This window comes from Triticum urartu, chromosome 5A (genome assembly GCF_056163025.1).
Source record: "Triticum urartu cultivar PI428250 chromosome 5A, HENAU_Tu73, whole genome shotgun sequence".
NCBI lineage: Eukaryota > Viridiplantae > Streptophyta > Magnoliopsida > Poales > Poaceae > Triticum > Triticum urartu.
Genome location: NC_141877.1, coordinates 621577750 through 621649838, shown reverse-complemented (window position 1 = coordinate 621649838; position 72089 = coordinate 621577750). Strand labels below are relative to the sequence as shown.

General features: G+C 42.2%; 3 protein-coding genes across 4 annotated transcripts; all 3 read left to right on the top strand.

Moving 5' to 3' along the window:
* Positions 1-36052: 36052 nt before the first annotated feature.
* LOC125511127 (Protein kinase superfamily protein) lies at positions 36053-40209 on the top strand. The gene is made up of 6 exons (XM_048676414.2): positions 36053-36831; positions 37565-37697; positions 37822-38017; positions 38528-38652; positions 38895-39053; positions 39621-40209. Exons 1-6 carry the CDS (start codon positions 36503-36505, stop codon positions 39933-39935), a joined length of 1257 nt encoding a protein of 418 aa, XP_048532371.2. The 5' UTR covers positions 36053-36502; the 3' UTR covers positions 39936-40209.
* Positions 40210-40708: 499 nt separating this feature from the next.
* On the top strand, positions 40709-44326 carry LOC125511128 (U-box domain-containing protein 62). 2 transcript variants are annotated; one of them, XM_048676416.2, is made up of 9 exons: positions 40709-41073; positions 41313-41565; positions 41994-42075; positions 42941-42998; positions 43164-43246; positions 43346-43441; positions 43543-43613; positions 43683-43826; positions 43899-44326. In XM_048676416.2, the coding sequence occupies exons 1-8, from the start codon at positions 40812-40814 to the stop codon at positions 43816-43818; spliced, it is 1041 nt and encodes a 346-aa protein (XP_048532373.2). In that variant the 5' UTR covers positions 40709-40811; the 3' UTR covers positions 43819-43826; positions 43899-44326. The 2 variants fall into 2 exon arrangements, with proteins under 2 accessions (XP_048532373.2, XP_048532372.2); XM_048676415.2 differs by having other exon boundaries at positions 40711-41073; positions 43683-44326.
* Positions 44327-45975: 1649 nt separating this feature from the next.
* Positions 45976-50046, top strand: TFIIS (transcript elongation factor IIS). The gene is made up of 2 exons (XM_048676413.2): positions 45976-46286; positions 48810-50046. The coding sequence occupies exons 1-2, from the start codon at positions 46119-46121 to the stop codon at positions 49788-49790; spliced, it is 1149 nt and encodes a 382-aa protein (XP_048532370.1). The 5' UTR covers positions 45976-46118; the 3' UTR covers positions 49791-50046.
* Positions 50047-72089: the final 22043 nt, after the last annotated feature.

The following is a 72089-nucleotide window of genomic DNA, read 5'->3' as shown; positions in this document are numbered from 1 at the left end:
ACCAGTAGAGCAAAGAGTTGCTCCTCAACCTACTGAACCTATTGAAAATGAATATGAAAATGAAATTCCTTATGAGTATCCTTCGGGTATGATAGAAAAACTGCTAGCTAATCCTTTTACAGGAGATGGAACAAAGCATCCTGATGAACACCTAATATATGTGGATGAAATTTGTGGATTATTTAAGCTTGCAGGTATACCCGATGATGTTGCTAAGAAGAAGGTATTCCCTTTATCTTTGAAGGGAGACGCGTTGGTATGGTATAGGCTATGTGATGATACGAGATCATCGAACTATAGAAGATTGAAATTGGAATTTCATCAAAAGTATTACCCTATGCATCTTGTTCATCGTGATCGCAATTATATATATAATTTTTGGCCTCGCGAAGGAGAAAGCATCGCTCAAGCTTGGGGGGGGGGGGCTTAAATCAATGTTATATTCATGCCCCAATCATGAGCTTCCAAGAGAAACAATTCTTCAAAATATTTATGCTCGGCTTTCTGAAAATAATCGCACCATGCTCGATACTTCTTGTGCTGGCTCTTTTATGATGAAGACTATTGGATTTAGATGGGATTTATTGGATAGAATTAAACGCAACTCTGAGGATTGGGACCTCGACAATGGTAAGGAGTCAGGTATGACACCTAAGTTTGATTGTGTTAAATCTTTTATGGATACCGATATTTTCCGTAAGTTTAGCACTAAATATGGACTTGATTCTGAGATAGTAGCTTCTTTCTGTGAATCTTTTGCTACTTATGTTGATCTCCCTAAGGAGAAGTGGTTTAAATATCATCCTCCCATAGAAGTAAAAGTAGCTGCACCTATTAAAGTTGAAGAAAAGACTGTCACTTATAATGATCCTATTGTTCCTACTTGTTATGTTGAGAAACCACCTTTCCCTGCTAGGATAAAGGATCATGCTAAAGCTTCAACTGTGGTTCGTAAAAGCAATATTAAAACGTATACACCTCCTAAGCAAGTTAAAGTTGAACCTAATATTGCTATTGTTAAAGATCTCTTGTCTGATAATATAGATGGGCATGTTATTTACTTCTGTAATGAAACTGCTAGAATTGCTAAACCCTGTGATACAGATAAACCTAGACCTGTGGTAGGCATGCCTGTTATTTCTGTTAAAATAGGAGATCATTGTTATCATGGCTTATGTGATATGGGTGCTAGTGCTAGTGCAATACCTATTGACTTATACAAAGAAATTATGCATGACATTGCACCTGTTGAGTTAGAAGAAATTGATGTTACTATTAAACTTGCTAATAGAGATACTATTTCCCCAATGGGAATTGTTAGAGATGTTGAAGTCTTGTGTGGGAAAACTAAATATCCTGCTGATTTTCTTGTTCTTGGTTCCCCACAAGATAGCTTTTGTACCATTATATTTGGTAGACCCTTCTTGAACACTGTTAATGCTAAGATAGACTACGAAAAGAATGTTGTTACTATTGGCTTGGATGATATGACCATGAAGAAGAATTGCCTAGTAAGGATGAAATTATTGGTCTTGCTTCTATTGCCGTACCTCCTAGTGATCCTTTAGAACAATATTTGCTAGACCATGAGAATGATATGCTTATGAATGAAAGAAGGGAAATAGAGGAAGTATTCTTTAAACAGGAACCTATGCTGAAACACAATTTGCCTGTTGAAATCCTAGGGGATCCCCCTCCACCTAAGGGTGATCCCGTGTTTGAGCTTAAACCGTTGCCTGATAATCTTAAATATGCTTATCTTGATGAAAAGAAGATATATCCTGTTATTATTAGTGCTAACCTTTCAGAGCATGAAGAAGAAAGATTATTGAAAACTCTGAAGAAGCACCGTGCTGCTATTGGATATACTCTTGATGATCTTAAGGGCATTAGTCCCACTCTATGTCAACATAAGATAAATTTAGAAGTAGATGCCAAACCAGTTCGTGATCCTCAACGACGTCTGAATCCTAAAATGAAAGAAGTGGTAAGAAAAGAAATACTAAAGCTTCTGGAGGCAGGTATAATATCCCGTTGCTGATAGTTAGTGGGTAAGTCATGTTCATTGTGTCCCTAAGAAGGGAGGTATTACTGTTGTTCCTAATGATAAAGATGAATTGATTCCACAAAGAATTATTACAGGTTATAGGATGGTAATTGATTTCCGCAAATTAAATAAGGCAACTAAGAAAGATCATTACCCCTTACCTTTTATCGATCAAATGCTAGAAAGATTATGCAAACATACACATTACTGCTTTCTAGATGGTTATTCTGGTTTCTCTCAAATACTTGTGTCAGCCAAAGATCAATCAAAGACTACTTTTACATGCCCTTTTGGTACTTTTGCTTATAGACGTATGCCTTTTGGTTTATGTAATGCACCTGCTACCTTTCAAAGATGCATGATGGCTATATTCTCTGACTTTTGTGAAAAGATTTGTGAGGTTTTCATGGACGACTTTTCCGTCTATGGATCTTCTTTTGATGATTGCTTGAGCAATCTTGATCGAGTTTTGCAGAGATGTGAAGAAACTAATCTTGTCTTGAATTGGGAAAAGTGCCATTTTATGGTTAATGAGGGTATTGTCTTGGGGCACAAAGTTTCTGAAAGAGGTATTGAAGTTGATAAAGCCAAGGTTGATGCTATTGAAAAGATGCCATGTCCCAAGGACATCAAAGGTATAAGAAGTTTCCTTGGTCACGCTGGATTTTATAGGAGGTTCATTAAGGACTTATAAAAAATTTCTCGGCCTCTGACTAATTTATTACAAAAAGATATACCAGTTGTATTTGATGATGATTGTGTAGAAGAATTTGAAATAATTAAGAAAGCATTAGTCTCTGCACCTATTGTTCAACCACCTGATTGGAATTTACCCTTTGAAATTATGTGTGATGCTAGCGATTATGCTGCAGGTGTTGTTTTAGGGCAAAGAGTTGATAAGAAATTAAATGTTATCCATTATTCTAGTAAGACCCTAGACAATGCTCAAAGAAATTATGCTACTACTGAAAAAGAACTTTTAGCAGTTGTATTTGCTTGTGATAAGTTCAGACCTTATATTGTTGATTCTAAAGTAACTATCCACACTGATCATGCTGATATTAAATATCTTATGGAGAAGAAAGATGCTTAACCTAGACTTATTAGATGGGTTCTCTTGCTACAAGAATTTGATTTGCATATTGTTGATAGAAAAGGAGCCGAGAATCCCGTTGCAGACAACTTATCTAGGTTAGAGAATGTTCTTGATGACCCACTACCTACTGATGATAGCTTTCCTGATGAACAATTAAATGTCATAAGTACTTCTCGTAGCACCCCTTGGTATGCTGATTATGCTAATTACATAGTTGCTAAATTTATACCACCTAGCTTCACATACCAACAAAAGAAAAAGTTCTTCTATGATTTGAGACATTACTTTTGGGATGACCCACACCTTTATAAAGAAGGATTAGATGGTGTTATTAGACGTTGTGTACCTGAGCATGAACAGGAACAGATCCTACGCAAGTGCCACTCCGAAACTTATGGAGGACGCCACGCGGGAGATAGAACTGCACATAAGGTATTGCAATCCGGTTTTTATTGGCCTACTCTCTTCAAGGATGCCCATAAGTTTGTCCTATCTTGTGATGAATGTCAAAGAATTGGTAATATTAGGAGACGTCAAGAAATGCCTATGAATTATTCACTTGTTATTGAACCGTTTGATGTTTGGGGCTTTGATTATATGGGACCTTTTCCTGCCTCTAATGGCTATACACATATTTTAGTTGTTGTTGATTACGTTACTAAGTGGGTAGAAGCTATTCCAACTAGTAGTGCTGATCATAACACTTCTATTAAAATACTTAAAGAAGTTATTTTTCCGAGGTTTGGAGTCCCTAGATATTTAATGGCTGATGGTGGTTCACATTTTATTCATGGTGCTTTCCGTAAAATGCTTGCTAAATATGACGTCAATCATAGAATTGCATCTCCGTATCACCCACAGTCTAGTGGTCAAGTAGAATTGAGTAATAGAGAACTCAAATTAATTTTGCAAAAGACTGTCAATAGGTCTAGAAAGAATTGGTCCAAGAAACTTGATGATGCATTATGGGCCTATAGAACTGCATATAAAAATCCAATGGGTATGTCTCCGTATAAAATAGTCTATGGAAAAGCATGTCACTTACCTCTCGAACTAGAACATAAGGCATATTGGGCTATTAAAGAGCTCAACTATGATTTTAAACTTGTCGGTGAAAAGAGGTTATTTGATATTAGCTCACTTGATGAATGGAGAACCCAAGCTTATGAAAATGCCAAGTTGTTTAAAGAAAAGGTTAAAAGATGGCATGACAAAAGGATACAAAAGCGTGAGTTTAATGTAGGTGATTATTTATTGCTATACAACTCTCGTTTAAGATTTTTTTGCAGGTAAACTTCTCTCTAAATGGGAAGGCCCCTATGTTATTGAGGAGGTCTATCGTTCCGGTGCCATAAAAATCAACAACTTCGAAAGCACAAATCCAAAGGTGGTAAACGGTCAAAGAATCAAACATTATATCTCAGGTAATCCCATAAATGTTGAAACCAATATTATTGAAACCGTAACCCCGGAGGGATACATAAAGGACACTTTCCAGAATGTTTCAGACTCCGAAAAGGAATAGGTATGTGGTACGGTAAGTAAACCGACTCCAAAACAATTTTTAAGGCAATATTTCTCCGTTTTGGAATATTTAGAAAAATAGAAAATTAAGTAGCAGTCCGGGAAGGACACGAGGGCCCCACGAGGGTGGAGGGCATGCCCCCTACCTCGTGAGCACCTCGTGTGCCTTCCGGACTCCGTTTTCTTGCATGATACGTATTTTTGTCGGCAAAAATTCATTATATAATCTCCCGGGGGTTTTGACTCCCGTATCACGCAAAAATCTCCTATTTTTGTTTCGAGCTGTTTTTCTGACAGATCTAGATTATCATGACGTCCCCAAGTGCTTCCAAGGACAAGTTCTTCGAGAAGGTCATCAACCCTTACCTCGCGGAGGTGCTGCGACACCCTCAAACCATTGAGATGCGTGATGGGTTGCTGCACATCCGCGATGCTGAGGGACCAAAGGGAACCGGAAGCGTGGAGACGAGGCTCGAAGCAATGGAGCAACAAGTTTTCAAGTGCCAGGGGATGGTGGAGCGTGGAATCAATGCTAGCCACACGATGCTCGTGGAGTTCACTAACAACTACAAGCCGGATGCCAAGAACACCGAGGAGGCCATCTTCAAGCTACATGAGAAAATCGAGCACCTCCAAGCCCAAATCTATGACCTGCAAAACCAAAATTGTGAGTATGAATATAGATTCAAAAGAATGAGTTTGGTTGCAGATTCGAGGATTCCGGAGACTCGATCATCCTTCTATGATGGTGAACCTATGCCTTGGAAGATGGATGACAAGCCCGCATCATCAACAACACCTCCACCTTCTTCACCAACCAAGGAGATATAATCACATGGGTATGGGCACTCCCCTTGGCAACTGCCAAGCTTGGGGGAGGTGCCCCGGTATCGTATCACAATCACAACTCCTATCTTTACCATTTTTCTTAGTTCGATCCTTTTGGTATTATTTTGATCTAGTAGAATAAAAGTTCTTAGTATGATCTAGTTTTAAGTTTTGCTTTATGATCTCTCTATGTAATCGAGTCTGTGAGCTATATAATAAAGATTAGTGTTGAGTCAAGGGGTTGATTTTCTTGCTATGATCTTGGGTGAATAAAAGAAAAGAGAAAAATAATAAGAAGAAACAAAAGTTCATATTGATCTTATTGATAGTAATGACTTCACATAGAAAGAGTGTGATGATTAAAAGTTGTTGGGAGTTGGTAGGCATAGCTTTGGTCATCGTTACAATTAATAGGAAGTAATAAGGAAAGAGAGGTTTCACATATAAATATACTATTATTGACATCTTTTATGATTGGGAGCACTCATCAAAATATGACATGCTAAAAGAGTTGATGTTGGACAAGGAAGACAACGTAATGGGTTATGTTTTCTTATATCTGAGATAAAGTATGTTGTCATGGATCATCCAACATGTTGAGCTTGCCTTTCCCCCTCATGCTAGCCAAATTCTCAGCACCAAGTAGAGATACTACTTGTGCTTCCAAATACCATTAAACCAGTTTTGCCATGAGAGTCCACCATATCTACCTATGGATTGAGTAAGATCCTTCAAGTAAGTTGTCATCGGTGCAAAGCAACAAAAATTGCTCTAAATATGTATGATTAGTGTGGGAGAAATAAGCTTTATATGATCTTGTGATGTGGAAGTAATAAAAGCGACGGACTGCATAATAAAGGTTCATATCACAAGGGGCAATATAAAGTGACGTTCTTTCGCATTAAGATTTTGTGCATCCAACCATAAAAGCGCATGGCAACCTGTGCTTCCCTCTGCGAAGGGACTATCTTTTATTATTATCTTCTACCTTATGCAAGTGTCATGGTGATCTTCACCTCTCCCTTTTTCATTTTATCCTTTGGCAAGCCCAGCATGTTGGAAAGAACCTAACATATATATCTAATTGGATGTAGGGGGGCATGAGTTATTATTGTTGACAGTACCCTCGAGGTAAAACTTTGTGGGGCGAAACTATAAGCCCCTATCTTTCTCTGTGTCCGACTAAAACTCCGTAACCACAAGTATTGCGCGAGTGTTAGCAATTATGAAGGACTAGATGATAGTTGAGTATGTGGACTTGCTTTTTAGCTCTGACATAGACTCTTTCTGATGTTATGATAAATTGCAATTGCTTCAATGACTGAGGTTATAGTTTGTTGGTTCTCAATAAGGTTTCTGGTTCATACTTTTGCATTGTGAATAGATCATCACTTGAACATAAGTAATCATATGACAATATCTATATATGTTGTTGTTATGAGAATAATCATGATGCCCTCATGTCCGTATTTTATTTTTATCGACGCCTCTACCTCTAAACATGGGGACATATTTATTGTTATCGGCTTTCGCTTGAGGACAAGCGAGGTCTAAGCTTGGGGGAGTTGATACGTCCATTTTGCATCATGCTTTTATATCGATATTTATTGCATTATGGGCTGTTATTTCACATTATGTCACAATACTTATGGCTATTCTCTCTTATTTTACAAGGTTTACATAAGGAGGGAGAATGCCGGCAGCTGGAATTCTGGGCTGGAAAAGGAGCAAATATTAGAGACCTATTCTGCACAACTCCAAAAGTCCTGAAACTCCACGGAATACCTTATAATAAATAATGAAAAATCCTCACCAAAGATGAAGACCAGGGGGCCCACACCCTGCTCACGAGGGTGGGGGGCGCCCCCCCCCCCCCAGGGCGCGCCCCCCTACCTCGTGGGCCCCCTGGTGGCTCTCCGATGACCATCTTCTCCTATATGAAGTCTTTCATCGAGAGAAAAAAATAAGAAGCAACCTTTCGGGACGAAACTCCGCCGCCACGAGGCGGAACCTTGGCGGATCCAATCTAGAGCTCCGGCAGAGCTGTTCTGCCGGGGAAACTTCCCTCCCGGAGGGGGAAATCATCGCCATCGTCATCACCAACGCTCCTCTCATCGGGATAGGGAAATCTCCATCAACATCTTCATCAGCACCATCTCATCTCAAAACCCTAGTTCATCTCTTGTATCCAATTCTTGTCTCCAAGTCCGGGATTGGTGCTAGTAGGTTGCTAGTAGTGTTAATTACTCCTTGTAGTTGATGCTAGTTGGTTTAATTGGTGGAAGATCATATGTTCAGATCCTTTATGCATATTATTACCCCTCTGATTATGAACATGAATATGCTTTGTGAGTAGTTACGTTTGTTCCTGAGGACAAGGGAGAAGTCTTGCTATTAGTAGTCATGTGAATTTGGTATTCGTTAGATATTTTGATGAGATGTATGTTGTCTAGCCTCTAGTGGTGTTATGTGAACGTCGACTACATAACACTTCACCACTATTTGGGCCTAGAGGAAGGCATTGGGAAGTAATAAGTAGATGATGGGTTGCTAGAGTGATAGAAGCTTAAACCCTAGTTTATGCGTTGCTTCGTAAGGGGCTGATTTGGATCCATATGTTTCATGCTATGGTTAGGTTTACCTTAATACTTTTGTTGTAGTTGCAGATGCTTGCAATAGAGGTTAATCATAAGTGGGATGCTTGTTCAAGTAAGAACAGCACCCAAGCACCGGTCCACCCACGTGTCAAATTATCAAAGTACTGAACGTGAATCATATGAACGTGATGAAAACTAGCTTGACGATATTCCCATGTGTCCTCGGGAGCGCTTTTCCTTATATAAGAGTTTGTCCAGGCTTGTCCTTTGCTACAAAAAGGATTGGGCCACCTTGCTGCACTTTATTTACTTTTGTTACTTGTTGCTCGTTACAAATTATCTTATCAAAAACTATTTGTTACTACTTATTTCAGTACTTGCAGAGAATACCTTGCTGAAAACCACTTATCATTTCCTTCTGCTCCTCGTTGGGTTTGACACTCTTAATTATCGAAAGGACTACGATAGATCCCCTATACTTGTGGGTCACCACTTAGGCGAAGCCCTGCGTCGGTAGAACATCATCATCATCATCATCACCACGCCGTTGTGCTGACGAAACTCTCCCTCAACACTCGGCTGGATCGGAGTTCGAGGGACGTCATCGGGCTGAACATGTGCTGAAATCGGAGGTGCCGTGCATTCGATACTTGATCGGTCGGATCGTGAAGACATATGACTACATCAACCGCATTGTGCTAACGCTTTCGGTTTCGGTCTACGAGGGTACGTGAACAACACTCTCCCCTATCGTTGCTATGCATCACCATGATCTTGCGTGTGCGTAGGAATTTTTTTGAAATTACTACATTCCCAACAGTGTCCTCTCCCTTGTCCTAGTAGTGCTGCTCTTCTCAACCACGAACGCCACACCAGTCAATGGCGACACGACATCCACCAACGCTGCGTCCGGAGTCAACTACTCAGCGCCAACATCGGCGGTGGATGAGACCATAGAGACGTACCTCCGCCACATCTTCCTCGGTCGCAATCTGTTAAATAGGAGGGTTAGCCCCACGGCCCCACCTACTGGCCCAACTGCCACGACCTCTGTGATCCGCACCCGCCGCCTGGGCAGTTCCCACTGGGTTTCCTTCATTACAGGTCGTCCCCAAGGACGATGATCCGTGATACAGCTCAACTTCCATGCTGTCGCTGATTAGCCGGTCATGCTGCTGCGACGGCCAAGCTCTCCCTCTGCGCCGCTGCACACCACCCTGTCACGCCATCACGCCAAGCTCTCCGCTGACTCGAAGCATAGCAGCTGACCGCGCTTCCATGTTCTTGTATGTCGCCAGGAGAATCGGGGAGGCGTCACTAGTAGAAAACAGGGCTTTGGTTCGAGCCTGCCTAGCCCATTAGTCCAGGTTCAGTCAAGAACGGGGACCCATGGGGGGCATACGTCCCAGTTCGTGCGCCTAGGGGCCCGGCCGGGCCTCGGGAGGCATTTGTCCCGGTTTATGTGGACCTATTTATCCCGGTTCTAGTCACGAACCGGGACCAATGGGCCTCGCTCCTGGCCCACAGCCATTGGTCCCGATTCGTGCCTAGAACCGGGACAGAAGGGGGGCCTTTAGTCCCGGTTCCAGCCACGAACCGAGACAAATGAGTTGCCTATATATACCCCCTCGCCGGTGAGTAGAGCAGTCCACACTGCTCTGTTTTTTTGGCCGGCGAGGGGAGGGCATTTGGGTGCTCTAGCTCACCTCCTATGCACGTGAGGTGTTCGATGAAATGCCCGAGCCACGCTAGTTAAGTTTTCTCCTCTCGAAGCTCGACCTCCGAGCTCCATTTTTCCCGAGATTTGTCTAGGTTTAGCGGTCCGTCACGCCTCGTCCCCGTCTTCACCGCCGTCGATCGCACGCGCCGATCTCGTTGCCGACACCACCGTGGTGAGCCTCTTGTTCTTATCTTCTTTCTGAAAGAAAAAATTCTTACTTTAGATAGATACTTGTCTAATTTTCTTACTTTTGACACACATAATTATATATAATGCACACAGATGAAACGGCAATGGATGTACAGTGACAGACACACCTCCGAGTACAATAAGGGCCTGCATAATTTTCTCGAAGTGGCTGAGGCAAACAAGCAGAATGGTTTTATGTGTTGTCCATGCCCTAATTGTGAGAATACGAAGTCTTACTCTGACCGGAAAATCCTTCACACCCACCTGCTTTATAAGGGTTTTCATGCCACACTATAATGTTTGGACGAGGCACGGAGAAATAGGGGTTATGATGGAAGACAACAAAGAAGCAGAGGACGATGACAACTATGTGCACCCCTGAATACGGTGATGCTGCAACGGGGGAAGCTGCTGAAGATCAAGAGGAACCACACGATGTGCCCGATGATGATGATCTCCGCCGGGTCATTGTCGATGCAAGGACACAATGCGAAAGTCAAAAGGAGAAGCTGAAGTTCGATCGCATGTTAGAGGATCACAAAAAAGGGTTGTACCCCAATTGCGAAGATGGCAACACAAAGCTCGATACCGTACTGGAATTGTTGCAGTGGAAGGAAGAGAATGTTGTGCCTGACAAAGGATTTGAGAAGCTACTGAAAATATTGAAGAAGAAGCTTCCAAAGGATAACGAATTGCCCGACAGTACATACGCAGCAAAGAAGGTCGTATGCCCTCTAGGACTGGAGGTGCAGAAGATACATGCATGCCCTAATGACTGCATCCTCTACCACGGTGCGTACAAGGATTTGAACGCATGCCCGGTATGCGGTGCATTGCGGTATAAGATCACACGAGATGACTGATAACCCACAAGTATAGGGGATCGCAGTAGTTTTCGATAAGTAAGAGTGTCGAACCCAACGAGGAGCTAAAGGTAGAACAAATATTCCCTCAAGTTCTATCGACCACCGACACAACTCTACGCACGCTTAGCGTTCGCTTTACCTAGAACAAGTATGAAACTAGAAGTACTTTGCAGGTGTTGTTGGATAGGTTTGCAAGAAAGTAAAGAGCACGTAAATAAAAGCTAGGGGATGTTTAGGTACAGACACAACTAAGTTATTTTTAGCAAAGAGCTTGTTGTTACAATAAAGTTATTTGTCCCTAGGCAATCAATAACTAGACCGGTAATCATTATTACAATTTTATTTGAGGGAGAGGCATAAGCTAACATACTTTCTCTACTTGGATCATATGCACTTATGATTGGAACTCTAGCAAGCATCCGCAACTACTAAAGATTCATTAAGGTAAAACCCAACCATAGCATTAAAGCATCAAGTCCCCTTTATCCCATACACAAACAACCTACTTACTCGGGTCTGTGTTTCTGTCACTCACGCCACCCACCATAAGCAAATCATGAACATATTGCAAACCCTACAACAGGAATCCCTCACGCTTGCGCGACACGGAGAGCACCATAGGACAACACCAATAATAAAACATGCAACTCAAACCAATCTTGATCATCAAATAGCCATTAGGAGACAAAACGGATCTACTCAAACATCATAGGATAGCCATACATCATAGGGAAATAATATATAGCGTTGAGCACCATGTTTAAGTAGAGATTACAGCGGGTAAGAGAGAGGTTACACCGCTGCATAGAGGGGGGAAGAGTTGGTGGTGAAGGCGGTGAAGTTGTTGGTGAAGATGACGGTGATGATGATGGCCCCCGGTGGCACTCCGGCGCCACCGGAAGCAAGGGGGGAGGAGCCCCTTCTTCTTCTTCTTCTTCTTCTTCTTCTTTATTGACCTCCCCCCCTAGATGGGAGAAGGGTTTCCCCTCTGGTCCTTGGCCTCCATGGCGTGGGAGGGGCGAGAGCCCCTCCGAGATTGGATCTGTCTCTCTGTCTCTCTCTATTTCTGCGTTCTCAGATTCTTCCCTTTCACCGTTTCTTATACTCTCGGAGATCCGTAACTCCGATTGGGCTGAAATTTTAACAAGATCTCTATCCGGATATTAGCTTTCTTGCGGCGAAAGAAGGACATCAACCGCCTTACTGGGTGGCCACGAGGGTCAGGGGCGCGCTTGCCCCCCTGGGGCGCGCCCCCCTACCTCGTGGGCCCCTCGAGCATCGTCTCGCGTGGATTTTTCTTCCCAAAAATCATATATATTCCAAAAAAATCTCCGTCAGTTTTTATCCCGTTTGGACTCCATTTGATATGGATATTCTGTGAAACAAAAAACATGCAACAAACAGGAACTAGCACTGGGCACTGGATCAATATGTTAGTCCCAAAAATAGTATAAAAAGTTGCCAAAAGTATATGAAAGTTGAATAATATTGGCATGGAACAATCAAAAATTATAGATACGACGGAGACATATCAGCATCCCCAAGCTTAATTCCTGCTCGTCCTCGAGTAGGTAAATGATAAAAAAAGATAATTTTTGATGTGGAATGCTACCTAGCATAATCTTGATTATATGTCTAATCATGGCATGAATATTAAGACACGAGTGATTCAAGGCAATAGTCTATCATTTGACACAAAAACAATAATACTTGAAGCCTACTAATAAAGCAATCATGTATTTTCAAAATAACAAGGCCAAAGAAAGTTATCCCTACAAAATCATATAGTCTGGCTATGCTCCATCTTCACCACACAAAATACTCACATCATGCATAACCCCGATGACAAGCCAAGCAATTGTTTCATACTTTTGACGTTCTCAAACCTTTTCAACTTTCACGCAATACATGAGTGTGAGCCATGGACATAGCACTATAGGTGGAATAGAATGGTGGTTGTGGAGAAGACAAAAAGGAGAAGATAGTCTCGCATCAACTAGGCGTATCAACGGGCTATGGAGATGCCCATCAATAGATATCAATGTGAGTGAGTAGGGATTGCCATGCGACGGATGCACTAGAGCTATAAGTATATGAAAGCTCTAACTAAAACTAAGTGGGTGTGCATCCAACTTGCTTGCTCATGAAGACCTAGGGCATTTGAGGAAGCCCATCGTTGGAATATACAAGCCAAGTTCTATAATGAAAATTCCCACTAGTATATGAAAGTGATAACTCAAGAGACTGTCTATATGAAGAACATGGTGCTACTTTGAAGCACAAGTGTGGTAAAAGGATAGTAACATTGCCCCTTCTCTCTTTTTCTCTCATTTTTTGTTTCTTTTTCTTTTTTTTCTTTTTTTGTAGGCTTCTTTGGCCTCTCTCTTTTTTGGGGGCTTCTTTGGCCACTTTTATTTTGATAACCTCACATGGGACAATATTCTAATAATGATGATCATCACACTTTTATTTACTTACAACTCAATATTACAACTCGATATCTAGAACAAGGATATGACTCTATATGAATGCCTCCGACGGTGTACCGGGATGTGCAATGATCTAGCATAGCAATGACATCAAAAAACGGACAAGCCATGAAAACATCATGCTAGCTATCTTACGATCATGCAAAGCAATATGACAATGAATGCTCAAGGCATGTATATGATGATGATGAAAGTTGCATGGCAATATATCTCGGAATGGCTATGGAAATGTCATGATAGGTAGGTATGGTGGCTGTTTTGAGGAAGGTATATGGTGGGGTTATGGTACCGGCGAAAGTTGCGCGGTACTAGAGAGGCTAGCAATGATGGAAGGGTGAGAGTGCGTATAATCCATGGAATCAACATTAGTCATAAAGAACTCACATACTTATTGCAAAAATCTATTAGTCATCGAAACAAAGTACTATGCGCATGCTCCTAGGGGGATAGATTGGTAGGAAAAGACCATCGCTCGTCCCTGACCGCCACTCATAAGGAAGAAAATCAATAAATACCTCATGCTCCAACTTCGTTACATAACGGTTCACCATACGTGCATGCTACGGGAATCACAAACCTCAACACAAGTATTTCTACAATTCACAACCACACACTAGCATGACTCTAATATCACCATCTTTATATCGCAAAACTATTGCAAGGAATCAAACATATCATATTCAGTGATCTACAAGTTTTATGTAGGATTTTATGACTAACCATGTGAATGACCAGTTTCTGTCATCTCTCTAAATAGATATAAGTGAAGCAAGAGAGTTTAGTTCTTTCTACAAAAGATATGCCCATGCTCTAACAAATATAAGTGAAGCAAAAGAGCATTCTACAAATGGCGTTTGTCTATGTAAAGAGAAACAGGCAATCCAAGCTTCAAATGATATAAGTGAAGCACATGAAGCATTCTATAAAGCCATACTCAAAAGATATAAGTGAAGTGCAATGAGCATTCTATAAATCAATCAATGACTACCTCATACCAGCATGGTGCATAAAAGAAAAATGAAAACTAAATGCAAAAGACGCTCCAAGATTGCACATATCGCATGAATGAAACGAATCCGAAAACATACCGATACTTGTTGAAGAAAGAGGGGATGCCTTCCCAGCATCCCCAAGCTTAGACGCTTTAGTTTCCTTGAATATTTACTTGGGGTGCCTCAGGCATCCCCAAGCTTGAGCTCTTGCCTCTCTTCCTTCTTCTCACATCGAAACCTTCTCAATCATCGAACACTTCATCCACACAAAACTTCAACAGAAAACTCGGTAAGATCCGTTAGTATAATAAAGCAAATCACTACTCTAAGTAATGTTGCAAACCAATTCATATTTTGTTTTTGCATTGTGTCTACTGTAATATAACTTTTTCATGGCTTAATCCACAGATATGAATCGATAGTTTCATCAAAACAAGCAAACTATGCATCAAAAACAGAATCTGTCTAAAACAGAATAGTCTGTAATAATCTGAACATTCACCATACTTCTGATACTTTAAAAATTCTGCCAAAATTAGGAAAAATAAAAAATTTGTATAGGAAGACAGTGTAAAAATAATTAGAACCATTTGACGTTCCAGCTAAAAATGTAAAATCGCGCACTACAGCCAAAGTTTCTGTCCTGCACCGAACCATCAAGCAAATGTAAACATCCTAAAGGCAAACCTTGGCACATTATTTTTATTTCTAAACCTTATAGAAGCACACAACAGAAATAAATAACTCTCTAAAACTTCCGGGTTGTCTCCCTGGCAGCGCTTTCTTTAAAGCCATTAAGCTAGGCATATAGTGCTCAAGTAATGAATCCACCCGGATCCCAAGGTATATTAAAGCCAATTTTAATTAACAATGATTTAGCATTTAGTAGTGAGCACAAAGTAACATATATCATGTAACAACAAAGTCTAACTCTCTTCCTATGCATCGGCATGTCATAAAAGAACAATTCATGCACACATAGTAAAGGCCAATGCATAGTATAAACAGTTTCTTGCAATTTTATCATATTGGAAGCATAGAGAGGTGGAGATATAGTTCCTCTCTCATAATAATTGCAAGTAGGAGCAGTAAGCACATGCATATTATATTCATCAAAATCATCATGTGCAACGGTAAAAGGCAACCCATCAATGTAATCCTTAATAAAAGCAAACTTCTCCGATATAGTGTAATTGGGAGAATTCAAAAAGATAATAGGACTATCATGTGTGGGTGCAATAGCAACAATTTCATGTTTAACATAAGGAACTATAGCAAGTTCATCTCCATAAGCATAATTCATATTGGCATCTTGGCCACAAGCATAGCAAGCATCATCAAAAAGGGATATTTCAAAAGAATCCAAGGGATCATAAGAGTCATCATAGCAATCATCCTTCGGTAAGCACGAAGGGGAATTAAACAATGTATGAGTTGGAGAGTTAATCTCATTAGAAGGTGGGCATGGGTGATCAATCCGCTCTTCCTCCTTTTGTTCTTCGCTCTCTTCCTCATCTTTTTCATCCAATGAGCTCACAGTTTCATCAATTTCTTCTTCCGTAGATTCCTGCAAAATATTAGTCTCTTCTTGGACAGCGGAGACTTTCTCAATAAGTGCATTAATTTCGGAATTGTATTCATAATTCTCATAGCAATATTTGAGGATAGCTAAATTTTCAGATCTATAAACAACATCATCAAAATCTTCAAACTCTTTACACATAGATTCAATTTCATAAGCACCCATAAAATCAACAAATTATTCTATTTGTTCCACATCATAGTAATCATATATACCATTAGCATAAGAAGCTAAGGTTTTATTATCATTGAATTTGCATGAAAAGGGAAGGTGTGGAGCCTTCATCCTAGAGCAACAAGTATAATCATAACTCACGCATAATTGCCAAGCATACCACTTCAATATATGAATTTGATCCCATAATAGTTTCCCTTTTTGTGTCAAGCGATAATCCCTAAAGTATTCACGTTGATCCAACGTTACTCCCATTACATAATTAAATGGGGTTTTCTCAAGATTATTAAAGTAGTACATAATATCTTTCACATAACCAGCATCGAGGGTTTTAGGAGGTTCCCCATCTCCATGAGCAGAAAGTACACCTAATTTTTTTGGTATTTCGTGTTCCATATACATAACTAAAGATAGAGAACAACTAAGAACAGCAAATAAAAATTACTTAGTGATAAAGCAAACAAGCACACACGAGAATATTCACCCCACGCTATTGCTCCCCGGCAACGGCGCCAGAAAAAGGTCTTGATAACCCACAAGTATAGGGGATCGCAACAGTTTTTAATAAGTAAGAGTGTCGAACCTAACGAGGAGCTAAAGGTAGAACAAATATTCCCTCAAGTTCTATCGACCACCGATACAACTCTACGCACGCTTAGCGTTCGCTTTACCTAGAACAAGTATGAAACTAGAAGTACTTTGCAGGTGTTGTTGGATAGGTTTGCAAGAAAGTAAAGAGCACGTAAATAAAAGCTAGGGGCTGTTTAGGTACAGACACAACTAAGTTAGTTTTAGCAAAGAGCTTGTTGTTACAATAAAGTTATTTGTCCCTAGGCAATCAATAACTAGACCGGTAATCATTATTACAATTTTATTTGAGGGAGAGGCATAAGCTAACATACTTTCTCTACTTGGATCATATGCACTTATGATTGGAACTCTAGCAAGCATCCGCAACTACTAAAGATTCATTAAGGTAAAACCCAACCATAGCATTAAAGCATCAAGTCCCCTTTATCCCATACACAAACAACCTACTTACTCGGGTTTGTGTTTCTGTCACTCACGCCACCCACCATAAGCAAATCATGAACATATTGCAAACCCTACAACGGGAATCCCTAACGCTTGCGCGACACGGAGAGCACCATAGGACAACACCAATAATAAAACATGCAACTCAAACCAATCTTGATCATCAAATAGCCATTAGGACAAAACGGATCTACTCAAACATCATAGGATAGCCATACATCATAGGGAAATAATATATAGCATCGAGCACCATGTTTAAGTAGAGATTACAGCGGGTAAGAGAGAGGTTACACCGCTGCATAGAGGGGGGAAGAGTTGGTGGTGAAGGCAGTGAAGATGACGGTGATGATGATGGCCCCCGGTGGCACTCCGGCGCCACCGGAAGCAAGGGGGGGAGGGGCCCCCTTCTTCTTCTTCTTCTTCTTCTTCTTTCTTGACCTCCTCCCTAGATGGGAGAAGGGTTTCCCCTCTGGTCCTTGGCCTTCATGGCATGGGAGGGGCGAGAGCCCCTCCGAGATTGGATCCGTCTCTCTGTCTCTCTCTGTTTCTGCGTTCTCAGATTCTTCCCTTTCACCGTTTCTTATATTCCCGGAGATCCATAACTCCGATTGGGCTGAAATTTTAACACGATCTCTATCCGGATATTAGCTTTCTTGCGGTGAAATAAGGGCATCAACCGCCTTACGAGGTGGCCACGAGGGTCAGGGGCGAGCCTGCCCCCTAGGGCGCGCCCCTACCTCGTGGGCCCCTCGAGCATCGTCTCACGTGGATTTTTCTTCCCCAAAATCATATATATTCCAAAAAAATCTCCGTCAGTTTTTATCCCGTTTGGACTCCGTTTGATATGGATATTCTGCGAAACAAAAAACATGCAACAAACAGGAACTGGCATTGGGCACTGGATCAATATGTTAGTCCCAAAAATAGTATAAAAAGTTGCAAAAAGTATATGAAAGTTGAATAATATTGGCATAGAACAAACAAAAATTATAGATACGATGGAGACGTATCAATGACCCTGGTGATGTTGATGGCGAGCCCCCCAGGAAGAGGGTTCCTGCGAAGGTGATGTGGTATGCTCCTATAATACCACGGTTGAAATGTCTGTTCAGAAACAAAGAGCATGCCAAGTTGATGCGATGGCGCAGAGAGGGACGTAAGAAAGACGGGAAGTTGAGAGCACCCGCTGACGGGTCGCAGTGGAGAAAAATCAATAGAAAGTACTGGGATGAGTTTACAGCTGACCCAAGGAACGTATGGTTTGGTTTAAGCTCGGATGGCATTAATCCTTTCGGGGAGCAGAGCAACAATCACAGCACCTGGCCCGTGACTCTATGCATGTATAACCTTCCTCCTTGGATGTGCATGAAGTGGAAGTCCATTATGATGCCAGTTCTCATCCAAGGCCCTAAGCAACCTGATACGTCTCCAACGTATCTATAATTTTTGATTGCTCCATGCTATATTATCTACTATTTTGGACATTATTGGGCTTTATTATCCACTTTTATATTATTTTTGGGACTAACATATTAACCGGAGGCCCAGCCCAGAATTGTTGTTTTTTGCCTGTTTTAGGGTTTCGAAGAAAAGGAATACCAAACAGAGTCCAAATGGAATGAAACCTTCGGGAACGTGATTTTCTCAACGAACAAGACCCAGCAGACTTGGACCCTACGTCAAGACATAAAAGAGGAGGCCATGAGGTAGGGGGCGCGCCTACCCCCCCCCCCCCCCCGGCGCGCCCTCCACCCTCGTGGGCCCCCTTTTGCTCCACCGACGTACTCCTTCCTCCTATATATACCTACGTACCCCCAAACGATCAGATACGGAGCAAAACCCCTAATTCCACCGTCGTAACTTTCTGTATCCACGAGATCCCATCTTGGGGCCTGTTCCGGAGCTCCGCCGGAGGGGGCATCAATCACGGAGGTCTTCTACATCAACACCATAGCCCCTCCGATGAAGTGTGAGTAGTTTACTTCAGACCTACGGGTCCATAGTTAGTAGCTAGATGGCTTCTTCTCTCTTTTTGGATCTCAATACAATGTTCTCCCCCTCTATTGTGGAGAACTATTCGATGTAATCTTCTTTTTGCGGTGTGTTTGTTGAGACCGGTGAATTGTGGGTTTATGATCAAGTCTATCTATGAACAATATTTGAATCTTCTCTGAATTCTTTTTATGTATGATTGGTTATCTTTGCAAATCTCTTTGAATTATCAGTTTGGTTTGGCCTACTAGATTGATCTTTCTTGCAATGGGAGAAGTGCTTAGCTTTGGGTTCAATCTTGCGGTGTTCTTTCCCAGTGACAGTAGGGGCAGCAAGGCACGTATTGTATTGTTGCCATCAAGGATAACAAGATGTGGTTTTCATCATATTGCATGAGTTTATCCCTCTACATCATGTCATCTTGCTTAAGGCCTTACTTTGTTTTTAACTTAATACTCTAGATGCATGCTGGATAGCGGTTGATGAGTGGAGTAATAGTAGTAGATGCAGGAAGGAGTCGGTTTACTTGTCTCGGACGTGATGCCTATATACATGATCATACCTAGATATTCTCATAACTATGCTCAATTCTGTCAATTGCTCAACAATAATTTGTTCACCCACCGTAGAATACTTATGCTCTCGAGAGAAGCCACTAGTGAAACCTATGGCCCCCGGGTCTATCTTCATCATATTAATCTCCTACTACTTAGTTATTTCCTTTGCTTTTTACTTTGCCTTTATTTTACTTTGCATCTTTATCACAAAAATACCAAAAATATTATCTTATCATATCTATCAGATTTCACTCTCGTAAGTGGCCGTGTAGGGATTGACAACCCCTATTCACGTTGGTTGCGAGGATTTATTTGTTTTGTGCAGGTACGAGGGACTCGCGCGTAGCCTCCTACTGGATTGATACCTTGGTTCTCAAAAACTGAGGGAAATACTTTACGCTACTTTGCTGCATCATCCCTTCCTCTTCGGGGAAAACCAACGCAGTGCTCAAGAGGTAGCAAGGCAACGACATTAATGTGTACCTAAGGCCATTAGTTGAAGAACTTTTACAGTTGTGGAATGGAAACGATGTACGTGTGTGGGATGAGCACAAACATGAGGAATTTAACCTGCACGCGTTGCTGTTTGTAACCATCAACAATTGGCCCGCTCTCAGTAACCTTTCAGGACATACAAACAAGGGATATCACGCATGCATGCACTGTTTAGCTGACACCGAAAGTATATACCTGGACAAATGCAGGAAGAATGTGTACCTGGGCCATCGTCGATTTCTTCCAACCAACCATCAATGTCGAAAGAAAGGCAAGCATTTCAAAGGCGAGGCAGATCACCGGAAGAAGCCCGCCATGCGTACCGATGATCACGTACTTGCTATGGTCAATGATTTACACGTAATCATTGGAAAGGGTCCCGGTGGACTAGCTGTTCCGAATGACGCTGAGGGACGCGCACCCATGTGGAAGAAGAAATCTATATTTTGGGACCTACCCTACTGAAAAGTCCTAGAGGTCTGCTCTTCAATCGACGTGATGCACGTGACGAAGAACCTTTGCGTGAACCTGCTAGGCTTCTTGGGCGTGTATGGGAAGACAAAAGATACACCTGAGGCACGGGAGGACCAGCAACGTTTGCACGAAAAAGACGGCATGCCTCCAAAGCAGTATGAAGGTCCTGCCAGCTACGCTCTTACCAAAGAAGAGAAGGAAATCTTCTTTGAATGCCTGCTCAGTATGAAGGTCTCGACTGGCTTCTCGTCAAATATAAAGGGAATAATAAATATGCCAGAGAGAAAGTTCCAGAACCTAAAGTCTCATGACTGCCACGTGATTATGACACAACTGCTTCCGGTTGCATTGAGGGGGCTTCTACCGAAAAACTTCCGATTAGCCATTGTGAAGCTATGTGCATTCCTCAATGCACTCTCTTAGAAGGTGATCGATCCAGAAATCATACCAAGGCTAAGGAGTGATGTGGCGCAATGTCTTGTCAGTTTCGAGCTGGTGTTCCCACCATCCTTCTTCAATATCATGACGCACGTCCTAGTTCATCTAGTCGTCGAGATTGTCATTCTGGGGCCTGTATTTCTACACAATATGTTCCCCTTTGAGAGGTTCATGGGAGTCCTAAATAAATATGTCCGTAACCGCGCTAGGCCAGAAGAAAGCATCTCCATGGGCCATCAAACAGAGGATGTCATTGGGTTTTGTGTTGACTTCATTCCTAGCCTTAAGAATATAGGTCTCCCTAAATCGCGGTATGAGGGGAGAATGACTGGAAAAGGCACGCTTGGTATCAAGCACACTACGCAGTCCTACAGAACTCTACCTTGGTGACCCCGTATGTCGATGAACACAAGAACAGTATGCGCTCCAAACACCCGGAGCAGTGTGACGACTGGATTACATGCGAACACATCAGGACTTTCAGCAGTTGGTTGGAAACATGTCTCAGAGGTGACAACACTGTTTGTGATGAGCTGTACTAGTTGTCCAGGGGACCATCTTCGACTGTATTGACTTACAAAGGATATGAGATAAATGGGAATACATTTTACACGATCGTCCAAGATCAAAAGAGCACCAACCAAAATAGCTGTGTCCGCTTTGATGCAGCAACGAGAGGGAAAATGACACATATTATGGCTACCTAGTGGACATATGGGAACTTGACTACGGACATGATTTTAAGGTCCCTTTGTTTAAGTGCAAATGGGTCAATCTGTCAGGAGGCGGGGTACAGGTAGACCCACAGTACGGAATGACAACAGTGGATCTGAACAATCTTGGGTACACTGATGAACCGTTCGTACTAGCCAATGATGTGGCACAGATTATTTATGTGAAGGACATGTCTACCAAACCGAGAAAAAGAAAAGATAAGGAAGCGAATACATCATACGATGAGCCAAAGCGCCACATAGTTGTTTCAGGAAAAAGGGACATCGTGGGAGCGGAGGGCAAGACAGACATGTCCGAAGATTATGAAAAATTTTCCTAAAATTCCTCCCTTCAAAGTCAAGGCTGACCCAAGCATCCTAATAAACGATAAAGATTATCCATAGTTACGACGCAATAAGCAAAGGACACAACCGAAGAAAAAGTGAAGATTTTCTCTTCACAACTATTATGATGATACCATGTCAACTTTCAATCTTTTCCTAGTTTATTTGAAATGCCCGTTGTAACACACGAGTTTCTGTCGTTTTGTACACGAAGTGTATCCAGTTTTTGCCGTAACCCATATTTGAATCTTAGTATCTCAAAACCTTTTTGAAATTGGTTCATCAGCCATTAAACTAAATCATTTGGTAACTGAAACACATGGGTGAAAAAAATCCAGTAGGAAATTAACATAGAATTATTTGGTATAGGGCTCACTTGGTAACCTCCTATTCCCTCACCTACGCGGGGAATAGTGAGAAAACACACAATGCCATCTTCCCCCCATGCTAGCTTTGGGACAGCCCAGATGTTCCCTTGCATTTTTCCTTTTCTTTTTTCTTTTTTATTTCTTGTCTATGTATTTTTGCTTCTCTGAAAAATGTTTGAGGTTTTAAAATGTCTAGAATTTCAAAAAGTGTTCTAAATTCCAAACAATGTTCACAAATTTGAAAAATGTTCTCATAATTTTTTTTTGAAAAAATGTATGATTTCATAAAGCATTCACGAATTAGAAAAATAATCTTGGATTTCAAAAATTGTACACGAATTTGAAAACAAATTCGCAAAACACAAAAAATGTTCTCCAATACAAAAGGATGTTTGTGAGTTGCAAAAGATGTTCATGAATTTGAAAAAGGATCATGATTCCGATAATTATTCACAAATTTCAAAAATATTCACAATTTAGAAGAACATCATGATTTAAGTTTTTCATGATTTTCAAATATGTTTGTAATATTACAAATGTTGTAATTTCGAAAATGTTCAAGAATTTTAAAAAACTTTAATGAAGTTCTAAATTAGAAAAATGAAAAGAGAAAATAAGAAAATTGAAAGCAAAAACATAGTAAGAAGGAAAGGGAAAAAGGAAAACCGAAAGAAAAAAATTGCTCAAGGAAGGTTCTAGAATCTTCCCAAAACCGTAGGAAAATGTGTGTGTTGGGGGTGGGGGGGGGGGGGGCTATCTTCTGACCTGTGCAGGGGTTCGCCTATGTCTCGCTTCAAGCGAGGCAGCAGGACGACTCGCGAGGACACATACCTTTAGTGTTTTTTTTTACTTTTTTGCATTCTTTTATGATTTATTGTTTAAATTTTACTTATAGTTGGAAATACTCTACACGTGTTTGTTTCAAAAATTCACTTTATATACAAAATGTAAAAAATGTTGATCATGCATTAAAAATGTAAAATTTGTAGAGAAATAATGTTTACGGCGTATACAAAAATATACAATGCATATAGAAAAAAGTAGATATAAAAAATATAAGTTTTCAATTTTTTGAAAAATCTTCATCATGCAGTAAATAATGTTAAATGTGCATTAAAAATGTTTTTGATTTATACGAATAATGTACAATGTGTATGAAAAAGTAGACATGAAAGATATAAGTTTCCAAAAATGTTTATCATGTATTTGGACAATTTTAAATGTTTATATAAAAAATATTCCTGATGTATACAAAAAATAAAGAATGTCTATGAAAAAATAGACACAGAAAACTTGTTAAAAAATATTAATCATGAATCTAGCAAATGTTAGATGTCTATATATAAAATGTTCTTGATGTATACAGAAAATGTACATCGTTTATGGAAAAGGTAGACAAAAAATATGTTTCAAGAAATGTTAATCACGCATTTCAAACGTGTATATAAGAAATATTCGTGGTGTATACAAAAAAATGTACGACCTGTATGGAAAAAGTAGACATCAAGAATATATGTTGTTAGTGGATGATTAGGAAGACAGTGATATCCTCAGCCTTCGGGGTTCAAGTCCCGGTGCTCGTATTTAGTCTGGATTTATTTTAGAATTGTTTAGTAGGAGGAAACGTTCTCATCGAATACGAGGCATCTAGAGTGACTTCGTAAAATCTCATGATGATATGCCAGCTCCCTCTCTGGGAGGTGCTGATGAGATAGGTTGTACGTGTGTGTGTTCATAAAGGTGAGTATATGCGCGTATATGAGTGTTTACGCGTATATGAGTGTTTACGTCTGTACTGTCTTAAAAAATGAATATATAAGTTGTCAAAATATTAATCACATATTTGGAAATAGTTAAGCGTGTAGATAAAACTTATTCGTGGTGTATACAAAAAAGGTACAATCTATATGGGAAAAGTAAACATCAAAAAATATTAGTTATCAGAAATGCTAATCACGTATTTGGAAGAAATTAAATATGTATATAAAAATTGTTCCTGGTGTATACAGGTAATGTACAAAGAAAACAAAAAACCCTATAAAAACCAAACATGAAGCACACAAAAACAAAGGATACACAAAAGAATGCAAGAAACCACTAAAAACCGAATAAGACAGGAAAAGATAAAGAAATAGATAAATTAAAAAACCACAAACTGTGAATGAAATGAAGAAAGATGAAAACAAAACAGAAAACCAAAGAAAACTGATGAAGAAAAAAGAAACCGAAAGAAAACGAAATCGAAAAAAACAGACGAAACCATATGTAAAACACGCGTGCGAGTGACTGAACTAAAGAGCGACCGACATCGCTAACAGGCCGGCCCATACACGTGAGCCCTTCAGGCGAGACGAATGTCAGTCTTGCTATAAGCGAGATATAGAATTCACGCCTCTGCGTTCCAATCTGCAGCCCATCATCAGATGAAATTGCAGCTGGAAGGTTCATCCATTCCACGTTTCCTCTCCTAGTGTGATCTGATTCTAGTAAACGGATACTGAGAGAGAGAGAGAGAGAGAGAGAGAGAGAGAGAGAGAATGAATTAAATTGTACTTCTTCCTTCTAACAGACTACTCGGCACAACAATAGTGATTCTTGGGCTCTGCCTCTCCTTATGGGCAAAATCGTGTTCTAGCGAAGATCAAGATTGTCGGCATCTTGTTTGTTGTACTTCTTTCCTCAACAATTGGCATGAGATATAGTATTAATTGAAAAGAGGAAAGAAGAAAACCGAAAGAAAAACATAGTAAGAAGGAAAGGGAAAAAGAAATCAGAAAGAAAAAATAGTTCAAGGAAGGCTCTAGAATCTTCCCAAAACCATGGAAAAAATAGTTCAAGGAAGGCATGCCTATTTTTCTCTTCAAGCGAGACAGTAGGACATCTCGCTAATGGCAGCCGCCCGGCTGGGTAGGGCCAGCGAGGACACATGCCTTCAGTTTTTTTTACTTTTTTATTCTTTTTTTGTTTTGTTTTTTTACTTTTCTTATATTTGGAAATACTCTGAGTATGTTTATTATAAAAACCCACTTTAAATAAATTTTTTGAAAAATGTTAATCATGCATTAAAAATATAAATTTTGTATAGAAAAAATTAACCATGAATTTGGAAAATGTTAAATGTGTAAATATAAAATGTTACTGATGTATACAAAAAATGTACAACATTTATAGAAAAAGTAAACATCAAGAAATATATGTTTCAAAACATGATAATCATATATTTTCAAAATGTTAAATGTGTATATAAAAACATTCATGGTCTATACAAAAATTGTGCAATGTTTATGGGAAAATTATACTAAAAAAATATAAGTTGTCAAAACAATTAATTGTGTATTTAAAATGGTTAAACACACACACACACACACACACACAGATATATATTCAAAATATATTGTTCCTGCTGTATACGAAAAATGTACAAAAGAACAAAGAAAAGTCTATAAAAACAAAAGGGAAGCACCAAAAAACAAGGAAACACAAAAGAAAAGCAAGGAAACTAGTACAAACCGAATAAGAAAGGAAAGAAGAAAGAAAGAACCAGTAAAAACTGTGAAATAAACAAATAAAAATGATGAAAACACAAAAAAACATAGAAAACCGTTGAAAAAAAAGAAATCAAACAGGAAAAAAAGAAAATAAAAAACAAACGAACCCATATGTAAAACGAGCGAGCAAGCGACTGAACTAGTGAGTGACTGACATAGCTAACATGTCGGCCTATACGCGTGAGCCCTTTAGGATGGAGAGTACTCTAGCTGTAAGCGATATATCGCATTCGCGTCTGTGCCGGGGGGGGGGGGGCATGCAAGGTCATGGCGAAGGAAACCCTAGCATATCCTCCAATGTTCAGCCCATCATCAACGATAATTACGGTGGCTATATGGGCGTCCTTATGTCTCGCTTCTAACGACACAGAGGGAAGCCCCGCGTCGGGTGTGCCCTAGATGGGCCGACCCAGCTGCATGGGAGGCCATGGCCTCTTTTCTTTATTTATTTTTCATGTGTTTTGCTTTCGTTTTCATTTTTTTACTTTCATTTATACTTGCAAATATTCTAATTAAATATATTATAAAAATACTTAAAAATACGAAAAAACAACAACCAAGTATTTGAAAAATATTGAATGTGTATAAAGAAAGTGTTTATACAAAAAATACTTAAAAATACAACATGTGTCAAAAAAAGTTGACCGTGTATTTAAAAAAATTTAATCAAGCATTGGAAAAAATGTTACAAGTATTTTTAAAATGTTAATCAAGCACTTGAAAAATGTTAAGATCTTCACCTTGAAACGGCGAGCGCGAGAAGCGAGTCAAAATCGCCCACCTTTGCCGAGGAGCAGAAACCGAGTCCTTTGATTTGATCCAGTGAGTGACGTTACGAGCAGAAGTCTCGACAAGTTGAATCCAGTACCGAAACAAGGATGCTTTTCCATCTTGCCTTTGCTATTTGAGAGAATGCCTTTGACCGAGCAGCTCTTCCACTCATTTTCGGCTCCGGCTCCGCGCACCTGCTGACACCTTTCGAAGCACTTTCACGTGTGAACCATAGTCATCTTGCTGAACTCCTTCCTTTCTCATTTCAGTCCTCGCCTTTTCCAAGAGCACTCTTATTCCTTGGCAAAGGGTTCGCATCTTTATCCATCAATATGAGACGAGCGTATAGAAAAAATGTTGACAATGATTAAAAAATTAATCTTGTATTGTATTAAAAATGTTAAATTTGTATTTGTAAAATGTTAATCAAACATTTGAAAATTTTAAATGTATATATATAAAATGTTGACTATGTATTAAAAATGTTAGTATTGCATTTGAAAAGAATTAATCAAGCATTTAAAAAATCATCAATTTCAGATTACTTTTACCACGCATGTCGCATGGTAGCATTTAAAAACTATCGAATGTGCATGAAAAAAATGTTGACCATGTGTTAAAAAATATGTTAATATTGTAATTGAAAAAATGTTAATTAGGCTTTTTTAAAAATGTATAAAAGTGTGTATAGAAAAAATGTTGACCAGGCGTTTGAAAAATGTGTGTAGAAAAAAAATTTAAACTCGTCTTTGAAAAATGTTCAATGTGTATTTAAATACATTCTTGACGTATATGAAAAATCTAGAATGGTAATCAAAAGAAAAAGAAATAAAATCAAAAAAACAGGTGAAAACCGAAAAAGAAACCAAAGGAAAAAAATGAAGAAACAAATGCAAAAAGAATGGAAAAATGAAAACCGGTTAAGAAACAAAGAAAAACAAAAAAAATGAAAACTAAGAAATAAAAAAAGACAAAGAAAATGAGAAAGAAAACAAAAACAGATAAAAACATGAAAGAAAAAAGAGAAACAAAAAAAAATCAAAGTACAACGACGAAAAGAAAACCAAAGAAAATTGAAGAAGAAGTAAGAAAACCAGAGAAGAAACAAAAAATAAGAAAAAAGGGAGAAAAAAGGTTATTTTTCCTCAAATTGGCTGCGCCTCCTCTGTTACCACGGGCCGACCTCTGCGCAACTACCCAGTCGACTTGGGATCGATTCCGTGGGAGGTCGTTTTTTCTTCCTATATCTTCTATTTTAGTATGCGCTAATGGGTCGGCTCGTTACTGTAGCCGCTTAACGCGAGTGATCTTTCCTTCTCGTGTGAAGCGAGATATAGTCGCCGCGTGGCTATATTTCCAACCTTGAAAATAACATCGAATAATTATGGACTCCATCTTCATAGGCAGATGAAATTACAGTGGGAAGGTCCATCCGTTCCCCTTCTTCTCCTAGTGTCATCTGATTTCATTTCAGTAAAAGGATACTTCTCTAAAGAGAGAAAAATGAATTAAATTGTTCTTCCTTCTGACAGCCTCGGCGTCTTCCTACGGGCAAAATCGTGTTCTAGTCCAAAACCAAAATTTGTCGGCATCTTGTTTGTCGTACTTATTTCCTCGGCAATTGGTATGATGTATATTCAATTCACTCAAAAAAAGGACTTGAAAGCCGGGACAAAAAGCGCGCAAAATGATCGAGACGGCGGATTACAAGTGGCGCCCCAACCCATCATGATGCTCCACACATCAACCCAAGTGGCAAAAGCACTGCCCGTCTAGACCAGACGCCAGTGAGCTCAAGTGCTCAACCAAAGCAACAGCTCGCTCTCAGCTAGGAGATAAAAAAGAAGAAGAAGCCCAATAGCAATAGTGCGAGGCACACACGGCGTGACGCGCGCAGGGCGCAACAAGTCGTTGTTGACGCCGCACTCCCACCTCACCTCACCTAGTCGCAACACCGGGAAGCAATGAAAAGTACAGGCGAGGTGCGTGCGTGACACACATGATCTCTGCGTACGCCCTGTGAAAGATACGCCGGTGAACCGGTGAAGGACAGCGACCTGCTACCACACCGCAGCTTGCTTCTTTAACCCACAAGCTTTCTGTCCACTATACACGTACACAACATACATACATACATACCCATGAAAAGCCATCGAGATACGAAAAATTCCTCCAGTCATGCAGGGAACTGAAACATCTCTCCTGAAGCTAGCTCACAGGTTCCAAACAAGCTCTGAATTAAGGACATGTTTGGTTCCAACAAGTCACCTAACTTATAAGTCAGGTGACTTAAAACCAGTGACTTATAAGTTACGTCTGTTTGGTTGTCATCTGACTTATAAATCACCTCACCACATCTTTCCACTTTATTTTTTATGTAAATATGGTGGGACCCACACAAAAAGGGATGACTTGTAAGTTTTAAGTTGGGGTGAAACAACTTATGACTTATAAGTTGGGGTGACTTATAAGTTGGGTCTGTTTGGCAAAATAAGTCAATTTTTTCACTTTTCGACTTATAAATTGGTGACTTATTTGGAACCAAACAGGCCCTAAGAAGAACGGGAGATAAGTTTTGATACATACAAAACAAATGACATAGCAAGAGAGTGATGAATATGTTAAAATTGTGATGAGAGGAGCACGACAGAAAGCTATAGCTAAAGACACAAGGTGACAAGAGCAATCAAAAGCGACCTCCACATATTCATTTGGCAGGGGGGTTTGTCCGATTCAATGGATCTTCTAGCTATTGCTCCTCCTTTTTTTTTGTGAATGATGAAAGCTAGTGCAATCGCCAGAGTGTTGTTTTGTTCCTAAAGAACAAAAATTAAAAAGCACAACAGAACGAGCTAACTTTTTTTAGGGGACAGGAGGAGGAGCACAATTATTGGGAGCGATGATGCGATCATGCTCGGTCCCATATGCATTGCTTCACGGTTCTTGGTCCATCTTGGGTCACTCACTCACAAGTCACGACACTATTGTGGCTGATAGATAGGTGTGCTAGATGATGTGATTCCTTCTGTCGCCATTTCTTATACTCCCTCCGTTTCAAATTAATCGTCGTGGTTTTAGTTCAAATTTAAGTAGTTTTGATCTATTATTACCTCCTAAATAAGCTCTAATTAGGACGTATTATTTGTGTTTACCTACCTATCTTAAGTCTTAACTAGCATCACGTGTGCATGCATGTGGCCATTCATCAGCAACACTAGTACCACGGTGCATCCCCAAAAAGGATCCTTGTAACCAACTAAATTCCCACTGGCCGAGTGGCTGGATTTCATCAATAATTTGGACGTACTTTAGCTAAAACACGCTACTACACTGGACTTTTAAAGGCAATCCACGTGAACAGGCCATTAGCTTGTTTATTATGGTTTGTAGGGGGTGTGGATCGAACCGGTGGTCGCTGTGCAAGCGTTAGGTAAAGCTAGCTTAGCTTAGACTTTCACTCATTGCAAAACACTAATTTAACTACTCCTTTGACTTTCCATGGCAACGCAAGTGACGTTCTGATTAGACGACAATTGAAGCGTGGGACCGAGGATTCGGGATGGCATAATAGTTTCCACGTGGTACACATGTAGGAGCAGAAGTTTCTAGAAAAAGGCAAAAAAATTCTCAGAAAAATATTGAGGGTTCCTTTGATTCAAATGAATTTCACAGGATTTTTGAAGAATTTGGATCCTTACCGTCTAAAGTACGTGGGTAGTTTTTTTCATAGGATTAATTTGCACTCTATTTGAAGGGGAAAAAAATCCATCCACTCAAACCTCTTTGTATAATTCTTTTGTTTTTGTGTGCTATCAAACACACCTTCATCCAAATTCATGTAGTTTTTTTTATTCTTGTGGGTTTCAAGATGACATAGCACTCTAATTCTGCATTTTTACTAATGTGAATCAAAGAGGCCTGTAGAGCAAGAGTTTCTCGAGAAAGAAAAGGATTCCTGTAAAAAACATGGAGACGTAGGAAAAAGATAATACCACACTGCGGATGCTTCACAAGAATATGGAGAAGCTATGTGCACCATTCGCCACTTTTTGTATGAACTTATTTTTCAGATATTTTTTGAAATTTTGATTTCCTTTTGATGGAATTTTTTATCTTTCCAAGTTTGCACCCCCTAAATGTTTCATGGATGCTTCAGTGCATGCTCCTTCATTTGCCAGAAAAAGACCTTAACTTGGATAAAGCAAGAAACCTTGAGCGGCTTTTATGCGCTTTTCGATCTTAAAATTAATTTCTATAAGAGCGAATTTTTCACCTTCTATTAGGCTGTAGACTCGGCATTCGAGCATAATCTTGAAAAACAGACCGGCGATCAAATCGTTGACCCTATTGGTTCAAGTTTTCACCAGTTGGACTGTTAGTTCACTATTTCACTTGATCTTTCTCAAGTTTACACCTCCAAAACATTTCGAGGATGCTTCAAGTGCATGCACATCCATTAGCCTTACAACATATCTTTATTCATTTGGTTTATCTAATGATGGGATTAAATAGGATAGTGGGCATGTTAATTCTCGGTCAAAAGGGGGATTACGCCCTATTGAAAATAGAAATGGAAGTTTCTAGAAAAATGGAAAAAATCCTCAGAATTTTTTTAGGGTTCCTTTGATTCAAAGGAATTTCACACGATTTTTGATGATTTTGGATCCTTAGAATCAACGTGGGTAGTTTGATTCACATGATTGGAATCCTTAAATATTTTTCCATAGGGTTAATTGCACTCTATTTGAAGGAAAATTCCCATCCACTCAAACCTCTTCGTAGAATTCTTTTGTTTTTTATGTTCTATCAAACACTCCTTCATCCAAATTCATGTACTTTTTTATTTATGTGGGATTCAAGATGACATAACACTCTCGTTCTACATTTTTTTTCATTCATGCATTTTGAGAATATTGTTAATCAAAGTTGCATGTAGGAGCAAGAGTTTCTCAAGAAAGAAAAGAATTCATGTAAAACATGGAGAAGTAGGAAAGAGGTAAGTCCACAAGAGGTAAGTAGGAAAGATGTAAAACATGTAATACCACACCGTAGATGCTTCGCAAGAATGTGACATGATCCTGAAGAGAGAAGTATGTCCACCATTCACCACTTTCCGCAGGAACTTATTTTTTAGAATTTGTTTTGAAAATGTGATTTCTTATTGATTAATTTCTTTATCTTTTCCAAGTTTGCACCCTCTAAACATTTCATGGGCGCTTCAAGTGGACTCTCCTCCGTTTTGCCAGGAACATGCCAGGATTTGGATAAAAGCAAGAAACCTCAAGGTGCTTTTATGTGCTTTTCAATCTTAAAACTAATTTCTACAGGAGCAAACTTTTTTCATCTTATATGAGGTTGTAGACTCGGCATCCGATCATAGTTTCGTAAAAACTGACGGTGATCGAATCGGAGACCCTACCAGTTCAAGATTTCACCGGTTGGACCGTTAGTTCGGTGCTTCATTTGATCTTTCTCAAGTTTACACCTCCTAGATGTTTCAAGGACGCTTGCAGTGCATGCCCCTCCATTGGCCTGTTAACATGTGTATATTCATTCAGGTTATCTAAGGATAGGATTTAATAGGATTGCGGGCATGATGATTCTCAGACGGAAGGGGGATTCTGCTGTATTGATTGAATGTAAAAAGAAATTGAAATAGCAGCACATACATGGAAATTATTTCATGTGATCCATGCTCTCGTGGTAAAATTACTCCAAAACTTGTGTGCATCAAGTTATTACGTACTCCCTCCGTCTGAAAAATCTTGTCCAAGCCTGTCCCTCAAATGGATCTATCTAGTATCAAGTTAGTGCTAGATACATCCATTTGAGAGAGTACGAATTTCATTGAATTTCCGCTACTCATGTGATGATAAATTCATGCAAGCATATGTAAGAATCCGTCCAAGAACTAAAAAATTATAAACCACCTGTTGGGTCCACATGTCATAGGCATTAGTAGCAGACCTTGGGCAGGTTTACATTTTCACTCTTCAAGTGGGAAGGGATGTGCACGTCGAAGTCCATGTGCGTGTTGACTTTGTCAACACAAGGCTCCATGTTAATATTCTACTCGACGTTTATAGAAAAGGAAACTCCTTGAATCCTCACCCCCGGGACACCGTAGAGCCTATCGACAAGGCAGCAGAGTTGTTGGCTAGTTAACCATCGGCGACGTGACCTTGCACGAGAAGAAAGAGAAGGGCCGAGGGGTCAACGTCTCGCGTCTCCCTCCGGCGCGAAAACTGACGCCCCCTGCTGGCCGTGCGAGGCACGCACCGGAGGCTCCCTTTTTCTTCTTCTCCCGGCGACCTCGGCGCGCGACGACCGACGCCATCAACTGCCTGCTCGCGTACATCTTTACAATGCCCCCCCGCACGGCGGCACGTGTTCCTCGTCGGCGGCGAAGAAGATATAGTAGAGTCTGCGCAGCATCCATCGGTACGGCGAATTTCCCTCCGGGACCTCGGTACATAGTAGTACAGGCTGTGGTGGCCGGCGTGGCCGGTGATGGCGATGGAGAAGGAAGCATGGTGCCACCGGCCCCAGGGGGGCGGGAGGGTCCTCCCTCTACGGTTTCAGGGCGGTCAAGTGAGGCGGCCTGGCCACGCTCGGACGGACTCGCCGGGCCGGCGCGCACGGCGACGACGACGGCGGCGGAAGGAAGGGGACAGCGCTTGGAGGTGAGGCCGTGCGACGCGGCCGCGAGCGACACGCGCCGGGGCGGTGGCGGGGGAGGAATAAAGAAGGCGATCGATGCCGTGGAGCGGATAGATGCCGCCGCGTGAGCGCGCTGCCGCTGCATATTCTTTCGCTCGTCCGCCAACTGCCACGGGAGAGGAGAGAGAGAGGGCGAAGCGCGGGGCCCGGCGCACAGGGGAGCACGAGGCTGAAACGAACCGAAATGGATCGAGTCGCGGCCCCCACGTCCTCCTGGGCCCGCCCCGGGCCTTCCCCTCCACCACCCAATCCAGTCCAGTCAAATGCGCCCACTCACCCCGTAGATAATCACAGCAAAAATAAAATAAAAAACTTTGAGTAGTTTATTTGCTGCCCAGCGGATTTGGCTAATCGTCCACCGTCCAAGTGTCCCCCGCCCGCTCCTACTACTACTCAACACTCCACCTTCACTTCACCACCACCGGAGACGACCGCCCGATAAAAACCCTCGCGGCATCATTTTTATTATTATTATAAATAGGAGTACAATCAGAAATGCTCATAAACACACGACCCACCCTTATGAATGCATATACACACGTCCTATCTCTATGAGTGTCTCCGAGATACTAAGGCCCTGTTTGTTTACATGGACTAGACTGGAAAAAGTCCATTTTAGTTTCTATGTAATCAAACAGAGGACTAGAAAAAGACTTTATTGAAGGGACTTTTTTCTTTAGTCTCTCAGACTAAAAAAAAGTCTAATCCTTTGCAACCAAACACCCCCTAAGCCGGCCCAACGTCTAGATGCCTCTTTGATCCCGGGGTTGTCAAACACAAGAATAGAAAACACACATGACATAGGGTGGGTTGACGCTGCATAACACAAGATTATAAGGCACATGAAAACTGCAAGAACAGTCATTTAGATGAAACACCGAAGAAGGGCCTCAATCCTACGCCATTGAGTCTAGAAAAGGAGGGTTGAGTGGATGTTCAAATTCCTACATGAGTTGATGCATAGGATTCCAATTCATATGAATTTGCGTGACGTCATTCCTTTGATCCAAAGGCTATCCTTAGATTTTTTTAAAGGATTGAAAACCTACAATTTGTTGCAATCCAAAGAGGGCCTAATCAGACGGCCACACGCCCCCCTACACCGATGATTTTCTACGACGAGCTTTGCCGGAGAGTAGAGAAGTATACAAGGTGTCCTTCAAACATGTCGAACGCAGCTGGGCTGCCCACCACCGATCATTGTCTCCATCCGGTCAACCACGCTACAACCGCTACATGTCGTGCGGTACTGAAAGAGGGGGGGGGGGCCCTAGTACACACGTAGTAGCCGACTACCGGGCCCTTGACAAACACAACATACCCGATGTCATCACCATTGCAGAAAAATACACAGTGCTTCCATAATAGTTGTCTCGTCGTCCACATGACCACATGCCACAAGCCACAGATCCATCGTCAGTATCCGACCCCAAGAGGAGACACACATAGCGCTAGCACCAATTAATGACACACGTACTAATATCCTCGGGCAGTGGCGATTTCTCGTCGATCTATATATAAATAAATTGCAGTTACTCGACGGATATGTATCACATAAGCAAAAGATATACACACACCGCCATTACCCGGCAAAATATATCACATACATCAAGTGGTGAATTTTGATCGATCTACATAGAAATGCATCACTATTACTGGGCAAACACAAATCACACAAAGCAAGATATAAATACATCGCCACTAATTGGCGAATATATCACATAAGTTAAGTAGTGAACTTTGATCAATCATGACGTAAATGCATCATCGCTACTCGACAGAATACATCACATAAGCAAATACATAAAATACATCAGCATTCAAAGAACAGACCACACACGTCGGGAGGTGGATTTGGATTGATCTGCATATAATTACATCGCCATTACTCAACTAACACATATCACATAAGTAGATGTGTAAAATAAATCACCACTACTTCACGAATATCTCACACATGTGAAATGGTGGATTTCGACTGGTCTATGTGTAAATGCATCGTAGTTACTCGACAGATACATATCGCGTAAGCAAATACCCGACCGATCTACGCACAAATGCATCGCCGTTACTCAACGTATACATATCACACAAGCAAACGCATAAACCGCACCGCCATTACTCAACGAGCATATCACACACCTCAAACGGCGAATCCCGACCGATCTACACACAAATGCATCGCCATTACTCGACAAACACATCACACAAGAATCAACACAACAAAACCAATTCTAAGAAGATTTGGATCTCAATTCCCGGGGGAAAAGAAGATCTTTTGATCAATGGTGGGGGCTGCACGAGAGCCTATAGGAGGACCATGGTGGAGGCCTTGTGAGAGAGGGGAGAGATATTTTTGGGGGGCATGGGGGCGGGCGCATCCCGTGGTACACACACGGGGGGACGCATGGCATTTCGCCCACCAACTTCCTCGCTGCTTTATACCCCGCGCCTATAAAGTTTCTGCCCACTGCGGCTCTGCTCACCCCGACGATACCTTCCCCTCCCCTTCCTTCCTCCCTCCCCCCTCCACCACCGCCGCGACGGCGACCCTCCAGCCGCACGCCGAAGCGACCCCCTCCGCCCCGACCGCGTCTCTCCAGCCCTAGGGTTTCCGCCTCCTCTCCGCCCATAGCCATCTCCACGCGGCACGCCGCAGCCCCGCGGATTCCTCCCCCCTTTTCGAGCTCAAAATTGCGGCTTTTCCGCTCGATTCTCGGGCACGAATCGGCCATTGATTTCCTCCGGTTATCCAAGGTTTTCCCCTGATTTTTCGGGGCGCGAGCGGGGGCTTCCCCAGGCGATTGGTGCTCTGGAGCGGTCTCTTGTCCGCCGCGGGTTCGGGTTGCGGCTGAAGGCCTCGCCGATTTTTCCATGAGCGTGGGCCGCGCGAGCTGCCGGGGCCCCGGTCGTCGGGGCGCGCGCGCGGGGTGCTCGTGTTAATGCATCGGCTGACCTGCGGCTGCAAGTTCGCCGACCCCGACACGGTCGTCCCCTCCGCGGCGGCGGCGTCGCATCGCGTGCGGCCGGACACCATGAGCTGCGGCAGCGACGGGTGCAGGGACGGCGGCAGCGGCGGCGGCAGCGAGGGGTTCGGGCGGTCGCGGCCGAGCAAGGTCGCGGCCGACGACTCGGTGGAGCCCGCGCGGTGCTCCGACGCCACGTCGCCGCCGGGGTCCTGGATTGACAGGAAGCTGCTGGTCGATCCCAAGATGCTGTTCGTCGGATCCAAGATTGGGGAGGGCGCCCACGGCAAGGTCTACAAGGGCAAGTAAGTGGATGAACCTTTATGACAATAACCCGTGCATAGTGCTTCATACATGTTTCAGCCGAAGGTCGGCAGTACTTGCATCAACTGCCCCAGCCAGATTTGAATTTATGTTCCTCAGCTTTAGTACTAGCAGCTGTCCAATCCAAACTAATGGGTGCTATTGCAAAAAGTCCAGGAGTTATGTATCAACGGAGTAGGGGGTAAGAGTTGGTATGATTTTAATTTGTTCACCCCCAACTGTGCCTGAATGTACAAGGTGTACATACCTACACAGCAATCAGCAAAATTGCATAATTTGCTTGAGAGCCGCTTTAGGGTTTCCCATTTAACCGACGGCAGTAGTACCTCCAATAATCTGATATATTTTGTGCTTAATTTAGCCATGCCAGCATGTTGCAGATATCTGCTATTCCTGCTATGGTCAAGGATTCTGAAATTTGTTTTAGTTTGCGTCTTGTTCTAGTACTTGCAAAGAGTCCATTCTCAAATTTGTTTATGTTTCAGTGTACAACACGGGTGTATATTAACAAATAAAACCATTTTCATTCTGCTGTTAATTGTTGATGTTCTCACAAGTTGAGCTGTCAGCCTGACATTCTTGTCCCCCCAAGGAGAAACCTATGCTGTTTAATTATATTCTATATGTTGTGGTTTTGCTTTGTCCATATGGATACTCTTACTCTTGCTGGCTTGCATCAGTAATTAACTAGTTTGTATGTCTGTTTTCAAATAGGTATGGTGATCAGATTGTAGCCATAAAAGTTCTCAACAGTGGCAGTACCCCCGAAGAAAAAGTAACACTTGAAGATCGTTTCATCCGAGAAGTAAATATGATGTGTAAAGTGAAACATGATAATCTTGTCAAGGTACATCCTTGCCTGAATGGCACATTACTGTGCCTAATCCGATTTTTGCATAGCCATATAACTAACTGAAACCATCAGTTTTCTTGTGACCTTTTTCTCACAAAAAAATTCTGCACTTCTGTAGTTCATTGGAGCCTGCAAGGAACCATTGATGGTGATTGTGAGTGAGCTGCTACCAGGGATGTCGCTGAAAAATTACTTGAACAGCATCCGGCCCAGCCAACTAGATATGCATACTGCATTAGGCTATGCACTCAACATAGCTCGTGCAATGGAATGTTTACATGCCAATGGAATAATACACAGAGACCTGAAACCTGGTATGTGTGCTTGGACTGTTTTACTTTTCCTGTTGCATCTCCATTTTTTTTCCTTTATTGTACACAGTAAGTTGCTTGTATGTTGGTGTAGCCAATACCGGGTGGCATATTTACCAAGATTTTTTGGAAGATGCCAAAACATGGGTACACAATATATGCTTTAATGTTCAAAGCTAAGAAATTGTATCAGGCATATATTTCTGTGTCAAAGGCAAGAGCATGTGCATTGAAAGAAAAGCATCTTGGCCAGTTAATCATTTAAAATTTTCAGTAAGATGTTTCTGCATCTGATTCTTGAATTTTCCTGTCTCCATATCCATGGTATCCACTTTATTCCCGTTCATGTTTCTGCCACAATATGTTTCTTTCGCCCTCTCAGTCTTACCCTTCTTTTTTACTTGCTTTACCTTCTAGGTTCTTCCAGTAGTTGTTTCGTTCCTTTCTGTCAAAGCTGTTCTGTCACCCTGTTAATGCTTTTACAGTGTCCTAATAAATGTTCTGTGTGCGCAGATAATCTGTTGCTTACTGCAAACCGTAAGAAGCTGAAGCTTACTGATTTTGGACTTGCACGAGAGGAAACTGTGACTGAAATGATGACAGCTGAAACTGGGACATACCGATGGATGGCCCCAGAGGTTGTAAATCACTCTTTTCTGCACTAGCTAGTCAACATTAATAAATTATGAACTGAAGCCAGAAGAAAATCTAGAGTTGATGCTTGAAATTATACTTCTCTTTGTATGCCCACTTGATAATTTCCTGGCTGTATTTTCTAGAGTTCACTGATTTCGGGACCTTCTATACAAAGAGAAATCAGATGCTCTAGCACCGATCTCTGTGATTCCAAAACCTGACTCGTTGTCTTATGCTTTTGCAGTTATACAGCACTGTCACACTTCAACGTGGTGAAAAAAAGCACTACACAAATAAAGTGGATGTGTACAGCTTTGGCATCGTCCTCTGGGAGTTGCTGACCAATAAAATGCCATTCGAAGGCATGTCGAATCTACAAGCTGCATATGCTGCTGCTTTTAAAGTAAGTATATGAGACTATCATTTTGTTACAGAATGATACCACTTGCTAGAATGTTGTCTAGCAATTATAAAATCCCGTGATTCTCAATGAGTTACAGCTCTCCTGTTTCACATATGTATACTGGCAGGCCATTAGTAATGTCTCTTTACTGGACAAGACTGTTACTACTGCTAAAGTAACAGTACTGTCGATGTTTTGAAGTCTTGGCTAAAGAAATCGCTTGACTACCTGAAGAGTCAATGATAACAAAATTTTGAGACAAAATGGCCATGCATTTGTGCGAATAAAAGGCTTTGTTCTGTATATTATGCTTTCATGGGAGCGTATAGGTACCTGCTCCATTGCATATGCATGGTTTCAACTCTATGAACACACCACTGTAACTTTTGACACTGTTAATTTCTAAGAAACGCTTGTTAACACCAACAAACGAACTGGTCATAGTTTATTTTACCTTTTCAAGGGATGTTTGAGCATAAACTTTTTTTTTGATGACCCCATTTTTTGACACTATTTTCATTGGAATCCTCTAATCTTACCCATATTTTCTCTTGTCCACAATGGCAGCAAGTACGCCCAGCTTTCCCTGAGGACACCCCCCAGGAGCTCGCGTCCATTGTGCAGTCATGCTGGGTCGAGGACCCCGTGATGCGGCCCAGCTTCAGCCAGATCATCCGCATGCTGGACGCTTTCCTCACGACGATCCCTCCACCACCCCCTTCGGAGCAAGACGAGGACACGACGGAGTCGGAAGACACAACGTCATCGCTGAGCAGCAAGAGCTCCTCGGTCTCCTCCATCGTTTCCCGCGCGACAAGCAAGCTCTCGGTCGTCCGCCATCTGTTTGCCTCGAAGAAGGGCGGCAGCAATGGGAAGGCATGATCCGCGCCCGCCGATCATGCCCCTGAGACGTTTTTCCTTGGTGCTGTAAAGGTGTTAGCCTAGGTTAATGATGATACAGTGGTGGGGATGATGATACAAGAAGAGGGATCTTGTTTAGCCTAGGGTTTAGTTTGCTTGTTTTGTGTTTTGATGATACGGACGAAAAAGGATGAAATGCAACTTGTGCAAGCTATGTGATGTATAGCTGGCGGCTGCTCTACCATAAACTTTTGTATGCTGCCATTGAGCTCAATCCAATCCCCTCTTGTTTTCAGTTTTGCCCTTTGCCAATCCTGTGATCCAAACAGACTTGATAGGGATTGATCAATGGATCTCGGAGATGGTTACTGATCACTGACTCTTGAGCTAACATTTTAATGATTACATTGTTGGGATTTTCAAACTCGACAAAAAATATACCAATTTGTAGGTTGACCAAGTTACTCACAATTTCTTCCCTGAACAGAAAGTTACTCAGAATCTGTAATTTTTGCAGTAGTTGATATTTGTTGGATATAAACGAATAAATGTCCATGAATTGTCAATCCCAGTGGACTAAGAAATACTCCCTCCGTACCATAGTATAAGAGCGTTTTTGACACTAACTCTCAAAATTTAGTTAAAAACTCTCAAAAAAAATTGAAGCATTTTTGAACCTTATACAATACAAAGATGTCCAAACTCAAGTTATTTCAAATCACTAGTGTCTTTTACAAATTCTGTGTGAAATTATTTCAGCATTTTTGAAAACGAAACTAGCACAGGTGAGGTGATGCTACCACTCTACCAGCACACAGCGCACTGCAGTCCCGGTCAGCAAACCTTCCCCCGCACGGCCGCACCCCTCCCCACCCCGCCGAGCGCTCCGCGGCCGCCATGGCGTCTCCTCCGGGCCCGGGGTCTGCCAACCGCGCGCTCTCCTCCTCGTCGAGGGGGCCGCTCTCGCCCTTCCCCGGCGCGGCCCGCGACGCCGTCCCTTTCCTCCGGCACCACCACCCTCCCGGCGGCGACTCCGACGGCGGCGCCTCCATGGACGAGTTCGACGAAGATGACGACGACGACGACGACGATGAGGAGGAGGATCAGGATGCCGAGCTGGCGGCCCGCAGCTCGCTGCAGCGACGCGACTCCTCTCCAGGTGAGTCAACCCAACCCAAGGGTTTGCTCCTGTAAATCGCTAGTACTACTATGCAGCTTCTGGTAGTACGAGGTGAGCTGAATTTGTGAGAAATCTGAAGCTAAGATATATCTCCATATCAACATGATCTCCCTCCCAGCGGCGAAATATCTCCATTTAGGATTTTTGCGTGTGTATCATCTGATTTATCTGAATGAAGGGGATCACTGACGCTGTTGCTTGCTGGCTGGCTCACACAGCTGGAGTCGGGCAGCGGCCTGTGGTGAATGGAGAGAATGGAGCGAGACAAATCCAGGAAGGGCAGCAATGGCAGCTGTACAGCTGTGGAACCGAGCAGCCCGGCCGCGCTTCGTCTCGAGGGGACGAAGAGCCTGGTTCTGTTCCCAGGGAGATGAGGGTGGAGGATGGGTATGGGGTGATTGGGAGAAGAGAGGGAGGCCCTGCGTCTAGCTACTGGGACCTTCTCAGAGCGCACCTGTCCGACCCGTTGACGTGAGTAGCTTATGCCAATGACTGTTATTCTCTTGAGAATTTAGATTTTGTTTTCCGAAGTATTTAGTTAGCTATTTCGCCTTCTTTGTTGACTGTATAAGTGCATATAAGCTTCCAATATTGATAGTGTACATGCTTTCAAGCGTTCCTTTACGGCTTTACCCACTTTGTAGGCTTTTGGCACTATCCCACTAATTCATGTAAATGCAAAATGTCACTGAATTCGTCGTACCCAAATATCATGTCCGGTAGCGGTAATAATGAACATGATATCTGGGGAAAAAAAATCTAGTATCTCATCCATTTATATTCCTGTGTCTGAATTTGTAGAGGTATTCTCATGTCCGGTAGCGGTAATAATGAACGTGATATCTGGGGGAAAAAATCTAGTATCTCATCCATTTATATTCCTGTGTCTGAATTTGTAGAGGTATTCTCATGGACGACGCGATGATTCTGTCATGTGGGCATTCTTATGGAAGTAGTGGGATGCAGCATATCTACAGAATGGTTTGTCCAAGCATCCTTGCTATGTGATAGTTTTTCAAACTTTTGTCTTTAGTTTGTTACAGTGTAGTTTGCAGTTAAATATCCTGTATCCTCCTGCTTGTTGCTACATCTCTTCATTTTAGTGTTAGGATTGCCTTTAATCATAGCTCCTTCTTTTTGAAATACTAATCATAGTGACTTGATGTGCTTTTGAAGCACAGTGTTTTCCTTTACACATGTCTTACTGTTCTTGAAATAATAGGACTGCACTCTACTGTCGGGGCCTCCTCATCCACGAACAATTTTTTGGTGAAAACATATGCGGATGTGTATTCAATAGAATGAAACTCTCCAACTGCATCTTTTCCATTTATGTATTGTGTTGTCCCAAGTGAAACTAGAAGTGTTTCGTGGTTATCCATTTGCTCTCAGCTTGGGTAACCACATTAGGCATACTTTGCTTTCAAGGTAAAGCATCGATTACACATGTCCTACTGCTCTAGAATAAATGGAGTGCACTCTACTGTCAGGGCCTCCGCATTCCCCAACTACTTTTAGGTGAAAAGATATACAGATGTGCACTCAATATAATAAAACTAGAGGTATTTCTTAGTTATCATAAATAAAGTTCTCCAACTGCATTTATTTTTTCCATTTATAGATTGTGTTGTCCAAACAGAAACTAGAGGTATTTCATAGTTATCCATTTGCTCTGTCAGCATGGGTAACCACATTAGGCAAGCTTTGATTTTCTAGGTAGAACATTAATTTGAGACAATCCTGGAAGGTGGTCAACGTGATATTGCAACCCTACTAACAGAAGGATTTTATGAAGCTTCAAGTGCATGTGAAAGTAACAGAGAATTGTTTTTGTCCTGCTATGCAGAAAGCTTGTGGTAAATGTGGTCAGCCAATTACCGAGGACTCCATTCGGCCAAACCTGGGTATGGACTTAAAATTGCCAGGCTATTTCGCCATGATTTTTGAAGTTTACTTTCAGCTATCTCACAGAAATCGGTGCATGTCATATATACCGGATTTCTTTGCTTCCTTCTTGTCCTGTTTTCACCAAGATCTAAGGGTTCCCTTTTTGCTGGCCATGTTTTCAGCTCTTGGCCTTGCAGTCCAGGCATTTAGACGCGAGGAAGAGTCGGCAAAAACACTGAAAAGAAGAAGAGATCGCATTGAACAGGTATGCACTTTTTTTTCAGCTTATATTATTCCAGTTCCGAACTTGGACATGTGCGTGTGTTACATGGTGTTCTTAAATCTGTTCTCTCTGTGAAATGAGGACAAATGTGGCAACGATGACCCGAATCCAGCCGAGCTTTCAAGAGGCAAAGGTGTCCAGTATCCTTTCTCTGTCTTCGACCGGGTGATAATCAAGGTAGGTATCTCTATCTCTCTTTACTCTGCCAAGCATATACGCTTTTGTTCTTCTCCAGTCTTTTCCTATTCGCGATGATGACCAGAACAAACTTCCATCAGGGAAACAAGAGGACCCCGGAGCGGTTCGTGGGGCGCGTCGCGGTGGTGACAGCACAGTGCTTGAATGGATGGTAGTAGCTTTTATTCGTTCACCCAATCATCTTTCGAAACTAAGCGTGACACGTACCGTTGTCGAGCAGGTATGTGGTGAAGACTTTGGACAATGCGGAGAGCGTGAAGCTGCAGTACCGTTCGCTGGCGAAGTTCGTCGACGGCGGCGGCGGTGAGCCTCCTGCGGTGGCCTCCAACAGTTCCCAGAACGCAAGCTGGTTGTGACTTGGAAGGTACAAAAGCAGATCATGCTGAGTACAAGCAGTTGCTGATATGTACTGAGAAGCTGCATCATGGTGTTTTAGATCAGAGCAGAATCAGATCTCCAGGCCCCCATCTTTTGCTGTTTCCAGGAGGAGGCAAACAGTAGAGTGAGGAACATTATCCTTTTTTGGTAGCCAATCACAGTGTCAATCTTTATGGTGCTCCTCTCCCTTTCCTTTTTCTTTCTGTGGCAGCAACTAGGTACCATGTGGTGTCAGTCAGTGTCCTTGTGATGTGAGGCTTTGTAGAATACTACCATTCCAGTACACCCTTATCCAGGCTGCTGTGATAAATCAGGAAACACAACATCACAGGAGGGAAGCAATCATGGTGCCACCAAAGGGCAACCACCATCCCAAAAGTTTGGTGAAACAAGCATTCAGGATAAATGGTTCTTCTTTTTAAAAGTAAGAACAACATTGTCTTGATAAAAGCACCATTTATTGGGAAACAACAACATTGTCGTGTATGCTTTGTTTTAGGGCACACGTGGGTGGGTACTCCCGCCGCGTGCCTCTTTTGATCTTGTCGGCGTGCCTTCTCCCCGACTTCTTCACCGCCGGTCCTCCCCTCACTTTTTTTTTGCGGTGGTCCTATATGCCTCGCTTGTCACCCATGCTTCGTTCGATTCCTTCTACCGTAGTTTTGGGCCGTGATTCGCTGCACAATTAGCTAGCTCTCGGTGCCACCGCAAGGGCCTAGATAAGGAAATACAACATCAAAGGAGGAAGCAAGCATGGCGAAATCGAAGGGCACAACCAATACATAGGAGTTTTGGTGAAGCAAGCATTCAACATGAATGGTTCTTTTCTAAGAACGACACCGTCTCAATAAAAGCGTCATTTACACTTGGGTTCCAAATGGGGAAGCAATCAAGGTGCCACCAAAGGGCAACCAACGACAGAGGAGTTTGGTGAAACAAGCATTCAGTACAAAATGGTTCATTTTTAAGTATAAGAACAATATCATCTTAATAAAAGCGCCATTTACCGAAAAACAACAAAATTGTCGCATATGTTGTTAAGACATGCTTCACTGTTTTAGGGCGCACATGGGTGGGTACTCCCACGCGGCCGGCCTCTTTTGATCTTGTCGGCGTGCCTTCTCCTGGGCTTCTTCACCGCAGGTCTTCCCCTCCTTTTTTCTTTCTTTCTTGGTGGTCCTATATGCCTCGCTTGTCACCCATGCCTTGTTTGGTTCCGTCTACCGTAGCTTCACTAGCCACGGTTCAACACACCGCTAATTCCCGGTGCCACAAAAGGGCCGTGGATAAGAAAACACAACATCAAAGGGGGAAGTAAGCATGGTGCAAGAAGATGGCACACCAAATACACGGGAGTTTGGTTAAACAAGCATTAATGATAAAATGGTTCTTTTTTCTTAAGTAGGTAAGACACAACGTTGTTTTAGGGCACACACGATAGTTCTGCGTGGCATGCCTCTTTTAATCTTGTCGGCGTGCCTCTTTTTTTGCGGTAGTCCCATATGTACTTTGAGCGCACATGTATGTCTAGACATGCTTAGTTTTCGAGCGCACATGTGTACTCCCGCGTGACCCGCCTCTTTTGATCATGCCGAGCGCCTTCTCCCCGTCTTCTTCGTTGTTGGTCACCCCCCCCCCCCCCCCAAACGATGCTATCATCGTCTAGACGCCATTTCACCACATTGTGGATCGCCGCTCCCGCCACAATCTAGAGTCGACGCAAAACCCTTGCCCCCAAAATGCACACACCAACCCTAATCCACTGCCGCTGGGCCCGGAGTCAGGATGACCCTCTTCCAATTCAAGGGCAACGTTGGTGAAGGTTTGATGGTCACCGACAATGTAATCTGTGCACGAAACGGCAGGGTCAGACGGCTCTCGTAAATAAAGCCCAATAAATCACCGCTGCAGAAGCTTCTGTCCTTGCGAGAGAAAGGAAATGACACGCCGTCTGGAGACAGACAGACAGACGGACGGGACGGATCCTAACCCAACAGCAACCGAACTCCCGGGCGCGCGCCACGTGGCGCGGAATCCACCGTCCGATCCGCGCGGCTCCAGAAGGATCTCTCACCCGCCTCCGAATCAACGGCGGCGGCGGCCCCGCGCCGTATAAATCCCGGCGCTGCCCCCGAATCCAACCCTTTTTTCCTCCCCTCCGCCCGTCTCGCCTCCGCGCCCCAGAGCCAGACAGAGAGGGTAGACCGCGGCGGCGAGGCCTCCTGCTCGCGCCTAGGGTTTTGATTCGATCCCCCCCGCCGCCGCCGCCGCCAGCCGGATGGCCATGGAGCGGGAGCTCATGGAGACCTTTGAGGCCGCCAAGAAGGCCGCCGACGCGGCCGCCGAGGAGGCCGACGGCTCCTCCCCCGAGGCCGAGCGCTGCCTCGACGCCCTGCGCCGCCTCCGCGAGTTCCGCGTCAACACCGACGTCCTCGTCTCCACGCAGGTCAGCCGCCCCCCCTCCCTCCCCGCTCGTCCCCGGTCCAGAAATTAGGCCATTCGCGGCCTCTCGTTGCGTTGGTGCGGTGAAATCGAGGAGGAATTGCGCGCGGGTGCAATGCGCCTCGTTGCGTCCAATTTGGGCCTTCTTTTTTCCTGGCCGGTTCGCGAGGAATTGCCGTGTGCTTTTGCGAGACATGCCGTTCTTCCCCCCTTTTTTAAAGGGCGACGGTGCTGCGAAAAGCGGATTGGGAATTAGATCTTGCGGGAGGGGGGCAGGTTGTACCTTTTTCCTCTTTTTGCACCTCGGATTGGTAGGTTTGTGGGTAATAAGGGCGGGCGCGCCCGGTGCCTGGATGTCTCACAGAGACGGTGGGTAGGCGGCTGGGATTTGTCGAATGCAGATTGTCCACAGTTTCCATTCAGGACAAAGGCTGGGATTTGTGTTTTTCATGCTTTTGCGGTCAGGATTAATATGTCTTGGTGACGGTTTGGTCTTTGCTGTGGGTCAGATTGATCCTACTAGTTTCATGTCAATTGGGATTCCCCATAAAGTGGTCTCCCAACCATCATCTTTCTTTGGCTCTCCACAATGTATAATGTCTTCCAATGATAATAAACACTGTAAATTCATGGACTGGTACTGATTGAGAGTGTTCTGATCCGCCTATGATGGACAGTTTTACAATTTGGCTGGAGAACATGTGATAACTAATTTATCTATAACATGAAACCTATGTTTTGAATTTCACAAAATAGGAACAAAGACAATGAATTTGCGGTTGACTGGTCTTGCACCAGCATGTAATCAATGGCTCTTCCTCTGGATTTCATGGATTTTCGGCATTCTACCCATCTTCTGCTAGCAAGTCATAACTTTGCCTTGATGAATGGACTCTATTTCTGCCAGTTCCCTAAAAAAATCTGCCGATCTTTGGTTCATGTGTTTATGTGAAAAAGTTGATTTGGTAAGTGAAGCGTGCAGAACGTGAGCAGTTTAGATGAAAGAAATATTCTATATAATTTGGGCAAGTCATAACTTGCATGATCTTCAAGTTGTCGTATTCGACATGTCTTGCCATAAAAGCTAGCTTCCTGAGTTACTGAACCAATATTTATTGTGCTCTGTTTTGCCATTTTGTGTATATCTGATCTGAAGCTGTAACGGTTTCGCGACTGTTAAGGTGCACACTTACCGACAATTAGTATGCCATATTGTGCTCCCGTTTTGCCATTTTGTGTATATCTGATCTGAAGCTGTAATGTTTTCTCAACCGTTAAGGTGCACACTTCCCGACATATTAGTATGTCATATTGTGCTCCTGTTTTGCCATTTTGTGCATATCTGATCTGAAGCTGTAACGGTTTCTCGATCATTATGGTGCACACTACCCGACAATTAGTATGTCTTCGAGCCAGCCACTTACACCAGACTTTCATCATAGGGCCTGCCAAATGGCAACTCCAGAAGTCGATAAAGCCGTTTTTTTGGCTTGCCTGCATATTGGCAAGTCAATTTTTGTCATCAAACCAAACAGCTTCGTAGTCTTAATGTTTACTTTTAGTTTTAACACCTTAATGATTTATAAAACTAGGTAAGGTCCTCTGTAATTGGGATATGAGTTGTTTCCTTCGTGGACACAGACATAAGTGCCATGGGGCATTGAGCGTAACAAACAATAATTCTGAAACAGTTTCTAGGAGTCTAGGCCTCCTAAAGGGGCTGCAGTGACAATTTCTTTCATGTCTGAGTTGTCTTTCAGTGACTGGGTTTCAATTTAGAAAGCTTCAAGTTTGCTAACCTATCTTGCAAAAGCATATCTAGTTCCGTAAGGTGTAGACGTGTTTTGAGCATGAGTGGCAAGCACTCAATATTCATGAGCAGAGTGATTCTGGTTTTGAGGGTCTGCATCTATTAGTTGCGCTGGGTTGGTGACAATTTCTTTCATGTCTGAGTTGTCTTTCAGCGACTGGGTTTCAATTTAGAAAGCTTTAAGTTTGCTAACCTATCCGCATATCTAATTCCATAAGGTGCAGATGTGTTTTGAGCAGTAGTGGCAACACACAATATTCATGAGCAGAGTGATTCTGGTTTCGAGGATCTGCATCTATTAGTTGCGCTGGGTTGGTGACAATTTCTTTCATGTCTGAGTTGCCTTTCAGTGACTGGGTTTCAATTTAGAAAGCTTTAAGTTTGCTAACCTATCTAGCAAAAGCATATCTAATTCCGTATGGTGCAGACGTGTTTTGAGCATGAGTGGCAAACACTCAATATTCATGAGCAGAGTGATTCTGGTTTCGTGGGTCTGCATCTATTAGTTGCGCTGGGTTGGTGGTTTGTGAAACATCTTTTGTTAACTGCATTGCTAAGTAAAATATTGTCTTTTTACTGAAGCTTAGTTAGTCAAGTTAACATCTGCTTTCCCTCCTAAATGTTTATTGCTTATTTCATTCAGCTACTTCCCCCATGTAGTTGTTTTCATAGGGCTTTGGGAACTTGCAACTTACATATTGTGTTTTGTTTTGTCAGGTTGGCAAACGTCTTCGGTACCTGACGAAGCACCCTAACTCAGACATACAGGCGGTGGCTGCAGACCTTTTTGGGTACTGGAAGAAGGTTGTTATTGAAGAGACAGGAAAGAAAAACGGCACACCAGCGAATGGAAAATCAGATAACTCTGCAGCTAAGGCTGAGAAACCTCAGCCCATGAAGGTTGAAAAGAAGTCAGCGCACGTGAAGGTTGAGAAGAACTCTATGTCGACAACTGTGAAGTCTGAAAAGAATGCAACTGTGAAGACTGAAAAGAATTCTATGTCGGCAAGTGTGAAGATTGAGAAGACTGCGAATAATGATTCCAAAGTCCAAGTTAAGGTTGAGAAGGTTTCAAAGGAAGTTAGCAGAACATCTGAAACAAAGAAACCATCTTCTGTTCCAAATGGTCCCCCAAAGCTGACATCCCTCGTCAGATGCAACGATGCTGCTCGAGATAAATACAGGGAGCTTCTTGTTGACGCGTTCGTCAAGGTTTCCAAGGAAACTAGCGAGGATGACAGAGAGGAAATAAGAGATCTACTGGACCAAGTAAATGCATGCGACCCATATAGAGTTGCTGTGACAGTGGAGTCGGCCTTGTTTGAGAGGATTGGGCGTTCCACTGGGACCCACAAGGTGAAATACAGGTCGATACTGTTCAACCTAAAGGCGGACAACAACCCTGACTTCCGGCGGAGGGTGCTGCTGGGCGAGGTGAGGCCCGGGAGCCTGGTGGATATGCCAGCGGACGAGATGGCGAGCGACGCTCGGAAGCTGGAGAACCAGCAGATCAAGGAGAAGGCCCTGTTTGACTGCGAGCGCGCGTCGGCGCCCAAGGCGTCGACGGACCAGTTCAAGTGCGGGCGGTGTGGGCAGCGCAAGACGACCTACTACCAGCTGCAGACGCGGAGTGCCGACGAGCCCATGACGACGTTTGTGACGTGCGTCAACTGCAACAACCACTGGAAGTTCTGCTGAGCGCTGCTGCGGACTTGTCGGACCGCTAGCGCGTTTTTCCTGTTAGTGATGCCGTCTCAGTCTTGACAGGTAGGTTGGGTTGGTCCTGTTTTTCGTATGCTTAGGAGGATACTGTTTTCGTCTGTTGTTTTTTCTGTGTTTGGGAACCCTGATTTATTCAGATTGTGTACTAGTTGACCGCATAAATGTTGTTGGATGAATTCATGTTGCCTGATGTAACTTTTATGAAGAGAATGTTCAGTGTTAGTTATGTATATACACTCACATAGTGGTACTGTGATAGTAATGATTATTTAGGAACAGACGGTGCTTCTCTCGTGCAGATGGAGACATGAGGCCATCGGAGTCCAGTGATGTTGAGTTGTTAGATTATACATACAGGCCTGCTCCGCTGTGATGCTGGTTGATCGCATAGTGAAGAACCTAAGGAGTTATTCTGGTGCCTTTGGAAGAAGTGGGTGCAAGGGATGGATCTCTTCTCGAGCCTTATTTCTCCTATTCATATCTTCTTCTACCTAATGCACCTTCTTCTCGACGTCCGGCCGGGGATGACCTTTCTTTTTTGCCACATGGACTGAAAGTCTGAAACCATATGTACAAGTCTGAAGTTCCTTTCGTCTTGCAGTATCAGGATATGTTCTGTTCCGTCAAAGCCTTCCCATGCCTCCATATGTTCTCTTCTACCAAAGCCTTTCCAATGCCTCCCTATTGGCTGGATGCTTCATTTCATTTTTTATGCTAGGTTGCCACTTCAACTTGTGCCACTTCTTACGTATTTTTTTTTATATTCTTGCACACAGGGATTGCATCATATCCAAGTCCTGGCTTATGAAGATTATTATCTGCTTAGTCATATGATCCGGGAGGTGAGCGATGCTACTAACAACAGCTTATGCATAACGTCGGATCTGGTAGTATGGGATTAATGTTAATAAACTTAACCAGAAAAAAAGGAAAATGAAAGTTAGTAGTATGTTTTATACGAAGAAACTTGATGGAGAGCGGTCATCTATCCTGGTGTTGCTCTAGAAGAAATCGAAGAAGTAGACATATGTTGAGCAAAAAAAACATCATATTTTTTACCACGTGATAGAGGTGAGCAATCAAGTCAGTTTTTTTTACCACGTGACATATGTTGTAAGCAATCCAAACAATTCAACAAAAAACATCTTTTTTTTTTCAAAAGGAGTCCCCCTGGCCTCGGTGTCCGACAATGCACACACCCCTAGCAATCAACATCATATTGGTGAATTTTTAGCGTTCATGTATGATGGTGATGAAGATTGGAAGGACCTGATCAAATGAGAAAGAGGACGCGAAGTTAAGAGAAGAAAGAGGATATATCTTATCAAGGTGAGAAGACGCAAGTGGAGGATAAGTACCATTGTTATCCAAGATGATTTAAAGATGAATACTGAGGCAAAGAAGACACTCAAACTGGCTGATCATCTTCATTTGTGGGTGGTTCCTCCAGGAGGCTGGGCTAAATTAAACATGGATGGTTCTTGGTCGTCAGATGGAAGGGCTGTAGCTCGAATGATTCCCCGAGACAACACAAGCAATATAATTTTCTCCTCATGCAAGGAACTTATTTTCCCTGTAGAGATGCAATGGAAGCCGAGCTCTGCTTGTATGGAGGGTCTATCTTTATCTTTGCAACGATCAGTTCTACCTATTCTGCTAGAGGTGGATTTTGTCCCAGTGGTGAGCATTCTCGAGGATGAAGTTGTTGACAGATCACTGCTTGCTTCTTTGGCGGCAGAGATTAAATATCTGTTTTCCCTTCATAAAACTTGTATTACTCAAATTAAGCGTAGCCAAAATGTTGTTGGTGATTTCTTGGTAAACTTTGCTAGAACTGAGAATAGAGCTGTTGTTTGGTTGGGCTCAGGGCCACCAGATGTAGTAGAAAATGCACCATTAGTATCTTGGTTTTGTCCATGTGCCAACAACCTTGATACCAAATTTTGGACCCTTCAAAGCTCATCGACTTGGTTTAGCCTACATATTTACTCTATCGCAAAGTGCGGAAGGCGTCTGACAAAAGGTGTGCACAAGCACAAGGTCTTACACACTACATAATTTTATATCAAAGGCACTAGTCAGAATCGTACGGTTAACTTATTGTTTTGTGAAAGTTAAAGAAAATCAAAAATATGGACTACTTAGGCCCTGTTTGTTTGAGTTTTAGCAAGCAGATTTAGCGCAAGTGAAGCTGAATCTTGAATCCAAAACAAATAATCATTCCGAATCAACTTTGTGAGTGAAGCCAACTTTGCCAGTGAAAGTAAATTTGGAATCTGAAACAAACAACTATTTCGAATCAGCTTTGCCAGTGAAGCTCAATCTAGATTCTGGCCATTTTCAATGCAATTTGCTGAAGCATCTCAAAGTGTATTTCGGTGGTGAACCTGATTCTGTGAATCAGCTTTGCCACTGAAGCAAATCTGCAGGTGATTCGAATCCAATCAAGACTGAAACGACCATGGTCTTATATCACTATGAATTAGCTTTGCCACTAAAGCAAATCCACAAGTAATTCAAATCTCATCAAAGTTGAAACAAACAAGGCCTTATTATGCTATTAACATTAAAGAAAATCATGATCGTAGAGGAAACTTATTATGTTGTGAAGTTCGTAAAAATATATTTATTTTATAAGTAACTTCAAAACTGAGTCGCCTGTCCTATCTGAATATTGGCATAATCTTATTTTAAGACTGAGCCGTCCCATCATCTTGATATTAACGAAGTCGCCACAGATGACTTGTCGACGAGGACGTCGCCTCACACTAAACGCACATCACCAGTAGGCCCAAAATAAATTCAGAAAAAATGCGATCACCGAGTCTAGGACTTGAACCCTGATGGGTTGGTTCCACCACAAGGGACCTAACCATCTAAGCTATGCTTAGTTCACTATCAAGGGGCGGTGGTTGTGTGATCCCTTGGGAGCTCAGCTCCTTCGTTTAACTTTTTTTTCATCTACATCACTGCTTGTTCAGGCAAAAAAATGGCTACTGTATTTCTAGAAAAAAGTTCGTTAGGTAAAAAGATGTTCATGAATCTTAAGAAATCTTGGATTTTAGAAAATGTTGTGAACTAATGAAACAATGAATTTTAGAAAAATGTTCAGGAAATTTTAAATATTCATGACTTTCAAACAATGTTTGCAAATTTAATATATTTCATAGACTATAGAAATGTTCTTGAACTTTAGAAATGTTTATGAATGTGAAATATTCCTTGGATTTTAAAATATTCATGTTTTTAAATAAATGCTCATGAATTGAAATGTTATAAAAGAAAGAAAGAGTGTAGAAACATGAAAAGGAGAAATGAAAATATAAGGAAGAAACCCAAAAGAAAAACAACTAGTGAAAAGCACAAAAAACACATAAAGGAAAAAACCGAAATATTGGTCGACCCATTCCGACTAGGTGTGGCAACCAACGACACACACCCTACATGCAGCCAGTGAAAGACAGACGTGCGTGAACTGCAATGACCACGGGAAGTTTGTGCTCGACTCGCCGAGCTGCTAGTAGCATGGGAAGGGATAGATGATCTCCTTGTCTTACACCTTTCTTGCAAAGAGAACTTTCCCTGGCACACCATTGAGAAGGACAGATGAACTGCCAGAGGAGAAGATCATGTCCATCCAGTGTATCCACCTATCCCCAAAACCTCTTGCTTTAAGGATATCAATTATTGTTCCATGCTCAATTAGGTCAAAAGCCTTCTCAAAGTCTAATTTGAGGACAATAGTGGGTTTCTTTGACTGCTGGCATTGATGGAGGTATTCAAATGCCCATCCCAGGCAGTCCTGGATAGTCCTTTGTTTAATGAAACCATACTGGTTTGTATGCACCAATTTCAAAATCACTGTTTGGAGCCTATTTTCCAGAAGCTTTGTAATAATCTTGATGGTGCAGTTGAGCAGGGAGATGGGCCTGTAATCATTAGTGTTCAAAGGAGAATCTTTCTTTGGGACAAGGGTTATGAAAGAAGCATTGATGCTCTGCAAGGAGATTTTTCCTTCATAAAAATCTTGAATTAAATTATAAAAATCCTTGGCCAAAATATCCCAACATGCTCCTTTGAAATCCCCATTAAATCCATCTGGCCCAGGAGCCTTGTCTGAGGGCAAATTCTTAACTACCTCATCAATTTCCTCTTTGGTGAAAGGCCTTTCTAGCTCCTCTAAGCCTTCTACTCTTTGAATGAGGTTAACTAGATTTAAGGGGCCTATAGTGTTTGTAGTTTCCCCCAGCCTTTTCCTAAAGGAATTCCAGATAACAGCTGCCTTTGCATGGTGCTCAGAATGTTCCAGTCCCTGTTCATCCTGTAGAGTGTGGATATAATTGTTTCTGAATTTGATGGAGGCTTTGGCTTGAAAAAAATTTGAATTTTCATCTCCAAATTTAACTATTCTGATTGTGGCCCTCTGTCTCCAATAAATTCTCTGGTAGGATAGCAGCTTGAAAAAGTGCTCTTTCAAAATTTCTCTTGTAGTACTTTCTGCAGCAGATAATGGTCTGAATTCCTCGAATACATCCCACATAAAAATGGTGTTGTTTGTGGCTTTAATTAGAGCAGCTAGATTGGACAGACTTTTACTTCAAAGCTTAAGACCTTTCCTTAGCCTCTTAAATTTGGCAGTGATCAACTTTGCACTATTTTTCTCATCTAGAGGCTGATTCCAATTAGCAGCCACAGTGTATTTAAAGTTGTGATGATGAAGCCAGAAATTTTCAAATCTAAAGACTGTAGATTTTGGGATGCAAGTGCCAATATTAATAACAAAAGGGATGTGATCTGAAATGGGCTTTGCTAGAGGAAGAACTAAAGTGTTTGGATATTTGAGTGTCCAACATTCAGAAGTGAAGACCCAATCAATTTTCTCCAGCAGAGGAGCTTGCTGCATGTTACTCCAAGTAAACTTTCTTCCTTTCAAAGGGATCTCCACCAGCCCCAGAGTGCTAATAGTGTCATTAAATTGTAACATGTGGTTAAAGTCCCCCTGCCCATCATTCCTATTAGAGGGGTGCCTGATGTAGTTGAAATCCCCAGCCAAAATCCAGTCAGTGCTGTCAGGCATTTGAATGTTTGCAAGCCAGTGTAGAAAATTTTGTCTTCCCTCAGAATCACAAGGGCCATAGATGTTGGTTAGAATCTAACAGTCTCCAGATTGTTTTGAATGGAATCTCACTGAGATTGAGAAGGAATTCTTGAACAAGCACTCTCCCCTGAAAAGGTTTTCATTCCAGGCAATTAATAGACCCCCTGAGGCTCCTACAGAGGGGGAAAATTCAAACTTATTGAATCTTCTAGGGCAAAACTTCCTGATATAAGCAGCATCAAAACTCTCTCTTTTTGTCTCTTGTAGGCTAATAATAGCACAACCAGATTCCTCTATCTTATTGGAGATAGCCAGCCATTTATCACTTGAATTAATACCTCTCACATTCCAGTTTAGAATTTTCCAGGAAGAGTGCATGAGAGTAAAGAGACCATGTATCTCCGGACCAGAACCCAGTACCTCAACTCAAACCAGTAAAAGCACAGAACCCAAGCATAGCTATCCATCCACACATTAAAGTTGTGATACATATAAGTCATACAGATCCTCAGGGACCAGCATTTCAAAAGATATCTCATCTTAACTATTAGAATAAAGGTTCTTTGAAACTCAGCTAGAGAACAAAAGAAAATCCAAGTAGGAGACAGATCTTCTAATCCCTCCAGAGAGGCTGCTTCCCTCCCTTCTTGAGCTTCTTCTGAATGATGGCATCAGCCTTGGGGTCAACCTTGCAATAAGAAGTGTTTAGATTTTGTAATCACTTTAGAAGAGCAGACTGGAGGCTTAGCTTGGCAGGCCATACAATTTACATTCTGACAGGTTTTGTGCTTATTTCCTTTATTCAATTGTTGCAATCTAGTACTTCTTCTTACCTCAGATTCAATAACTGGGCCTCTATCTTTCCTCTTAGCTGAGAGAAGTTTTTCCACATTGGGCTCCTGCTGGGGAGTACTGATGCTATTGCCATCTTCAGAGTCAGAGGCCTGGAGACATTGAGGAATTCCAGAAACCGGGCAGTTGTCAGGAATGAAGAAATTAAAAGCAGTCTCAGGATCTACTCCTTCACACATTATTTGCCACATAGGTGAGAGCAAGAACATTTTTGCCCACCCAAACTTCTTAGGATTCATAAGAGTAGCACAAATAAAGTTAACCCAAATAGGAGGTACCTTGACTGCCTCCTGCTCCTCAGAACCCAAAGCAAAATAGCTCTTCCAGGCATTCAAGCTCTTCTGGCCTATTTCTGAGAAATATTGAGAATCACCAGAAATAACATTAGAAGACAGATACTTTCCTTTCACATCAAAGCCAGGGGGTGGACCTAAAGAATCTGATGAGGAGTAAAGAGGGGGATTCATACTGTTTGCAACATCTTTAAGCAGTGAAGTGACTGCATTACCAGGTTCAATGATTTCAATCTCTTCATCTACTGATAAGCTATCAGAGTCCAAAGCAGAGTTGATAGCTTGCTGATACTCTGCCTGGGTTGCAAGTCTTATGACAGGATCATTGCCAGCTGCTAGGTTGAGCTGAAAGAAATCATTATCCTCTTCAAAGTCATACAGTGGGTTGACTTCTAAATGAATATCCACAGTAGGAGGGGCAAGATTCAGATCCAGGCCCAAAGCAAACGCAGGAGTTTCACCAATTCCAATGGGCTGACCTTCCTGAAGCTGGCCCATAGGTAAGACAGGGCCCAAAGCCAAATCTAGGTTAGGTGGCCCAGGGAGCCAGATGTCCTGGGCCAACAAATTCAAATCCATGTTTCCCTCCTCATGCTGATCATTGAGAGCTTCCCAACCTATCCCATTGGTATTAGAACCTACAGAATCTGTGATTGCACTATTATTGTCCATAATGGGAGGTTCAGGCTCTGCTAGATTATCCTCCAAGGGTTGCATTAAATCTGCCAATTCCATAAATTCTCCATCCTCAATCTCTTGATCCACAAAAGCATTGTTATCAGCAGGCATGGCCCAGTGACCCCATCCAGGAAGATTAACATCTTCCTCATCTTCCTCTTCTGGCAAATCATGCTGCTGCACACCTTGCTGGTTATGCTGAAAGTGATCCTGAGCTTGGTGCTCCATAACAAGGCCCACAAAGTGATTCAGTTGATTAGGATGAAAATTCTGGTTGACAGGCTGGGGATGAGGATTGCCATCGACAGGAATGGGATCTTCATTAGGAGGGCCCCCTCCAATGAGCTCCTGTTGGACAATAACAACTGGAACAGACCAAGATTCAGAGTGCACCTCTTCAGATTCACCTACCACAATGCTAATAGGAACATCTCTCAGAGCGTCCACTCTAATCTTGACCATTAACGCAGCTTTTGTACTTCTTTCCCTGTCCCAAAGGAGCATCTTACCAAAGCTTCTAATCGAGTTAGCTATTTCATGAATATTTCTCTTGTCAAAAGGAAAACCAACAAGTAAAGCCCAGATGTCCCTATCCAGTGCAAGATTTCTCCAATTCTGCCCCTGATTATGCCTCTGGAAGATGACATGAATATCTCCAAACACATGAGGACTTTGAAGCACCAAGGAATCCCGGTCAAAAGGTGAGTTGAATCGAACATAAGCTTGACCGAACGGACAGGGGAAGATTTCTGAAAACCCTAAATGTTTGACCTCAGTAATAAACTCTTCAAGAAGCTGCCTGACAGTGGGGAACATCACCTGAAGATTGGGCATCGACACCAGCGTGGCAATCGCCCATTCTTCATGAACTGGAGCTGAGGGCGCCGAAATGACATGAACGCGAGCAGGACGGCCCTCAACGGTGATGGCTTGATGATGCGGAGGCAGAAAAGGAGTTGGGTCGAATGGAAAGTTCGCCATGGCCTGACTAGCTTCATCTCGAGCAGAGTAGGTTGGAGGGTTCGTCTGGATGGGAGGCACAGATGGAGAAGGCAATGCGGGGGGGGGGGGGGGGATCACCAGTGCTGAAGCAACCTGATTAGGTAAGGAAGTAATTGGCACTCCTTGATTTGGGGCAATCTCTTCTCTCGGGGAAGGAGCGGCAGTCACTCCAATTACTGGGGGAGTTGCAGGCGCAGCAGAAAGAAGTTGATTTGACCGGACTAGAGGCTGGAATGCCGAACGACAGTATCTGGCAATGTGACCCCACTCCTTGCATTTCCTACAGCGAATTCGATTCGTACAGGCCGGCCTTTCATGGCCCATGAGCAGACAACGAACACAGAACAGTCGGGCTGAGCCTACCGCAGGAGCAGCTGGCCCATTAGAGCTACGCGCACCTCTGGACGAGCCCATAGTATTTTGAATGGCCAAATTTCCCGCTGCATTGACTCCCACATTAACCTCTGCATTGATTGGGAATTGAAGCCTGCTGAAGACTGTGGAAACTGGTACCGATGATCTAGCGTTTGCAATCAAGAGATTGTTCATCGGGCGAGCTTGAGATCGATCAAAGTATCGTGGAGCACGGACAGCATCTGCATATGAGGTAGATCTATCTCTGGAACGTGAAACCACAGTCCAACCTTCTTCCATCTCAGGATCAGATATATGCCTTGACTTTGGGCCAGAACGCCCCCGAAGAAGAAATCCCAAATTGAACTCCGGAGTAGAGATATTCCCACCATTGTAAATCGCAAATCCAACGTCCAACGAGGAAACAGAGAACTTGAACAGATGATCCTGAAGCTTATAGACCTTAAAGAGAGATGCTCTGCCTCCAAAACAAGAAAGAAGAATTGTGCCTACCTCATCTTCAGAAAGCCTGATCTTTGATCGTGTGAATTCTGCGACTAGAAAGAATTCTCTTAGGCCAGATCCTTCAGAGAAGTTAATTGGCCTATTCAGCCGGTTCCTGAGCCGATCCTCAAAAGCATGGCCTCTTTCAAATCGCAGATCCGCCAGAGACATGATGACTCCCTGAGGGAAAAGCACCCTCAAAAGGAGGAGAAGGTGGAGACGCAGAGGAGAGCGAGCACAGAGGTCGTGGACGCCGGGGCCGGAGCAAGCCCCCGTGGAGGAGCGTGGACGCCGGGGCCGGAGTGGCCACCGGCGGTAGGCGAGAGCGCTAGGCGAGCACGTCAAAAGAAGTAGTGTGCTGTAGAAAAGGCTGTACACATTTTTGTTTGCAGCTGAAGAAAGGAGTGTACACATGGCAATATTGCTGGTCGCCGAGAGAAATATTCAAAAAACCCAGTAGAAAATTTTGATTTATATTTTACTTTATTTTTCTTCACGGGATGTTCAGTTATTTAACACGCTGTGAGGTCGACGATACACAAATGAAATAGATTTTATAAATAACCTCTGACTTAAGGGTGTGAAAATTACCGCATCAAACTAATTTACTCTATATTTCATATTTGAATTTTAAAAATAAAAGATCTCACAAACATGTCAATAACAATAACATTTCTCTTAGAACAAATTTATGCTTTTTCTAAAGCATTCTCCGTATAGGAATTCGCTGTGCTACCGTTGTTTGATGTGAAGAGCAAAAAAAAGAAGTTTCCACGAGTTTCCACTCGAAAACACAAATGCACTTTTGAAAATTGCATGATATTTTATCATGACATATATGATTTAGTTTTAGTTTAAATGATTTAGTATTGTGATTACTCATAATAATCTAACGTGCAAAGCACGTACAAATTACTAGTAAAGTTATAAAAGATTTTAGTATAAAGTTATACTAAGATCAAAACACTTATTTTAAGCTAGGATGTTGTTGGTCTGTTGTCCCAGCGAGCGATAGATCGATCGATTTGGTGCTAGTTCACCAGCGGCACCAATACATTCTCCTCGTTCTGGTCTGGAAAAGGAGGCCGTTCTCTATCACAATTTCCGGTATGGACCCTACACGTCTATATCAACGATTTGACTCATAATCGGGCACCCAACCACAAAATTGATTTGGTTTTTTTTTTAACACAAAATTGATTTGGTTGTTGCTATGGAGTATGGACCCTACACGCCTCCATCAACAACCGTGGGGCGATATCTTTCTTCATCGTAAAGAAAGAAGGATGCTATTTTTCTCGCGCGACAGCCTCGCGCCTCGCGCACGCTCCTCTTTCTTTCCTATCCGCTCCACCACAGGCCCAAGAAGTTTTTTTAACACAGTATAAACGCAGATGCTTATACATACGCATATACACTCATCCATATGACTATATGAGCACACATATCCACACCCTACTCCTATGAGCACCTCTGACAAACTGATCTGAGATATCATCTTAAAATTGACAAAGTCGCCACAGACACCTTCATAGTCGACGGACACGTCTCCTCCCACTGACTCACATCGCTGGAAAAACTAAAATAAATACAGGAAAATACGATCACCAATGCCAAGTCTAGGACTTGAATTCGTGAGAGTCATTTGGTTGGCGCCTCTCCCGCGAGAGACATGACGAAACCCTACACGCCGCCACCCCGCCCCTCCCTCCCCCCTAGCCGCCACTAGAGCGCCGTTGGACAAAGCTCGACCGGCATCAACGGTGGCGGGGATCCTTTTCCTCCTCACCTGGTTTGCTGCGGTGCAGGTGTGGCATGTTGGCAAGGACGCCTCGCTTTGGCATAGGGCGTGATGGATGGGCGTCGTGCAGTAGCGCTGCAGGTGTGGTCGGGCGGTGGTTGCATGGCCGTGGTGATGTTCCTTTCCTATTTCCGTGTTCGACTCTTCCTCCCTCGAATTCCTACGCAGATTCGGCTGGCTAGGCTCTAGATCCAGTCGTCCCGATGGCCATCAACTGCGTGGCGGCGGTGATCTTTCTCTCCTCTTTCTACGTTCGGATGTTCCTCCCTTGACTTCCTGCGCGGATCCTGTTGGCTGGGCTCTAGATCTGGCCATCCCAACTGTCGGTGGTTCCGTGGCGACGGTGATGTTCCACTCCTTTGTACGCCTTTGGCTCTTCCTCCCTCAACTTCTTACGTGGATCTGCTTGGCTGGGCTGCAGATCCGACCGCACCAGTGGCTGCATGGTGGTGATGATGTTCCTTTCCTCTTTTTGTCTCTGACTTTTCCTCCCTCGACTTCCTATGTGGATCCGGCTGGCTGAGATCCAGATCTGACCATCCCGACGGCCAACGGCTACATGGTGGCGGCGACGTCCCTTTCCTCTTTCAGTCTCCGGCTCTCCTCCCTTGACTTCCTGCGCGGATCCGACTAGCTGGGTTCCAGATCCAACATCTCTGGCTCTTCCTCCCTCGACTTCCTGCGCAGATCCGGCTGGTTGGGCTCCAGATCCAGCATCTCCGGCTCTTCCTCCCTCTAATCCTGCACGAATCTAGCTGGCTGGGCTCCAGATCCAACCGTCCCAGTGGCCGCATGGTAGTATTGATGTTCCTCTCCTCTTTCCATCTCGCCGGCTCTTTCTCCCTTGAATTCCCGTGTTAATGCCCATATAGTGAAACATCTATACTGTGAGAAGGTTGCTGGCAGGCCCACAAGCAAAAAATAAGAAAATCTCAAAAAAAGGATGGGACCAAATTGAGCAAAGATGGGGTCATAATTCGCTGTGGAGAATGTGTCATAACAAGAAAGGATGTCCAAGATTCAAGGAGATGGCTAGAGTAGAAGCAACAGCTCAAGTAGCGTGTCATAACAAGAAAGGATGTCCAAGATTCAAGGAGATGGCTAGAGTAGAAGCAACAACTCAAGTAGCTCAACCTGCTCAAGGAAGTGTAGACTATTAGGCAGAAGCACAACATCCAGAAAGACCAAGAAGGAAGAAAAGAAGAATCGTGCAAGACTAAGTTAGCATGCCAAACATCCACATAGGGCCAACAATGACTGATGAAAATGGTGACGGATATATCCTTTAGATACTACATGTAATATGAACTACAATGAGATCTCCACTACAATTTTTAGCTTTTTCAGAAGCACTGCATTACTAATTCAAATTATTTTCTTTTCACCAATACATGGATTATGCTGAACTAGATAACATGAAGAGATCCTTCCAGTGTCAAAGTATGTATGATATCTCACCTAGCCCATGAGATTCACTATTTTGTTTTTGCAATTATGCATTAGTTCCTGGTAGTAATTTTGAATTCTATAAAATGGAAGCTCCAAATATTGTCTTCGAAGACCTTCAGCCATTTCCTTTCGAGTCAGCATTTGTTGCTGCCACAGAACAAATACTCCAGCCCAATGACTACAACATTAACCAAATAAGGTTTAAGAGGTATAGATAGGAATCGGTCTGGAAGGAGAGTGGCCAGAGCTGCAAAAAATGCAAGTAACATGGAAAGAGGTCGGTAGCAACAACATGGGAAGAGGAAATGTAAGTACTACTGGCAGTGACAACAATAACAGGGGAGGAGGAAATGCAGGTACTTTTGGCAACAACAACATGGTAAGAGGAGGAAAAATGCAGGTTCTATAGGGTTTGAATATCTTCCGTTTGGTACTAGGAGAGGAGCTAGAGCTGCAACAAGTACTAGGAGAGGATTAAGATCTGCAACATGGACAAGCATGGATGAAGATGAGGTTAACAACACACAAAATGCACCACAAGACTAAAACCCCATAGTGTACTATAGTATCCATGCAATGCAATGTTAGTTTGGCAGTACATCTCTTTTGGTAGATCATGTGTGCATCCTAAAACTTAGAGGATGTAATGTTTTGTGTATAAGACCAATGCAGAACATGCACCAAAACTGTTATATATGTGTTGTTATATGGTGCTATCCAGTGTGTTGTTATATATGATGTTTCTGCAATCAGAATTGACCAAACTGTTGCATATGTGTTGTTATACAGAGTGTGTACTGACCACAACATCATCTCAATTGACCAAACTACAACATCATGATCATAAGTATCATATATATGTCGGATAGACTCTATATGTTGTTATATGCAAAACCAAACTGTTATATATAACTGTTATATATATATATATGCTGATCATGATCATCTCACGTCGATACATCACAACAACAAATTTAGATACTCCCTCACATCCATATTAATTGTCGCTGATTTAGTACAATGTTGTACTAAATCAACGACAATTAATATGGATTGAAGGGAGTAGATAATTCAGATACATAATTGACATCGCAGTGCCAAATTTAGATACAATAGTTGACAGCACATAGGTTCATAACAAACTGCATATAAACCCAATACAAATTTCATAAATTCAGTCTACATTCATAAACCTAACACATGTTTGTTACATTCCCACCATTCAAAATTAATTCAAACTACACAATAAGTATGTTTTCACATCTTAGATAGTCCACCTGCATGTTCCTCGGAGCCTGGCCCCACAGAACCACGGCCACCACCAACATAGCTCCTTTTATACCATCAATTGTACCAGGATAGTAGGTGAATGTGTGACAACGAGTAGTGTTGGAATGCTCATCGTAATTGTACATACGCGGAAAATCGGTTATGATTGGACTGCGATTAATAACCTTTAGCACATGGGCTTCACATGATGAACCACTATCCACTTCTCAATTATTAGGCAAGGATAGGCGCGAATTTGCAATTTGGTCCGTCAGAATCTGAGGATAGATAGTCATGCGGTGTGTCAGGTTCTGGGAGCTCCACCTCGTACAATTTAGGCGATTTGTTGGGATTTATCATCCACACTTCCATCGAAGTAACGATAAGTAGGCTTCACCATCTTCACAAGATCGACGCCGAGATGGTTAGCAAGCTTCACGGTGAACTCTAGCTCCCATGCCTCTCGTGGAAGCCCATCAAAGTTCATCCTTATCAGAAACTCCAAGGACAATGCCTCGCTACCCATCCCGTGCCGCCAACGCCTCAGATGGGTGGTCTCACCGCAACTTACAAGAGTGCTTAATGAGCACTTGACTGCAGTCATCGCCAGACTGGAACCGGAGAAGGAAATCAACCAGAGGCAAACATATCTCTACCATGACATCGCGCGGCTGATGCCGTGTTACGTCTCCAATGTATCTATAATTTTTGATTGTTCCATGCTATTATATTATCTATCTTGGATGTTTTATATGCTATTTTATATGATTTTGGGGACTAACCTATTAACCTAGAGCCCAGTGCCAGTTTCTGTTTTTTCCTCATTTTTGAGTTTCGCAGAAAAGGAATATCAAACGGAGTCCAAATGATCTGAAATTTACGGTGATTTTTTATGGACCAGAAGAAGCCCGCGAAGCAAAAGAGTTGGGCCAGAAGAACCACGAGGCCTCCACGAGAGTGGAGGGTGCGCCCTCCGTCCTTGTCGTCGCCTCGTGGACCCCCTGACTTGTTCTCGACGCCAAAAATTTCTATAAATATTGAAACCCCCAGAAATAAACCTAGATCGGGAGTTCTGCCGCCGCAAGCCTCTGTAGCCACAAAAAACCAATTGAGAGCCCGTTCCAGCACCCTGCTGGAGGGGGAAACCATCACCGATGGCCATCTTCATCATCCCGGTGCTCTCCATGACAAGGAGGGAGTAGTTCACCCTCGGGGCCGAGGGTATGTACTAGTAGCTATGTGTTTGATCTCTCTCTCTCTCTCTCGTGTTCTTGATTTGGCACGATCCTGATGCACCGCGAGCTTTGTTATTATAGTTGGATCTTATGATGTTTCTCCTCCTCTACCTTCTTGTAATGGATTGAGTTTTCTCTTTGAAGTTATCTTATCGGATTGAGTCTTTAAGGATTTGAGAACACTTGATGTATGTCTTGCATGTGCTTATCTGTGGTGACAATGGGATATTCATGTGATCTACTTGATGTATGTTTTGGTGACGAACTTGCGGGTTCTGTGACCTTGTGAACTTATGCATAGGGGCTGGCACACGTTTTCGTCTTGACTCTCCGGTAGAAACTTTGGGGCACTCTTTAAAGTTCTTTGTGTTGGTTTGAATAGATGAATCTTAGATAGTGTGATGCATATCGTATAATCAAACCCGCGGATACTTGTGGTGACATTGGAGTATCTAGGTGACATTAGGGTTTTGGTTGGTGTGTGTCTTAAGGTGTTATTTTAGTACGAACTCTAGGGCTATTTGTGACACTTATAGGAATAGCCCAATAGATCGATCAGAAAGAATAACTTTGAGGTGGTTGCGTACCCTACAATAATCTCTTTGTTTATTCTCCACTATTAATGACTTTGGAGTGACTCTTTGTTGCATGTTGAGGGATTGTTATATGATCTAATTATGTTATCATTGTTGAGAGAACTTGCACTAGTGAAAGTATGAACCCTAGGCCTTGTTTCCAAGCATTGCAATACTGTTTTCGCTCACTTTTGTTACTTGCTACCTTGCTGTTTTTATATTTTCAGATTACAAAAACCTATATCTACCATTCATATTGCACTTGTATCACCATCTCTTCGCCGAACTAGTGCACCTATACAATTTAACATCGTATTGGGTGTGTTGGAGGACACAAGAGACTCTTTGTTATTTGGTTGCAGGGTTGTTTGAGAGAGACCATCTTCATCCTACGCCTCCCACAGATTGATAAACCTTAGGTCATCCACTTGAGGGAAATTTGCTACTGTCCTACAAAACTCTGCACTTGGAGGCCCAACACAAGTCTACAAGAAGAAGGTTGCGTAGTAGACATCAAGATCTTTTCTGGCGCCTTTGCCAGGGAGGCTAGGTAAGTTGCACTCGCATCCCGTCAATGAAGCTCTTTTATGGCGCCGCTGCCAGGGAGGTGAGTGCTTGAAGGTATATCTTTAAATCTTGCAATTGAATCTTTTAGTTTCTTGTTTTATCACTAGTTTAGTCTATAAAATAAAACTACAAAAAATGGAATTTAGGTTGCCTCATTTGCTTCATATTTTTAATGTCTTCCGTGAAAATAAGGATTCCGATAATTGTGCCAAAGTGTTAGAAGAAGAATGCATTAAAATGTTTGGCACTAAATCTTTGAACGATGAGCATGATTGAAATGTTGTTAGTATGAATTCTTTGAATATCCATGATGCTAATGATATGCAAAGCCACAAGCTTGGGGATGCTATGTTTGATGAATATAATATTTTTAATCCCACAAGTTTTGATGAGAATATTTATTATGATGATAGCATGCCTGCTATTTATGATGACTATGTTGATGAAAGTGGGTTTGGAAGAGTGTCAACTCTAGTTAATGATCCCACTATTTTGGAGGGTGTTGAATCTTTTCACAATATTGATAAAAGTGAATTTGGATAGGTCATGACTTTATTTAGTGATGAATCCACTATTTCGGAAGAGGTTCCAATTGATTATGAGAACAAAGTTGCTATCTATGATGATTATTGTGATGAAATGTATGCTATAAAGAATAATTATAACCATGAAACTTGTCATCATGATTTTAGTTTTCAATTGGATCATGCCTCCCATGATAGTTATTTTGTTGAATTTGCTCCTACTATTATGAATAAGAAGAATTTTGCTTACGTGGAGAGTAACAAAATTTCGATGCTTGTAGATCATGAAAAGAATAATTTATGTGACAATTATATTGTTGAATTCATTCATGATGCTACTGAAAATTATTATGAGGGAGGAATATATGCTTGTAGGAGTTGCAATAATGGCAAGTTTCCTCTCTATGTGTTGAAAATCTTGAAGTTATGCTTGTTTTACCTTCCTATGCAAGTTGATTCTTGTTCCCATAAGTTTTTTGCTCACAAAATCCCTATTCATAGGAAGTGGGTTAGACTTAGATGTGCTAGTCATATGCTTCATGATGCTCCCCTTATGTTTCAATTCTTATCTTTTATGTGAGCATCATTGAAATCATCATGCCTAGCTAGAAAGGCATTAAAGAAAAGTGCTTGTTGGGAGACAACCCAACATTTATACCTACTATTTTTGTGTGTTCACATGATTATGCTACTGTAGTAATCATGTTTTATAGCTTTTGTTTCAATTAAGTGCCAAGCAAAGCCTTTGGGTGGATTACGGTGATAGTTGACTTGATCTTGCTGAAAAACAGAAACTTTTGCACTAAGGAAAACAATTCTCATTTTTAACAAAAGCGTGATAAAATACTGATTATTTTTGAATAATATTAATAAACAAATTTCCCAGGTTTTCCTATTTTTTCAGAATTTTTGGAGTTACATAAGTATTCGATAGTTACAGATTACTACAAACTGTTCTGTTTTTGACAGATTATGTTTTCGATGCATAGTTTGCTTGTTTTCTAGTTTCTATGGCTTATATTGCTTAAAATAAATTGTAGAAATGGTAGGGTACAGTAGGCATCATGTGAGAAAAATTATGAATATTGTCTTGACAGTACCTAAGTGGTGATTTACTTTATTATACTAACGGAGCTTACGAGTTTTCTGTTAAGTTTTGTGTTGTGAAGTTTTGGGTTAAGATTCGATGGACTACAGAATAAGGAGTGGAAAGAGCCTAATCTTGGGGATGACCAAGTCACCCAAAGGTAATATTCAAGGAATACCCAAGATCCTAAGCTTGGGGATGCCCCGGATGTCATCTTCTCTTTCGTCTTTGTTCATCGGTAAATTTACTTGAGGCTATATTTTTATTCACCACATGATATGTGTTTTGCTTGGAGCGTCATTTTATTTTATTAGGATTTACTTGCTGTTATTTAGAGTAATGTTTTGCATCTTTTATTTCAATAAAAAAGTCAAGTGTAGCCTTTACCATGCTTATTTTGCAAGTCCATATGTTGCTATTTTAAAAACAGAAAGTTTGCTGCTATGTTTTGAATATTTTTGAATAGTCAAAACATGATAAAATCTTGAAAATTTTACACAATGAGTAACAACAAATTATCTACAGTGTGGTAACTTTTCAGAATTTTTGGAGTTAAAGAAGTATGATTCCTCTTGCATTCTTTACAGACTATCCTGTTTAGACAGATTGCTGTTATGATTGCATTGTTTGCATATGTTTGCTTGTTTAATGATTCTATTTGAGGATGGGAGTGTTAAATATGCAGAGGCATTTAGTATGAAATTTCAAATTATAATTTTAATGATTTTCTACAGTAGTTAATGATAAGGTATAGCATGGATTTATACTAACTTATCTCACGAGTTCTTGTTGAGTTTTGTGTGGATGAAGTTTTTAAGAATTAGGGAAATCTTGATATGAGAGGAATTAAGGAGACACAAAAGCTCAAGCTTTGGGATGCCCATGGCATCCCTAGTTAATATTTCAAGAAGTCTCAAGCATCTAAGCTTGGGGATGCCCCGGTAGGCATCCCACCTTTCTTCTTCAGCAATTGTCGGTCAGTTTTGGTTGAGCCTAAGTTTTTCCTTCTTCACATGATATGTGCTATCCTTGCAATGTCATTTTATTTTGTTTTGCTTGTTGTTTGAATAATATTCCAAGATCTGAAATTCTTAAATCTGAGAGAGTCTTCACATAGTTACATAATTACTCGACTACTCATTGATCTTCACTTATATCTTTTGGAGTAGTTTGTCATTTGCTCTAGTGCTTCACTTATATTATTTTGAGAGTCTTTAAACAACATGGTAATTTGCTTAGGTTATGAATTTAGTACTAATATGATGGGCATCCAAGAGGGATATAATAAAAACTTTCATATAGAGTGCATTGAATACTATGAGAAGTTTGATTCCTTATGATTGTTTTGAGATATAAAGATGGTGATATTAGAGTCATGCTAGTGAGTAATTGTGGACTGTAGAAATACTTGTGTTAAAGTTTGTGATTCCCGTAGCATGAACGTATAGTGAACCGTTATGTGATGAAGTCGGAGCATGATTTATTGATTGATTGTCTTCCTTATGAGTGGCAGTCGGGGACGAGCGATGGTCTTTCCTACCAATCTATCCCCCTAGGAGCATGCGCGTAGTACTTCATTTCGATAACTAATAGATTTTTGCAATAAGTATGTGAGTTCTTTACGACTAATGTTGAGTCCATGGATTATACGCACTCTCACTCTTCCACCATTGCTAGCCTCTCTAGTGCCGCGCAACCTTCGCCGGTACCATACACATGTTGGGGAACGTAGTAATTTCAAAAAAAATCCTATACACATGCAAGATCATGTTGACACATAGCAACGAGAGGGAAGAGTATCATCCATGTACCCTCGTAGACCATAAGCGGAAGCGTTATGAGAACGTAGTTGATGTAGTCGAATGTCTTCACGATCCGACCGATCCAAGTACCGAACGTATGGCACCTCCAAGTTCAGCACACGTTCAGCTCGATGACGTCCCACGAACTCCGATCCAGCAGAGCTTCACGGGAGAGTTCCGTCAGCACGACGGCGTGATGACGGTGATGATGTTGCTACCAACGCAGGGCTTCACCTAAGCACCGCTACGACATGATCGAGGTGGATTATGGTGGAGGGGGGCACCGCACACGGCTAAGGGATCAATGATCAACTTGTGTGTCTAGAGGTGCCCCCTGCCCCCGTATATAAAGGAGGAAGGGAAGGAGGCCGGCCGGCCCCTGTAGGCGCGCCAGGAGGAGTCCTCCTCCTAGTAGGAGTAGGACTCCCCTATTTCCTACTCCTACTAGGAGGGGGAAAGGAAGGGGGAGAGGGAGAAGGAAAGGGGGGCGCCGCCCCCCTGTCCTAGTCCAATTCGGACCAGAGGGGGATGGGCGCGCGGCCTGCCCTAGGCCAGACCTCTCTCTCTCCACTAAAGCCCATAAGGCCCACTATTTCTCCGGGGGGGGGGGGGGGGTCCGGTAACCCTCCGGCACTCCGGTTTTCTCCGAAACCACCCGGAACATTTCCGGTGTCCGAATATAGTCGTCCAATATATCGATCTTTACTTCTCGACCATTTCGATACTCCTCGTCATGTCCGTGATCATATCCGGGACTCCGAACTACCTTCGGTACATCAAAACACAAAAACTCATAATACCGATCGTCACCGAACTTTAAGCGTGCGGACCCTACGAGTTCTAGAACTATGTAGACATGACCGAGACACATCTCTGGTCAATAACCAATAGCGGAACCTAGATGCTCATATTGGCTCCTACATATTCTACGAAGATCTTTATCGGTCAAACCGCATAACAACATACGTTGTTCCCTTTGTCATCGGTATGTTACTTGCCCGAGATTCGATCGTCGGTATCTCAATACCTAGCTCAATCTCGTTACCGGCAATTCTCTTTACTCGTTCCGTAATGCATCATCCCGCAACTAACTCATTAGTTGCATTGCTTGCAAGGTTTCTAGTGATGTGCATTACCGAGAGGGCCCAGAGATACCTCTCCGACAATCGGAGTGACAAATCCTAATCTCGATCTATGCCAACTCAAAAAGTACCATCGGAGACACCTGTAGATCACCTTTATAATCACCCAGTTACGTTGTGACGTTTGGTAGCACACAAAGTGTTCCTTCGGTAATTGGGAGTTTCATAATCTCATAGTCATAGGAACATGTATAAGTCATGAAGAAAGCAATAGCAGTAAACTAAACGATCAAGTGCTAAGATAACAGAATGGGTCAAGTCAATCACATCATTCTCCTAATGATGTGATCCCGTTAATCAAATGACAACTCATGTCTATGGCCAGGAAACTTAACCATCTTTGATTCAGTGAGCTAGTCAGGTAGAGGCATACTAGTGACACTTTGTTTGTCTATGTATTCACACATGTACTAAGTTTCCGGTTAATACAATTCTAGCATGAATAATAAACATTTATCATGATACAAGGAAATATAAACAACAACTTTATTATTGCCTCTAGGGCATATTTCCTTCAGTCTCCCACTTGCACTAGAGTCAATAATTTAGTTCACATTGTTATGTGATTTAACACCAATAGTTCACATCTCTATGTGATTAGTTCACATCTCCATGTGACTAACACCCAAAGGGTTTACTAGAGTCGATAATCTAGTTCACATCTCTATGTGATTAACACCCAAAGAGTGATCATGTTTTGCTTGTGAGAGAAATTTAGTCAACGGGTCTGTCACATTCAAAGCCGTATGTATTTTGCAAATTTTTCTATGTCTACAATGCTTTGCACGGAGCTACTCTAGCCAAATGCTCACACTTTCAATACGTATCTAGATCAAGACTTAGAGTCATCTAGATTGATGTAAAAAGCTTAAATCGACGTAACTCTTTACGACAAACTCTTTTATTACCTCCATAACCGAGAAATATTTCCTTAGTCCTCTAAGGATAATTTTGACCGCTGTCCAGTGCTACTCCTAGATCACTATTGTACTCCCTTGCTAGAATCATGGTAAGGTATACAATAGGACTGGTACACAGCATAGCATACTTTATAGAACCTATGACTGAGGCATAGGGAATGACTTTTCATTCTCTTTTTATTTTCTGCCGTGGTCGAGTTTTGTGTCTTTACTCAACTTCACACCTTGCAACACAGGCAAGAACTCCTTCTTTGACTGTTCCATTTTGAACTACTTCAAAGTATTGTCAAGGTATGTACTCATTGAAAATATATCAAGCGTCTTGATCTATCTCTATAGATCTTGATGCTCAATATGTAAGTAGCTTCATCGAGGTCTTTCTTTGAAAATCTCCTTTCAAACACTCCTTTATGCTTTCCAGAAAATTCTACATTATTTCCGATCAACAATATGTCATTCACATATACTTATCAGAAATGCTGTAGTGCTCCCACTCACTTTCTTGTAAATACAGGCTTCACCGCAAGTCTGTATAAAACCATATGCTTTGATCACTTTATCAAAGTATATATTCCAACTCCGAGATGCTTGCACCAGTCCATAGATGGATCGCTGGAGCTTGCACACTTTGTTAGCACTTTTAGGATTGACAAAACCTTCTTGTTGTATCATATACAACTCTTCTTTAAGAAATACATTAAGGAATGTAGTTTTGACATCCATTTGCCAGATTTCAAAAAATGTGGCAATTGCTAACATGATTCGGACAGACTTAAGCATCGCTACGAGTGAGAAAATCTCATCATAGTCAACATCTTGAACTTGTCGAAAACCTTTTTGTGACAATTCGAGCTTTGTAGATAGTAACACTACTATCAGTGTCCGTCCTCCTCTTGAAAATCCATTTATTCTTAATGGCTCACCGATCAACGGGAAAGTCAATCAAAGTCCATACTTTGTTCTAATACATGGATCTCATCTTAGATTTCATGGCTACAAGCCATTTCGCGGAATCTTGGCTCATCATCGCTTCCTCATAGTTCGTAGGTTCATCATGGTCAAGTAACATGACCACCAGAATAGGATTACCATACCACTCTGGTGCAGAACGTATTCTGGTTGA

What these genes read in the sequence shown, in the direction of transcription:
- LOC125511127 (XM_048676414.2), top strand. Translation starts at nt 36,503, where the DNA reads ATGCATCGGCTGACCTGCGGCTGCAAGTTCGCCGACCCCGACACGGTC. An exon ending in ACACAGAGACCTGAAACCTG is followed by an intron (nt 38,018 to 38,527) that starts GTATGTGTGCTT and finishes CTGTGTGCGCAG; the next exon opens with ATAATCTGTTGCTTACTGCA. An exon ending in ACCGATGGATGGCCCCAGAG is followed by an intron (nt 38,653 to 38,894) that starts GTTGTAAATCAC and finishes ATGCTTTTGCAG; the next exon opens with TTATACAGCACTGTCACACT.
- LOC125511128 (XM_048676416.2), top strand. Translation starts at nt 40,812, where the DNA reads ATGGCGTCTCCTCCGGGCCCGGGGTCTGCCAACCGCGCGCTCTCCTCC. An exon ending in GCGACGCGACTCCTCTCCAG is followed by an intron (nt 41,074 to 41,312) that starts GTGAGTCAACCC and finishes TGGCTCACACAG; the next exon opens with CTGGAGTCGGGCAGCGGCCT. An exon ending in GCACAGTGCTTGAATGGATG is followed by an intron (nt 43,614 to 43,682) that starts GTAGTAGCTTTT and finishes GTTGTCGAGCAG; the next exon opens with GTATGTGGTGAAGACTTTGG.
- TFIIS (XM_048676413.2), top strand. Translation starts at nt 46,119, where the DNA reads ATGGCCATGGAGCGGGAGCTCATGGAGACCTTTGAGGCCGCCAAGAAG. An exon ending in ACGTCCTCGTCTCCACGCAG is followed by an intron (nt 46,287 to 48,809) that starts GTCAGCCGCCCC and finishes TTGTTTTGTCAG; the next exon opens with GTTGGCAAACGTCTTCGGTA.